Genomic DNA, 72,089 nt, shown 5'->3' with positions numbered 1-72,089 from the left:
ACAACAAATGGTAGGTACGCATTAGTGTGCTGTTATTTAAAGCTGCCAAAGAAACAAACTTGAAACTTGTCCAACCAGGAAATGATGTGTAAACAATATATAGAAATTGCTTACTGTTGATGGTTTACAGCAAAAAAGAAAGAAATACAAGATTGCAAATATAATAAGTAGCGCAATTTTTCAAAATATATTTTGATAAAAAGAAAAGTATCGTTTCTTATCCATGCACACATTATTCTAAACGAGCCATGTCAGTCTTTTATAAATGTTCTCTTGGAAAACTTGCATGATGATAATATCATGCGGAGTTTGTCATGCGTCAGTTGTGATCATTAAAGTTATTACCTTCATCGTGAATATGTCAGAATAACCACTGTGTGTAATTATAAACATTCCCTATTCGAGTTTTTTTCTTAAATCTGATATATCCCATATAATTTATACTTTTGCTAAGAGTATATTTCATCATCGCAAGGCTGAAACCTTGATGATTTCCAAATGACTATTTCACAATTAGATATTTCGTTAGACTTTGTTCAAGTCTGCATGTAGATTGTGAACATGTGAATGGAGTTCATTCAATGGTGTTAGTGCTGTTTTCGTCTAAAAAGCGTGAGTGGTGTGTGCGCCATTTAGTGGAGTTTCACCCTGAATCACAGACTTGGCTGTCTTGCACGATCTGCATTGCTATAAATTATGATTTGTATTTACTGGTGTATCATTCATTAGATTACATCATAGTGCTCGGCGTATTGGCAAGAGCTCTCCCCTAGAGGTGTGCATAAAAGTCATATGGCGTTGATAATAAAATGTCGATAGACTGGCCCCAGTCGCCTGGTTTTTCTAGGCAGCAGATGATTGCCCGGGATCAACGCAACAGCCAGTCAGATAGCATGACAGTCTGGTGAAGTTGATTGCTACAATTTATTCTGTTTGATATTAAATGCCCACAGACGTTAAGCAAGTCTAGCATGTCTCTCTGTCAAGTGCGAGCATTTCCACTAAAGTCAGCACGACCTACGTGTTGTGTCATCGTAAATTAATTGAGGAAACCTTCCACTACGCAGGTCTGGTCCCTGGTGTACATAGCTTTCAGTCCTCCTTTGTTCAATTTCTAGGCTTGCCCCTTCATTTTCGATGATCGAACGATAAGCTTTAGAACGCGGTCGATGTACAAACTTTAGCTAAGTGCGTAACGTACTCGATGTCGATGTGGCTTCGCATTATGAGAATGGCTCTCAAAACGAAGTCCTTTATTCAAATACTACCCTCATATAAGACAGGTTACATACCAGGCTACTGTATCTAGAGTACGGGAAGTCAGTTTTACCCTATGGTGTCTCTAATTAGTTGCGTCGAGCTGTCGATCATCAAATGCGCTTCTCCTCGCTGCCACTACATCGCACATTCTACGGCCGAGACCATACACTCACCGTCGAATGTCCCGCCAGAAAGACTCGTTGACTGGACTAACCCAAAAGACTACCTTTGTTGACTATACAGCGTCGCCGCTACACGTACATTCTAGATTGCTCTGGAATGCATACTACATACACTAATACTCCTACTGCAGTTCCGACTATGAGAGAAACTTTTCCTCGCTGTGTAGAGAAAATTACAGTGAAAAAAGGGCTAGCTAAAATTTGTCTATTCTGTTGCCAAAACTATCACGCTATTTTGTACACCATAGCAACCGCACTGAACACTGTACACAATGCGACTGTGCGTGACACAGAATCCGCCGCACAAACCGAAAGCATGAACGCGACACAGTCGGCTCAATAATAATGGTGACTTGTCCCTACCGCAACACAAGGAACTAGTCACAAGAGCTTAGGATATTATGCTTAAATTAGAATGGAGTATTGAAGATGCAACAACGTTTTTCAGTCGACAACAAGAGGAAGAACAAGTCAGTAAATATCTAATCATGAACGGGCGACTCGAGACTTGGTAGTATGATTCATCAACTGTTACAGATAATATTTCAATTGATGTGTCTAACACACTGAGAATGATTTAATCAATGAGAATGATTTAATCAACCTTGGAAAAAAGTCATTGCCTTTCCTTGACATCCCCACATTTGTTATTTCTTAAGCCTTTTTCACCACTCGGTAAAATATCTCGCCATAGATACGTTTCAGTGGACAGATAACGACTGTGTACGTTTTGTAAGGAACAGTCGATGTTGTTTTTGACATTATATTTGTTAAATAAGGATATTTATGGTACAAATAGTTTGATTGATAGGTTGAATCGCACCAAGAAAGAATCAGTAAAGTTTGATCGACAATGGAAAACAGCATTCGAGTGCTTTAAACAAGAAATTAGAAGGGAATCAGAATGAATGAGATCAATTTAATTTAATTTTCTTCGATAGTACGATGAGAAAGTATTAAGTTCAAAACAAGAAGCTAAAGCTTTAGTAAGTTTCTCTATACTTCACCCTACCACGCCATGCATATTTCTAAAGTTGAGACTTATAACTGACAAAATCAGTAATACTGTTTCTAATTCACTGAAAATGTTCATGTGACATTATGAAAACCAATCTGAAAGCCGTTTACATAGCCTTTCGCGGGTCCACTCTTCTGCATTTTGTCTAACGACTGACCACGAATCAATGTACCGTAACACTATTGTTTTCGATACAATGATTTATTATTCATGTACCAACTAAATAGATTTTTAGTCACTAGTCATCTGGCTTAATGAATGGAGATAAAGAAATTCACAATATCAGTCGGTGGTAAAAATTACAGATGTAAAATAAAATTATTTTTTGATAAAATAAAGGATGGTCGAATCGATAGCCTTTGTACGTTACTTCTACAACTATTTACAAAATTAAATAATGATTTTAATTGCTCACATAAATGGTAGCATATCTGGTTTGAAGAAAACTTCTTCAACAAATAATTTCAGACACACAAATATTTATATGTTTTTCCAAAGTTTCTTAGTGTCATGCCATGATATTTATCGTTGAGTTAACATTGCTTGTGGAACCTTAGGAAAACCAAACTGCTAAGATATAAACACAAAAGTTCTCAGCACCTGTTTGAACATGCATTTATGTGAACAGCGTAAGGTACTGCGATCCTTTATATTACCATTGGAACTAATTCGGAATAATTGGATTTTCATATTTTGCAAATTTCTAAAAAGTGTTAGGTGCCATACAATGTATAGCTGAATGTTAAAATATCGCAAATAAATCATACAAACAAGTGTGATATGAAAAGAAAAGCAGATAAGATAACATTTGTAGATTACATCGACGCTACTTCACCATCCAATTATCCCAAATTAGTTCCAATGGTGTTATATATGGTTGAGATATTTTACTAATATTGTCCAGTGATCAATGAAATACTTTGGCGTTGTGATCTGGAACGGAAACCAATAATTTAGTGTAAAGTCTGTGAAACCCAAGTCACAAATTAAAAGAGACTTCAAAATTCATCTCTTGTTTATCTACCATGTTACTTTTCTGACATGCATATTGCACAGTTTTGTAAGTTATGTAGGCACAATGTTCAGCGCAGCGCTCTATGGCATAATGATAAATTCAAAGATTGTTAATTGTTAGGGCTGGACTCCACATGTATAATACTATTATCTAGTCCCTACCCAATTAACTAATGCTTCATGTGTCTTTATTTTCTCTTTTCTTTTCTGATCCTCATCAGAAAAATCAATCCTATCGTAAGGAGAAAATGGCCAACTGTACATCTGATTTACTTAATTAAGCAGTTTGTAAACCCCATTCATATCATTTTGTGTTTTACAATCTTGACTTTGACTTCAGTCTGTCGAATCAACATTATTTATCAATCCGAATCGTATGAAGTACCTCTTCTAATATTTTTAGAGCATGTTTATCCCGATCGGAAGTGAAACTTATTTTTGTTCAAGTATGTTTATTTAGTTCATTCGGCATCACGCTGTATTCCATGAATGTAACGGACAGATGATCAGTTGGAAGTGTATTGTGGCCTATCCAGAAACACAGAATGATTTTCAGATTATATCAGGTTTAGATATTTCTGACGAGGTTTGAATTACGGTGGTCTTTCTTTCTATTAGGCATCGAAGGAGGTGATGTATTGTTAATGCTTCTATGAGGTGTATTTCTGAGATGTAGGGAAAATATTTCAGCGCGTATTGTAGATTGTCCGGCCATTAGATCTGACAGATAAAATGATGGTAAAATCCCATTTTTTAAAGTAAATTTTGTTAATCAGGACAGGCGATCATACTGAATCTAGCTAAATTACGGAAAATCAAAATTCAACATGAAAAAAAACCTGATAAAGAGAGTTGTTTCATAAGTATTATTGGATTATTTTTGTGATTATTACAGCAAAGGCAACCTCAATAGCCTTGACAAGCTTACTTATCTTTCGCGAGGGGCAATGTGTGTGTGTGCTCGCTTTGCTGTTCTAACGATCACCAATAGTAATTTACCAGGGAGTTGCTGACGTCAAGCATCTGTTACAGAACAAAATAAACAACAAACTAAAGAATCATTAGAAACATATGGAAACATTTTCAATGTCGATTCTGATTCAATGTCGAAATAATGTGCTAAGTTGATAAGCCATAAAAATTATTCATGTAGTTGAAATATAAGCGCTTTAATGATGTTGTGAGAAAACACATTTACATGGTTCACTTACTCAACTATAAACGATACCCCTTGACCTAACAATGTGGTCATAAATATATGACCAAACACAAAAGCATCTCGGCGGAACTTTACGATGCTTAGACATTCATCATCTCAACTTGTTGCAGTTGCAGACGTAATTTTGGACAAAGTGGAAACTATGGGCGACAAGCGGTCCTACATCAGCATTTATCGTGAGATCCTTAAACTTTTGGTGTTTACAGGTATGGTGATCACACTTCACTGCCTGTTATGTGTTCTTTACCCGATAAGACTTGTTGGTGTAAGGATTGTATATTGCAGAATTTCGTCTTAATATTTTGCACAAGCTTTCTTGTTTATGGGTCAAAAAAGTTTACCGTTTTTTTTCTATTGGTCGGTAGAATGTTCATTTCAGCTTCGGCAGGTTCTGCAAAGAAGTAAGAAAGACATTTATTTAGACTATTATCATGTACATTGCTTAGTGCAAGGGTGTACGAGGCGCCAAATGTAAAAAAATTAATTTACACAATCAAGCTCTTTTTAGAGATAGAAGAGGTGGAAAATGTATATATAGAGAGGAATTATGTATATAATATACATGTAGAATACATACATACATACACATATACCACATATACACATACATACATACATACATACATACATACATACATACATACATACATACATACATACATACATACATACATACATACATACATACATACATACATACATACATACATACATACATACATACATACATACATACATACATACATACATACATACATACATACATACATACATACATACATACATACATACATACATACGTACGTACGTATACGTACATCGGACTTTGATACAGCTCGAAGATTTTACATTAAGCCTCGTTTTCGAGGCTGCTGCTGACTTCTACAGTATCTGACAGCGCTGCAAAATCTTATATCAGCCTCAGTCTGATGAAGTATCGCTGTATCAGAACGAGGTTCTATATGTAAGAAACTTACTCAGCTCAGCACAGCTGCAAAAAGTTTATATATATCAGCCTCGATCTGATAATACAACTACACACAGCAAAGTTTTACATACAACTTCGTTCTGAGGGCACAGCTACAGCTGGGAAGTTTTATACACAGACTCGGTGGGTAAATTTTACATACAGACTCGTTCTGAAGAGAGCTATAGCTGAGAAGTTTTATACACAGATTCGGTGGGAAAATTTTACATACAACTCGTTCTGAAGACACAGCACGCTGGGAATTTTTATACACAGACTAGGTGGAAAAATTTTACATATACAAACTCGTTCTGAAGACACACCACGCTGTGAAGTCTTATACACAGACTCGGTTGGAAAATTTTACATACAGCCAGCTGGGAAGTTTTATACACAGACTCGGTGGGAAAATTTTACATACAGCTAGCTGGGAAGTTTTATACACAGACTCGGTTGGAAAATTTTACATACAGCCAGCTGGGAAGTTTTATACACAGACTCGGTGGAAAAATTTTACATACAGCTAGCTGGGAAGTTTTATACACAGACTCGGTTGGAAAATTTTACATACAGCTAGCGAGGAAGTTTTATACACAGACTCTGTTGGAAAATTTTACATACAGCCAGCTAGGAAGTTTTATACACAGACTCGGCGGGAAATTTTACATACAGCTAGCTGGGAAGTTTTATACACAGACTCCATGGGACGCTTTTACATACAGACTCATCTTGGATTGACTGTAATACCTGGTGATGCTTGTGCTCAGAAAGCGTGATTGAACTCTGCCCGGTATCGTACGCGGCTAGACCCTGGCAAGACGAAAGCCAATACACGCATAGTGCTCCGGGATAGTGCTGGCGCTTGTGCTATTAAAGTGCATTTGAACTTTCCGGTTTATTTTGATCTAGTAAGGTATAGCCACAACAATGATCGTGGTATTGCTATCAGGTGAGATCACCACTGATCTGGGCTGCTCGCAGCCTAGCCCTGTGTACATGTCTGTGTGTTCCCCCGGGTGTGTTCCCGGCGTTATACGGCCGGGAACACACAGACCTGTACGCAGGGCTACTCGGTCAACCATACAATGGCGTCAACCATACACCGATCGTTCAGTGAGACCGCTGCAGTCCGTCAGCTGTGCAACGAACTTTCGCGGTCTACACAGTTACAAGAATAAAGATAAAAATTTAATACTGAAATCTTGGTGCAATAAACCCATGCACAATGATGGATGAAGGTAAATTTGAGTAAAAAAGACAGCAATTCTTGGTCTTGGACTTTACTCGGGGCATTTGACACAAGGAGCATGGAGGTACACGCGAGCATGTAGCTAAGGGACTAGTCAGTTGCGTAGCCAGGGGGGCGGTGGATTCATGGGGTCACCCTGTCTTTGACTTTGGTGATGGGAGCACCATGTTTTTGAAATGCCCAATAAGGGGGGGGGGTCAGTGTGTTTTTCAAGTTCAACAAGGGCTCATACTTGCATAAAATGCATTGTGCCAGCCACAAATTTCAGCATTGAGTTGCATTTTCGGGCGCGTTACTTTAATAATAATAAGACATATTTTTAGAGCCCTGTCCTAGTGCAAAACTTTATATATTTGACATATATATATTTGAGATATCTGTATGTTTAAATTTTTCGGCGTGCCCTTGGGCGTATTTCTTTAAAATGTCAAACATATTTTTCAGCATGCCCTTCATATGAAGAGCATGGCAAGTTCTTGATACTTTCTGTTTTCTCTATAAGAAGCAACATGCACTAATATTTCAATCACATTTTCCTTACAATAGTTTCTGGACATCTGCTTATGCATAAAGAGAGTTGGAATACATACAGCTCATTCAAAATACTGTACTCAAACTTTAGAATTGACACTTTTAAGTTCCTATCTTACAACTGACATGACACCAATTTCATTAAAACACAGAATGACTGATTGTTGAAAATATACCCCCAAAATTATATATAGGCATATATATATATATATATATATATATATATATATATATATATATATATATATATATATATATATATATATATATATATATATACTGAATTATTCAATTTATATTCCACCTTTTGTTAACCTTTGTTTCACACAGGGGGGTCACCCTGTTTTTGAAAGTTGGAATGGGGGTTCAGCCACTTTTGACATCGGCAAAAATAATCCACCGCCTCCTTGGCCGAAGACACTGACCAGTCCCTAATACAACGGTTGTGTTTACGAGAATTAGAAATGATCAGACACTCAAAACACCAGTAAATCAGCGACGCTCAACCGACAGAGTATATGAGATTCATTGAAGACGGCATGGAGGTCGCAAGAGATCTCTTTCTACCTCCATGCCATGTTCAATGAATCTCATATACTCTATCGGCTGAGTATCGCTGATTGACTGGTGAATTGGAAATCTGATCATTTCTAATTCTTGTATTAAACACAACCAAGCACCATGCTCTGTGTAGGCCCTACCGCCACTCTCCTTGCGTCGAATGCCCTGAGGAAAGTCCAAGACCAAGAATTGCCGTCTTGTTGCACAAATTTGTCTTTATCCATCATAGTGCATGGGTTTATTGCACCAAAATTTCCGAATTAAATTTTTGTCTTTATTCTCTTAACTCTGTAGACCGCGAAAGTAGGTTGCACAGCCGACTGCAGTGACTTGCAGTGAACGAGCACTGTGTGGTCGACGCCTAGCGTATGTCCTTTCTTCTAGGAACAGCCCAGATCAGTGGTGATCTCTCGTGATAGCACACCACGGTCATTGTTGTCGCTAGCACAAAATAAACCGGAAAGTTCAAATGCACTTGAATAGCATAAGCGCTAGGGCTATGCTCTTCATGGCAGGGCTGTGTGTTACCGGCGTGGCGGTTGTGGCGGGAGGCCGTATAACGCCGGTAACACATGTGGCCCTGCCATGCAGAGCTAGCTCTAGCCGCGTACGATACCGGGCAGAGTTCAATCACGCTTTCTGAGCACAAGCATCACCAGGTATTACACTCAATCCAAGACGAGTCTGTATGTAAAAGTGTCCCATGGAGTCTGTGATATAAAACTTTCCAGCTGGCTGTATGTAAAATTTTCCAACCGAGTCTGTGTATAAAACTTCCCAGCTGGCTGTATGTAAAATTTTCCAACAGAGTCTGTGTATAAAACTTCCCAGCTGGCTGTATGTAAAATTTTCCAACCGAGTCTGTGTATAAAACTTCCCAGCTGGCTGTATGTAAAATTTTCCAACCGAGTCTGTGTATAAAACTTCCCAGCTAGCTGTATGTAAAATTTTCCCACCGAGTCTGTGTATAAAACTTCCCAGCTGGCTGTATGTAAAATTTTCCAACCAAGTCTGTGTATAAGACTTCCCAGCGTGGTGTGTCTTCAGAACGAGTTTGTATATGTAAAATTTTTCCACCTAGTCTGTGTATAAAAATTCCCAGCGTGCTGTGTCTTCAGAACGAGTTTGTATGTAAAATTTTCCCACCGAATCTGTGTATAAAACTTCTCAGCTATAGCTCTCTTCAGATCGAATCTGTATGTAAAATTTACCCACCAAGTCAGTGTATAAAACTTCCCAGCTATAGCTGTGCCCTCAGAACGAGGCTGTATGTAAAACTTTGCTGTGTGTAGTTGTATTATCAGATCGAGGCTGATATATATATAAACTTTTTGCAGCTGTGCTGAGCTGAGTAAGTTTCTTACATATAGAACCTCGTTCTGATACAGCGATACTTCATCAGACTGAGGCTGATATAAGATTTTGCAGCGCTGTCAGATACTGTAGAAGTCAGCAGCAGCCTCGAAAACGAGGCTTAATGTAAAATCTTCGAGCTGTATCAAAGTCCGATGTACGTATACGTACGTACGTGCGTATGTACGTATGTATGTATGTATGTATGTATGTATGTGTATATGTGTGTATATGTGTATGTATGTATGTATGTATTCTACATGTATATATATATATACATAATTCCTCTCTATATATACATTTTCCACCTCTTCTATCTCTAAAAAGAGCTTGATTGTGTAAATTAATTTTTTTACATTTGGCGCCTCGTAAGGGTGTAAGAAAGCATTTGCAATAACGAGCATACGGTTAAACGTGAAGTGTACAAGGAATAAGTACTATACATCAATTCATCATTCAATCAATCAGTCAGACACGATCGATTTCGCAAAACCCTGTAGCTTCGTCGTAATCAGCAAAATATCAATGCAGGAACTGACCATCTTAATAGTTGAGGGCGCTCTTTGTGCCTCATAACTCTGTGCAACATGAGCAACAAAGTTGCGATAACGTTATAAGTAACATGACCTTCTAGCAGAAAGCAATGAGTGTTGAGGTCAACTTTGGAACTTGATCGATGCCAGATTAATCAAACGAAAATTTTAAGTTAAGAAATGGTTTCAAAGACCGAACAGTTATATGCGTTTCGAAGATTAGCATATAATTACTATCTTTTCGTTACATAAGAGAATTCCTTTGATTGACGCTTGTGTCACCAGGTGTTGAATGCGTATATATTGGTGTAAAGGTCTTTTGTCTTCACTCTCGGTCGAAACTCCACGATGTCCACACAAGTATCTTTTTATGTGTATATTCTCTAAATCTTGTAATGCAGTTTTATAGATATTGTTAGTCTGTTGCCTTTTGACAATGCGTTGTAAGGCGGGAATAGTGTAAATAAAAGTGGTGAGTTTTTCGAGGGTACACAGTACACTAGTTGGGTGCGACGACTACCGCATACCGCATATTATCGCTTTTGAGTATCATTTAATTATTAATTCTCGAAGTTCGGTATAGATATAATGTGCCACTTCAATCCACCAGGGAAAAAAATTACTCTAAAAAGGGATAACCTTGGACTATTTGTAACAGTCAGTATTTTTACATTAATATGCATTTTGGGAAAGTCCGTCCTTCCGGCGAGAATAAGATATGAAATACGACATCATTTGCATAAATGTAAAGTGGTTATTGGTAAGACATTCTTACTGACCAGCCATTTCTTAGTGAATAGACCGGAGAAAATGTTAAGAAAGTACGCCTTCAATGTCTCTGACGGCGTTCACGTTAGGTTATGGGAAACAAGACATAAATAGTGCCCACAATTTGTGCTGATAATCTATTTCTGTTGAGTGTATTGGTCACAAAATGTTTTAATTGATATGAAAGATTACTTGTTGTGCCATTGATTTGCACAATACTTTTTCAGTATATTTAAAAGCAATTTAAAGTAATTATAAAAACTGTGATAAATTCAATGTTACCATCACAACACCTAAATTTTCGCTGTTAAAGACTGGTAAATGATTGAATTTAACGTTAAGGTAATGGCAGCAACAAAATTATATTTACGCTGATTATTATGAAAGTCCAAGTTTTGGCATGTTTGCAAGGCATTTTAATTTCAGATTATATTTTAAACGCTGAATGTTATGATAAGGTTTTGATTCTGTGTTTGACAACATTCATTAAAGATATATGGTATATTTGTACTCCTTGTTTGCATAAATGCATAACAGCGATCGCGAAATGTAATATTTAGGATATTTAATGCAATCGTTGTAGAAATGAGAAGCTAAGTAACAACAATGACTTATTTCCTTAATTGCCTTACATTGTTCTTATTGCAATGTACATTTCCCGCATTGCTGTTTGCTGACTGTACTTTTTAAAGTGTCGCTGCACCCAACACAGCGTATTTTGTTCAAAAATCACTTGTTTACTAATATAAATCAACTTTTATTAATTTGTTAACACAAGATTGAAATATTGGTTGGCTTCACCTTTAAGCTTATCAAGCAGGTATAAGGTACTTAATAAAAAGTATTAATTTTCGCAAATCCTCACATATTACACGATTTCCTTGCTTCTCTTTTCTGCGTATTTTAAGATTTCAAAAGAAATTAACTCCATTCTAGCTGGGTCAAAATTTGTGAAATTTTCACATTATGCTCATTAACTACGTATAACAAAACGACTATTTTGTTTTGCAATTAACTTCATACATTTTGAATCAGAGGCATTATAATTTAGCTAGTCGTGTTTTTGATCACCTTTTTATTGTCAGTTCTCAACCCATGTCAATTTAGAATGAGGACAGATAATGCCAAGATTACGCTACCATTAACTAGAGGAAACTTTTAGCCTTCTGAAGGTTGGCATTTTGAGCCTAATTTCAGATAATCCGTTACAATATGATTAAAACAATTTAGCACATAATGTAAGAAATATTGTTGAAAATAGTAACAAATCATCCCCATGAAACGTCCATTAGACCGTATTTGATATCATGATATCATGAGAGCTAGCATGGTATCGATCGCGACAAATCGGTCTGTGTCACGACCTGCATGTATGAACGGTAAGCTTACCGTGCAGAAAAAAAGTTCCGGTTGATGACGTAGAACAGGGATAATTCGGATTTCTTATCCGTCCCGTTCCACGTCACACAGGTTGTGATTGAGCTGAAGCTAGAGAGAAAATACGTCATACAGGGTTCGATAAGGGTCACTCAACTCATGTGATAAGTACTGTGTTGATGTATTTAAGGTTCGTGCAGAACGCAACTAAGTTTCGCATAGTTTACCTATTTGCACAATAAACATATATTTTATCCTGCATTTGATGGATGACCGACCGAAGAAAACAACCGTATGCTACTCAGATGCATTCCATCGCACACTGACTCACTCTTGGCCAAAACAGGAACTGCCTTGGCTGTAACCGTGTCTTTTAATCTTCCGATGCAATCGTCGTAGTAATTCGATCGTTCCCCAACTGCAACGGTGCTAGACTGGTTCACATTAATTTATCCACACAGACTTGCACAAAGCACATTGTACGTACTCACCGATAGTTTTGCGAGTGATTTTTATTGCCTGCAAACTATGTAATAAAGGGTCAAAATACAGGTAAATATTCAGACTGTTTACCGCCAAGTTCTAGAAACCCCTGTCAAAGGACATACCCTCCACCAAAGTGTACGTGTGTATATGGTTTCTTTTGGTCTCGGCAACGTGTTTATTTTACGCAATCGCTGTAGCACAAATCGCTGCGCATGCTACTTATTTTGGTTGAAATAAGCATATTTTCATTCATATTCACGTATCTGTCACGTTTAACGTGTCAGGGATTATAAGATTATGTGTAATTGATATGTTTGCCCGCACCTGCATTCGGAAGAAACAGGAGTTGTATCCAGACTGATCGATGCAGGGACTGAGGTAAAAGACATTCACACATTGTGCTCTCGCGAGCTCGTTTCACTCTACCATGGATGATACAAAGGTAACTTGCAAGTGAGGCCACAGTTGTTTGTCTCATGAACACGATTAAGACGAGTTCAATGGCCTACTATCCGTCCTGCACATCATCATGTATCCCACGTCTTCCGTCGGGATTGCGTCCCGTGCGAAGACAAACTCTTTCAACATTGGTAGGAAAAAGACGCGTTGCCACAACAGACTAGTTGCTCTTGGAGGACGTTGTCTTAATGAAAATATACCCATCAGCTCCTTTGCTATTTGAGTGCAAAACACGTACATGAGGTGACGTCTGTATCTCGATCCATTTTAGCCGTGTCCATGAACTGATGCCCTTTTATGGAAAGCGTTCATGAATGCTTTGTTCAGCCCCTGGTAAAACATGGCTCTATGGTACCGTGGCGATGATTGACACGGCCTGAAGTAAGCCAACTGTTGGTTGGTCTATGGATGTAAGGGAACGTTCAGTTATTATTGTCTGGCTTGGGCCCACAAATTCTTCCTGTGCATCAGTCAAAATAAGTGAACCCCCTACCCATTGCACCCAAAATTGATGATCCGCCGTTTTAAGATGACACAAATTTCATGACCCCCCCCTACCCATTGGAGCTAAGGTGCACGCAAACACACCTTTGAGGGCGATAGAATAAAAACAATTCTCAGATTTTTTCAAATGACCCCCTCTGCGTTCAATCTACCCTTCTGGCTTGTATAATTTTAAAATAGACCTCAAAGGATTTGGATAGAAATTACAAGCAGGTCGCATTTTCGTACAAGTATTTTTGGTCATGAAATTTCAAGCATTCCTTCTGCTTAACTATTAGAAGGAAATTATAATGCGCCTGATATAGTGCTTCGTTTTCAAATATCAAATCATAACACATGGAATTCTATCTGGCAAAGTATTTAAATTTTCCATAAAACGCAATCTATATTCATACATTCACGTAAGGTTAATGATTCATGTGTGTAGACTTCCGTCACTTCATGCTTACCATCTTGGCTCTTACAATTCACCTGGTGCGCAAGACGCAACCTCTTCTTTATCTTCCATATATGTCTTCTAACTTGGTTCGTATAGTCAACTTGTTCCCAAGGAGCACACTCCCTCTCCGACTTCCCAGGTCAGAGTCATAGATTTCAAATTTCCTTGTCATTGTCTCGTTACTTGTTGATCTATCCCAACTACAGAAATTTGCTCTTGTATCTTAGCACCTGTAATCCCCTCGGCTCGAATTTTATCTGTGTAAGTCACTTCTGGCTCAACCTGGGCCCTCAGATTTACCTTGGGCCCCTCTCCCAAAGCTCATATCATATTGCATAGGGTCCCTTTTGCCGATATTCTATGTTTTCATAACATTGTATTTCAATATCGGCTTGCACAGTTAACAGGTCCGCCAGGATTTTCTATCTCGTCACGTTTTGTTCTACGTCGCACAGTCCCTGTCCCCAGACCACACCCGCCCAAGAAGTATCTTTCTTGTATCATCCCTTGCTATGGGAAATCTACCTATCCACGTCACAATTCTACACATCTCCAAACAGTTCCTCTTTTAAGGTTCAATTCAGTTATTCCTTCCTCCCTTGGGCCTTGGATTCCATCCCGACCTTCATTCCTCGGGAATTTTGCGAGTTCCAACATTTTCGGCCTCGTATTGTAGATCCAAACTTAGGGCAGTTGCTTGACCGTTCTCTAGGCAACCAACTGGTCTTTAAATCACTTTGCTCAACTGAAGGGGCCCTCTCCAAATGTTGTAGTGGTGGTCATGTTTTATTACTTTTGTGTTTCAAAATATGGTAATGTAAAGTACTGCAGAAAAGTTATGCGTTCTATTTCCTATACCCGCAATTTTCTTTGGGTTGCCGTTACATTTGGCATTAAAACAATGTTAGTGTATCTGAATACAGTTGTGTTTCAAGATATGGCCATGAATTTAGGCATTGTAGTAGTTTTGCATATGGTTTATTCTTATCAAGCATACTATTCACATTTCAAAGTGTTTAATGTTATCCGTTATGTAGCTAAAATCAAAAGATCCTGACGATTTAAATTATAATTAATGGTTCCTGATTTGATTTATTCTTTTGTCATTTTTAAAGGATTTTGCAGAGCTGTGGTTGTTGATGTTGAGCACAAAGTCGTCGTTGATGAACAAAGTGACGCAATTTTGAAATGCAATTATTCCACGAATTCGAACATTTCAACCATGTATTGGTACAAAGATAATTCGGCCGGTAGATTTACTATCGCCGAAAATTTAGGAGAAGGTTTCACGGTAAAACCTGCATGGAACAGACACACAGTTCTTCACGATACGAGCAATAACACAATGGATCTGAAGATAAGTAATACGGAAGAGAGTGACTCTGGCAATTACATCTGTCTTGTCACCGCTTTCAACGAGACAGATGGTCTGGGAAATATAACACTTACAGTAAACCAAGTAAACAGTTAAGTATATTTTGAAAATAGACTTTTGAACATAGGCTTTTAAATACAGACTCGGTGGGAAAATTTTACATACAGCTAGCTGGGAAGTTTATACACAGACTCGGTTGGAAAATTTTACATACAGCCAGCTGGGAAGTTTTATACACAGACTCGGTGGAAAATTTTACATACAGCCAGCTGGGAAGTTTTATACACAGACTCGGTGGGAAAATTTTACATACAGCCAGCTGGGAAGTTTTATACACAGACTCGGTTGGAAAATTTTACATACAGCTAGCTGGGAAGTTTTATTCACAGACTCCATGGGACACTTTACATACAGACTCGTCTTGGATTGAGTGTAATACCTGGTGATGCTTGTGCTCAGAAAGCGTGATTGAACTCTGCCCGGTATCGTACGCGGCTAGAGCTAGCTCTGCATGGCAGGGCCACATGTGTTACCGGCGTTATACGGCCTCCCGCCACAACCGCCATGCCGGTAACACACAGCCCTGCCATGAAGAGCATAGCCCTAGCGCTTATGCTATTCAAGTGCATTTGAACTTTCCGGTTTATTTTGTGCTAGCGACAACAATGACCGTGGTTTGCTATCACGAGAGATCACCACTGATCTGGGCTGTTCCTAGAAGAAAGGACATACGCTAGGCGTCGACCACACAGTGCTCGTTCACTGCAAGTCACTGCAGTCGGCTGTGCAACCTACTTTCGCGGTCTACAGAGTTAAGCGAATAAAGACAAAAATTTAATTCGGAAATTTTGGTGCAATAAACCCATGCACTATGATGGATAAAGACAAATTTGTGCAACAAGACGGCAATTCTTGGTCTTGGACTTTCCTCAGGGCATTCGACGCAAGGAGAGTGGCGGTAGGGCCTACACAGAGCATGGTGCTTGGTTGTGTTTAATACGAGAATATAAATGATCAGATTTCCAATTCACCAGTCAATCAGCGATACTCAGCCGATAGAGTATATGAGATTCATTGAACATGGCATGGAGGTAGAAAGAGATCTCTTGCGACCTCCATGCCGTCTTCAATGAATCTCATATACTCTGTCGGTTGAGCGTCGCTGATTTACTGGTGTTTTGAGTGTCTGATCATTTCTAATTCTCGTAAACACAACCGTTGTATTAGGGACTGGTCAGTGTCTTCGGCCTAGGGGGCGGTGGATTATTTTTGCCGATGTCAAAAAGTGGCTGAACCCCCCATTCCAACTTTCAAAAACAGGGTGACCCCCCTGTGTGAAACAAAGGTTAACAAAAGGTGGAATATAAATTGAATAATTCAGTATATATATATATATATATATATATATATATATATATATATTATATATATATATATATATATATATATATATAATATATATATATATATATATATAGGCCTATATATAATTTTGGGGGTATATTTTCAACAATCAGTCATTCTGTGTTTTAATGAAATTGGTGTCATGTCAGTTGTAAGATAGGAACTTAAAAGTGTCAATTCTAAAGTTTGAGTACAGTATTTTGAATGAGCTGTATGTATTCCACTCTCTTTATGCATAAGCAGATGTCCAGAAACTATTGTAAGGAAAATGTGATTGAAATATTAGTGCATGTTGCACTGCATGAAAACCCAATAATTCTGATAAATTCACATTAATGAGTTGCCTGTATTATAGTATAATACACGTGAATTCACATGAATCCACATGAATACAGGCTTGCTGAATACAAAAAATGGATTCTTGACTGTATTCATCTGTATATGCACTCTTCAGCTAAAATACAGGCAATAATCCATGTTAATACAGTAAGTGTTATAGGGTTTTTATGCAGTGTTGCTTCTTATAGAGAAAACAGAAAGTATCAAGAACTTGCCATGCTCTTCATATGAAGGGCATGCTGAAAAATATGTTTGACATTTTAAAGAAATACGCCCAAGGGCGCGCCGAAAAATTTTAACATACAGATATCTCAAATATATATATGTCAAATAATAAGGTTTTGCACTAGGACAGGGCTCTAAAATATGTCTTATTATTATTAAAGTAACGCGCCCGAAAATGCAACTCAATGCTGAAATTTGTGGCTGGCACAATGCATTTTATGCAAGTATGAGCCCTTGTTGAACTTGAAAAACACACTGACCCCCCCCCCCTTATTGGGCATTTCAAAAACATGGTGCTCCCATCACCAAAGTCAAAGACAGGGTGACCCCCATGAATCCACCGCCCCCCTGGCTACGCAACTGACTAGTCCCTTAGCTACATGCTCGCGTGTACCTCCATGCTCCTTGTGTCAAATGCCCCGAGTAAAGTCCAAGACCAAGAATTGCTGTCTTTTTTACTCAAATTTACCTTCATCCATCATTGTGCATGGGTTTATTGCACCAAGATTTCAGTATTAAATTTTTGTCTTTATTCTCGTAACTGTGTAGACCGCGAAAGTTCGTTGCACAGCTGACGGACTGCAGCGGTCTCACTGAACGATCGGTGTATGGTTGACGCCGTTGTATGGTTGACCAGTAGCCCTGCGTACAGGTCTGTGTGTTCCCGGCCGTATTACGCCGGGAACAAACCCGGGGGAACACACAGACATGTACACAGGGCTAGGCTGCGAGCAGCCCAGATCAGTGGTGATCTCACCTGATAGCAATACCACGATCATTGTTGTGGCTATACCTTACTAGATCAAAATAAACCGGGAAGTTCAAATGCACTTAATAGCACAAGTGCCAGCACTATCCCGGAGCACTATGCGTGTATTGGCTTTCGTCTTGCCAGGGTCTAGCCGCGTACGATACCGGGCAGAGTTCAATCACGCTTTCTGAGCACAAGCATCACCAGGTATTACAGTCAATCCAAGATGAGTCTGTATGTAAAAGTGTCCCATGGAGTCTGTGTATAAAACTTCCCAGCTAGCTGTATGTAAAATTTTCCCGCCGAGTCTGTGTATAAAACTTCCTAGCTGGCTGTATGTAAAATTTTCCAACCGAGTCTGTGTATAAAACTTCCTAGCTAGCTGTATGTAAAATTTTCCAACCGAGTCTGTGTATAAAACTTCCCAGCTGGCTGTATGTAAAATTTTCCCACCGAGTCTGTGTATAAACTTCCCAGCTGGCTGTATGTAAAATTTTCCAACCGAGTCTGTGTATAAAACTTCCCAGCTAGCTGTTGTACAGGCTGGCACCTTTTGTAGAAGTCAGCAGCAGCCTCGAAAACGAGGCTTAATGTAAAATCTTCGAGCTGAATCAAAGTCCGATGTACGTATACGTACGTACTTATGTATGTATGTATGTATGTATGTATGTATGTATGTATGTATGTATGTATGTATGTATGTATGTATGTATGTATGTATGTATGTATGTATGTATGTATGTATGTATGTATGTATGTATGTATGTATGTATGTATGTATGTATGTATGTATGTATGTATGTATGTATGCTTGCGTATATGTGTGTATATGTGTATGTATGTATGTATTCTACATGTATATATATATACTTAATTCCTCTCTATATATACATTTTCCACCTCTTCTATCTCTAAAAAGAGCTTGATTGTGTAAATTAATTTTTTTACATTTGGCGCCTCGTACACCCTTGCACTAAGCAATGTACATGATAATAGTCTAAAATAAATGTCTTTCTTACTTCTTTGCAGAGCCTGCCGAACCTGAAATGAACATTCTACGACCAATAGAAAAAAATGGTAAACTTTTTTTATCTATAAACAAGAAAGCTTGTGCAAAAATATTGAGAAGAGTAGAGTAAAATCTATAGCATTTTAAGTGAGGCGTCTACTCCATCCATTGTTCCGAAACATGCGCTTTCATGACATTGTATCATGTGAGAATAGGTGACTAGATGCTCGAATGTATTATAGCTGGTTGCGCATGTGACGACATTGTAGATAGACTATATATGCTCAGATAGCCGAGGTTACTATCCCAAGGCAGACTTTAATAAATATTTTCCCTGTAAGTTTTGGTTCAAACTTTATACTCTCAGAAAATCCAGGTTTTATATACAACTCGTAAATTAAGAAATTATTTATTGTATTCGTATTCGTCCTAACGTAACCTGTATGATTTAATTAACCCATCATGTCTTCACTTTACTTTCTTTGTCTGCTGCAAGATCTGAAACAGTTTTCTTCTAACTCTGTGTTGGAAAAGCTGCTATCTTTAAATCACAGCTTGTTCAGGAACATCGAAAATAATAAAAAGCGTAACTAATAAAAAGGCGTACAGAGCTTAGAATTCTGTGAAATAAAATTAACTGGATTTTGCGTAGAAACTGATTTAAACTTTGGTAATCACATGTATATAAACCTTCAAAAAGGATGAATACTACAACAACAGAAACTGATTTGACTAAATAATGCCTTCTTGAAAAGAAGACAATTTGTTTAGATATATACAAAAGAGGCTGTCTAACAAACTATTGAACTCTTCGTAAAATTTATGTTACCTAATGACAAAAAATTGAAAGGAAATAAAAATGTAGCGCCCTCTGCAAATATATTCTAAAACTTGGTCTTATACATATTTACAGGGCGCTACAGGTAACCCGTGGTCGAAATATAAACTGCAGATTGTCTGGCACGCGGTATATCTTGAAATGTATAATCTCTGTTTGTGATTATCTTGATTTTATATATACGTCGTGATTCTGACTGTTTACATAATTTACGATATAGTCCATTTCTTTCTTTGATTCGTAAACCTAATATTATGACGTGTTGCGTCTTTGTTGTCATATAGTTGAAGAAATAGTTTAAAAACAAAGTGTAAGTGAATTTGTGGTCATGATGTATCATTCAATGCATTAGTGTGGTTGAAAATGATATACAATTCTAATGGATGATGGGGATCTGGATGTTGAGGGCCTCATAAGTGCAGCATGAATTAAGCGACAGACAGTATAGATCTCCCATGCTCCTTATCTACGTTGAACGCCCTCTATACACTCATCTAGATCGTGTAAATTTTAATACAGCTTCATTCCTTCTCATACCGTTAAAGCCACTCAGTATCACCACAGCGAATCGATAGCTTATATTTGCGTTTTCTCTGATGAAGAAAAATATTACGGTAAATTATATGCCTATTTTTTGTCAATAACCTATTCATATATATGCCTGTATTAAAGAGGCACTCCCATTTGGTAACGTTTTTAAAACACATTTTTTAATGCCAAAGGTCGATATTTGACGTGGCGACAGCGCGTGGATCGCGAGATATCGATAAAAACATGTCATTTCCCGAGCGTATTTTTCACATCCCGAAGTTTTACGATCGTTTTTGATTATGACGCGAAATCCCCCGAAGGTTTGTTGTTGTGCTGATTGACGATATTCTAGGGAGTCCATAATAAGTTCGAACGACGCAATTTTACCTCCCACTGCGCAGACTTTATATACAGCATTATGCCTTTACCCACAGGTCAGTTTTTGAAAACTTCTTCTTAGCTTTTGTCGTTTTCATTATTCTAAATCAGTTGTATAATATTTTTAACCAATACCACATAAACATCAGTTTTTACGAGTAAAATATTAGCTGCCTCCGATGACTACATTTTGTCGTCTGCCGCACAGTACGTGTGGTTCGCCGCGCGCGTGGTATGCGTCTATGCATACCACGCGGTGGCCGCTATGTATCAACCGCACGTAACTGGGCTAGTCCCCTATGCGAATTCTGGTGGAATCAGCAAAAATTGTTTTTCGTTTTTCACCAAGTCAGTAAGACTCAGCTTCCTCCCATTGGGCATGACCGATCACCGACGCAAGTGGTACTGTGGCGTACAGCAGCGTCGGTGTAGACTCGTACTCCATAGCTTAGTTGACAATGGCCCAAGTGCCGAACGTTCGATGTTCGAACGTTTACTTTTATGAAGACATGCTTTTATCGATATCTCGCGATCCGCACGCAGTCGCCACGTCAAATATCGACCGTTGGCACTAAAAAAATGTGTTTTAAAAATGTTACCAAGTGGGAATGCCACTTTAATACTTTGCAAAGGTAAAATCCGTATACCATTTATAATTTAATAAAATGTTGCACTAATCATATGTTTCACTTTTAACCCTAAAACTTAAAAAATTATAAATAAGATTGTTTACGCTAAATATTCGAACCATGGAAGCAGATTAATTAGGGAACGGTATGTGTTACCTTCAAACTATCAATTTGATATTTGGCGGTATAGCTTTATGAAAATTACCTTCATTAACTCTTATATAGTATGTTATCAGAATTAAAAAGTCTTCAATTCAAAGACCAAAGGGCGTTCAATGAGCAAGATAGTGCAAGGCAATATTGTCTATCAATTGCTTTATATGTGCATATTTGATATATTCTGCCAGTTAGTATAGCTCTAAAGCTATGTAAGCTTATTTTTGATATCAAAGTACTCCCGATTTTGCACTATCGTTCTGAAGTTCGGGAATCCCATCAAGCCCAAGATTGTTACAGTGACAAGATTTTGCATTTTGTTTAGAAATTACATGGTAAAAGATGAACATTTGCAATGATGGGTTAATTAGGTTGAGTTTTCATCCATGTTGTTGCACGCATGTTATTACATGTATTGTAAAATCATCGAACACTGGCTCTGGCTATGATTGTTAAGAATGGGTAGAGATAGACTAGCCTTCAAATATTATCAGTTCCTATGGTGAGTAAAATGGATGGAACTTGTAACTTGTGGGAATACAATTCAACTTATTTCTGCAAAAGTATGGATTTTGAGAGGCAGGGGAACAAAAGGCTGCGGGCGATGAAGTGAGGTTTTTAAACAAATATGAAACCAAAGATGTACATTGTATAGGCATGGATATGAAGCAATGGTCAGGGAATTTGGGAAAAACTAGCAGATTGGATCTATACTCGACATTTAAAAGAGAATTTTGTCTAGAACCGTACTTGTTTATAAATTAAGGAACCTGTGTTCAGATTAGCTCTTTGCTAATTCCGAACCTCAGCACATCCTCTTTCAGTAGAAACAGGACGATGGAACAAAACCCAACGTCTAGACAGAACATGTGACTTGAGCTCAATGAACCAAGCGGAAGATCGATTCCACATTTTACCTGTATGTCCTGGTTATCATGATCTGAAAATACTATTACTGCTATCTGCATCTGATGTAAAATTTTATCCTGTTTATGTCAAAAGAAAATGTAAATACGCTGAGACAACCGTAATTGTATCGTTTTTGGCAATGAAGCGCAGAGATGCATTTATGAGAAATGCAGACTATACTTAATGTTTTCCTTTGTTTTAGAATTGGCTTTCATTATTTGTTGTTTACTGTAAATAATTTCCCCGAGTGACACAAGCACAATATTGCTTATACTTTTTTTCATGTTATGACCAGTGGCCACAAGTACATAAATGAACTTAATATTATATTAACAAAAATCCATGTTTCTTTGAACTCAGATCAAGCTTTAAAGTGAGGACAATAAATGTTATACCTCTTGAACTATGGCGCCTGTCGTGATCATTTATGGAAGGGAGCATAGCTTTTACATCCTTAAACTATTGATTATAATCAAGCTGATATTCATTTCTTGCAGGAACAAAATTAAACTTTAAATAAATAAAGGTACGCATCTGTGTATTTAATACAAATTGGTACTGCATTCTTATGTGATACCCGTAGTACTGAATTCACATGACGCCCGTTGAAGATGACAGCATAGTGAGTTTGAAGTTCATAAGACGCCGCATTCCCAGTCGTGATTCGCCAGAACAAGTCAATTGAAGAGAAATTGGGTATAGTTTTCAAAATGTATTTCCCTAGAGGATGTTCCTGAAAAAGTGTCCGTTTACGTGAAGCTTATGACTAAAAGAGCGAGATGTTCATGTCACAATGCACAAACTAAGGTGCTGCATGTGGTGACAACAAAGTTCCGAACACAACGAGAGACGATTTGCGATATGCTATGGAAAGCCTTGTGTCTTTTTCACGGAGAGCCTTTTACTACTGAAATCGATGTGGGCAATCTCTTTGTAAACTTTCGATAATGGATTGTTTCGGTGCCTATAATTTAAGGACACCTGCATGAGCAAACGGAGTGTTTTAAAACACGTATAACCTTGTCTTCATTTTGGCTCCAGAGCAAGCTTATTTACCCCCTTTCCAGTAGCCATGCGTAATCCAACTTACAACCTTTGGGAATAGCCGTGTATTTCTGGTAACGCATGTCCTTCAAGGTCAAAATTTTGCGCAATTACCGTGACATTCATGAGCAGGTCGAATGTGTTTACTGAGAAAGAGTTATGTATCCTAATGAAAGTCTTGTTTTTGACGATAAATCATGTGTTTAACTATTTCGACGGGAAGTAAGAGCATTGTTATTTCTTTAAGTTTCGATATATGTAGACATCAATAGCGACACTATCATTTGCTGTAATGTATATCAACTGAAACGGCATGGGGGCATTAATATTTTTATTTCATAATGTTATAGCAGCTGACATTAGGGGCAAAAAAATCATGCACGTGGAAAGGGTAGAACACGTAAAGATGAGAGAAGGGCTTCTCAGATTATTTTGTCAACTAAAGGAACCCAAAAATGTTTAACCGAGTCTATCAAACAACTATGGACTTGTTTATGTATGTGAAGGAGAGACTTCATAATCTGTAGCCATACGAGAGGCAAATAACTTGTCTTTGTTCGTAGAATGGCAAAGTATTTCACAAAATACGGGAATGGCTATCCTTGCCAACCACCCCCGCAGAAAAAGCTCAGTTCTTCTCTAAATCGTCAATGGCCTGTTTATGTCAGTCGCTTTCACGATGACAATGGAAGAGAGCGCCTTAAAATTATCTTGGCCTCAAGGGCATTCAAGATCGGTAACTTCCGGTTAGCAGTGAATCATATCAACGGAAGAGGCTTGACAGACTAAAGAAAATTAATACCATGCAAACATGCTCAAAATAGTGAAGTGAAAGTTTCAATCATGAAATATATCACCGGTGATTTCGTCAGAACTTAGGACGTTGTGATAGGCTTGTTTACCAAAACTGCAGAATAGTCGGTACTTCCTCTTGGTGACTTGTTTTACTTTCACCAGTCATTTTCACCATGACAAGCCAAGATGGAGTATCATAAAGTCATCGTCACTTTACAACTGTTCACTTTGTTCGTCTTCCCGACTGAAGGTAAGCTGTCACCTTATCTTTCAGTCAGCATTGCATTCTGGGGGGATCAATCTAAAGAGAGCAACCAGGGGAAATCCCAAATACATGTTTTACGATGTATGAAATTCTTAGCACTACATCTGAGAACTCAAAAATTAGAAAGTTTTATCGTATTCAAACCCATAAAGTACAGCACCCATTCACATAGCGAAGACATCACAGTCAAAAGCGGTCGGCTAAATCCCCACCCCTGTCTTATTCTACCTTTCTGCTAATCTCCATCACTGTTTTTTTTTTGTCTTGTCTTCGGGATTTGGCTGTTAGGCCGGCTTCAAACCTGAATAGAAATACGTGATGCAGAATATAATGCCTTATTATGGAATAAAAATGCAAGTGCGCTATTGATTCCCATAGTCACATTTAAGTCCAGGGATTCTACTGTCACACCATAGACTCAGAGATTGAAAGGGAGGATGTTGGGGGAATCAGATTGGACAGATTTTACCTAATATAATTATTCTATTTTGCTACTCCCTCTACACTCGAGAAAAATTAAAGCTTAAGGAATTTGAAAGGTGTAAAGTTATTTTTATCAATACTACTAAAGCTCTTCCTGTTTACAGATTTTTTGACCGTTGTGAATTTTTTCATTTTATTGTAATCAACATTTCAATCTACAGTGTAATGTCGCTCTACCGTTCCATTCAATAGCATCCAGTTAAATTTATCAAATTTGTTGCCGGAAACAATATGATACCTGACAGACTTACTTATACAATTTTAATTAAATTGGTTATCCATAGCGATATAAATTTTGACAGATAAAAGGATATTCTCTATCAATCAAAATGTAATTTATCGACTTATCGACGGTGATGAGTGTCATCACACTCTGGCATTGCACTAATAGACAAGATACTTTGATTTAAAGTGTTTAATCAAATGGGCAAATTACTACATTTAGTATTTCCTTTGAATATGCCGTTGAACCTGATCGAAATGCATCGAGTCACAACATTCATTTACATGTCACCTCTTTTCTATTATCGACAATGAACAAAAATGTGTGCCAATTAGTGAATGCTACATAGTTCACCAGCTGTACCGAAAATCTATTAAAATTGCTATTTTATTTCAATCTCTGATTATCTCAAGGACTCATGAGATGGCCAATTGTCATACTGATTAAGAATCAAGAAGATGGTCAAATTACTAATGATCGATTGATTTTTCTTTCACACATTTGTCCTATATAGTCGATGTCAAAATCATTTTACGCACATACAAATAAATACTTCATAAATTGTTAAATAGTCGACTAAAACATCAGCATTCCAGTCACGATTTGACGTCAACCGTGTAGACTTGATTAAGATTGGCACGATTGAAACTAGTTTAGAATAATTTGATTCAATGCCAGTATATTTTACAAATGTAAGCTCATCGAGTCTTTTTTGGCAATACACCTGTTTTATTGATAATCGGCGATATTGCAACTATCAGCCTTAGGGCACCTAACACTTTTAATAGATTTGACCTACAAATCCTACTGAGAGTAAATGTTAGATAAGATAAATTGTATTATGAATATGCCTTTGTCCCACTTGTACTGCAAGGGAACTCGGCTAGAATGCGCAGACAATTCCCTGAAGAATTTGAGTTTTAATCAGAGTGACAGTCCCGGAGACAAAGCAAACGTGTGGCAAAGCCTTTTAGCGATGCCATGTTTTTACGCCTAACTGAGAGCTATTGACAATTCTAACATAAGTCATTTTAATATCATTGCATGTTATAACCAGATGATAGATGATTCTATCGATACATCTTGGAATCCAAATAAATTGAAACACTTTTAACCTGTTTAACTCGACTTTCAGGCAATATCCCTGTGCTTCCAGTAAAGTGGAGAAAGACGCCTACGGATAAGATTGTACCAAGCGGTGCCACGGTGAGATTTGCATGCAGGCTGGAAAGAGAGCTACAAAACTGGCCGCGATGGAGACACATAAACCATCAAGGACAGGAGAGATTGGTGTCAGCTGGCATTTACTTGGACAGAGAAAGCTGTAGCAATTGTGAGATCAGCGGTAACCATTTGAACGGAGAATACGATTTAATCATACGTAACGTTGATGCAAATGTTGACGCCGGGCAGTGGATGTGTGAAGCCATAGGAGGAGAACCAAAGTCAACGTACTCAGCTACACTGACAATTGTAGGTGGGTGCATATATCCTCTTTCGGTAATGATGCGATGCAGGTCGTAAAAGGAAGTTTAGATAATACATGTTAAAGCGCATGTTTTTGTGACAAAGTTAACGGTTGATTGAAAATTCATTTTCCTCAGCGTGAATCGTGTCAAAATTTTCATAAGTTAAACGAAACTTGTAAACTCGTACAAAAGTGAATTAAGACGGTAGCCAAAGCAACAACACATTGAATAAAACTGGAAGACAATACAACTCTTGTTGACCATATGTAAGCTAACCAAAGCGATTCTTGTTAGTGTCTAAGGAGTTTCTATTGGTATTACAGGGCCTATAGGAAATATTAACACTACATGTCTTAGTTGTTTATGGTTTTGCTAATAGTTAAATATATTTACAACAATGTCCTTGACTTTAAAAAAATCCGCAAAGCATTCTTTTTTGTTTCTAACTGTATTTAAGACTATTGTCAAGGGTGCTCTTTTGGAAGATTATAAACATGAAAGATATCATCTTTGAAGCTTCTCGATATACTGTATGCCTAAATTATATGTACTTGCATTGTCTTTCAGTAACATGATCAAAATGTATTTCCGCAATGTAAAGATATACATGGCCCTTGAAATGTTGACGTCACAGCCTCTTTGCTACAAGACACAAATCCGTTTGAATTTGTTTTGCAGACGAGACCATGACATGCTCAGCTGACAACATTGGTCCGGAGAACACAGTTGTCAGTGGCGACAACATTACATTGACATGTTATTCAAACACAGAGGTCCTACCGGGTGATGTAAAGTGGACTGTCAATGGACGAAATTCGAACGTTTCTGGCCAAGCTCCTTTAACTTTCAACACCCAGATAACTAAGTCAGCCATTGGTGATGTGTTCGACTGCAGATACAATGACGACGCCGATCTAAATACGCAGACATGCAAATATAACATGTCTTTTAATGTTCAATGTAGGTTTTTTGGAATATAATTACATCATACTGCATAATTAAACTGTAAAAGGGACATCATGATAAATCAGCGAAATCCTTTTCATGTGTACATGGCAAAAATTTGAAGTGGCGTTTCTTATTTATAAGACTTTCAATAACTTGTGTTCACTTACATCTTGTTGCCGCAAGGCGACAGCAGACGTGTGCTTTCAATACATAACTTTCATCACTGGTAATTGATGACTTATATTAACAATCTATTCTTCCCGCACTCAAATATCCTAAATCTCGTGTAATTTTCATAGCAATTTTAAAATTACATTCATACATTTGTCGACAGATCCTCCAGAAGCGATTTCCATTTCGTCAACCAATGACGGAATAATCACGGAGAACGACAAGTTTGAAGCAACATGCCGAACTGAGAGTAACCCGGAACCATCATACGAATGGTTTGATTCACGTGGGACTTCTGTTTTTCCCGGACCAATCTTGAGTATAGAGCAAACAAAGAGACAACAAGCTGGTACATATCGATGTGAAGCTACTAATGAGCTGTATGACGGCAGGGAAGGACGAGCAGTCTCAACAACAGAACTTATCATTCAATGTGATTATTATTATTATTATTATTATTATTATTATTATTATTATTATTATTGTTTTTGTTTCTTGTTGTTGTTGTTTTTATATTGATGATTTTGATGTCATCACCATCACTATCATTATCATCATCATCACCATCTCAAAGCATCTAAAGTAATAATTGCTCTCGTCAGCAATTCCATTTTATAAATAATTTCAGGCAAATACTGCAAGCGGTCCTCTAATGCAATACAATCACTCAAATTTGAATACGAATGCACTTACTGTTTTAATGTAAACTTCCTGAAAGTACAATCCGTAGATCAATGACTACTTTATTATTCTGAACAGTAAGATAAGGCCAAAGTAATTAAATTCTTTGTTTTGCGTCCCCACCCGCCTAGGTTTTTAAGGTTTTCATGAAAAACACACACAGTGTATTTGAATAGGAAATTTTAGGACATACCCGCTTAGCTTTTCTGAACTAAAATTTTGTTACAATTTTGTATTTGCTACAATTAAATTACATTGTGTTAATTTTCTTGTGTGTGGTTTTTCAGCCGCTTAGACGCGTACCTTTTCCCATTTAGAGTGGACGCAAAACAAAGAATTTAATTACTTTGGCCTAATAGAACTGAGAACTTTAGAAGTTGCCATTTTGCAATCAGACTGGCGAGGCTTATTTGCTCTTTAGGAGTGTCGGAAACGGCTACAAGTTACTTCAGTTATGCATTTCACTCGATGTACATAAATAAAGGAAGCTGATGGAATTGTCATTGAAAGTACTTACAATTCTTTGCGTGCACGTACGTATTTTCAAAGTAAGACAAATAATGATTGACAGTTCGTTCACTTCTTATTTGAACAGATCCCCCGGAAATACAAGCGATGAATACCATTAATATTGCTCAAGGAGAATCTCTGCGGCTTGAATGTAATGTTGATGCGAATCCAGAGGCGCGTGTTCAATGGATTTGCCAAATGCAACCGAATATGACGGGAATATGTTGGTATTCGCACAACTCGGTCGAGGACAAGCCGGTAGCTATACTTGCACAGCTCTTAATATGTTGGATAATGGACACCTTGGAAGAGATAGTAAAACAGTGTTGGTAAATGTTGAATGTGAGTATTGTTATGAATAACAGCTACTCCCATCTCATTCTTCCATGTCAGGGTAAATTACCTACCTTTTTATCAGTATATTATGCGACAAACGCTTAAACATGCTTGAAAGGTTATATTATGCATGCACAAACAAACATACATTCATAAAATTGGTAAAAAATGATGTGTATTTTTCACTCTTTCGGCTTCATCCACAGATCCGCCAGTACAAGTCAGCACGACTCAATATACAGCAAGTATCGGTGACTCTGTCACCTTGAAAATCGATGTAGAATCTTATCCAGCAAGAGTAGAATTCAGTAAGTGGTCGAAAGATGGTTCTGAATTTCCGAGTACGAATGTCACGTCGACTAGCTGCAGCCTGTACATCGATACGGTCACTGAAAAGGACTTCGGTACTTATGAAGTGTACGGCACCAATACGTTTCGTGGCCTACAACAATTGACAGTTGAATTACGAGAAAAGGGTACAGTAGTTTTTATATTTTGTCTATCTGAATTTCTGTACTTTGTTTGTCTCTTTGTCTGCCTCTTACCGACGTTTTACTTAACTAATGGATTTGACCATTCAAGCGGGGTGATTAATTTAGGGCGACACCGAAGGATTAAAAGCGCGCGTTGGTTACTATCGCTGGCAACGTTCCAAACGCGCACTTTTGCACGTGCAAAATCTTACCGTTCCGTTGTTTTCTATGGAGTTTCAACTCCTGATATTTTGAAAATGCTCAAAATCTTTCAACTCAATTGTAGATCAATTAGCTGAATTTTGGTAGGATTATTGACGTTATACATGAGAATATAGATAAGCATGCGTTTCTAAAAATCATCCGGGCCGTTTATGAGATATCGCCGTAAAACCCTTCAAAATTCCACAAAATGACACAGTGGATATGTTCCTGTACAAAAATCATTTGTACTTGAACAGATAACCTAATCCATGCTAGGGGCTCGAAACAGGTATCTCATGTTTTACATTCTGAAATTTGTAAAATTTGATGCAAATTTGTAGGAGCTGAAACGTTTTAGAGTAGAGCTGTGAAAATTTGTATATATGTGATGTCGTTGACCAATGGCCCAACAAACCTCCGTCTTTTGGAACTGCATGGTTCTGTAAATCTTAATTATGCAAAGAAAATCATGAAAGCTTTGCATTTTGATTGATTTTGGAAATTACCCTTTGCAACCGTTGCTTAGCAATTTGAATCCTTCGTACGCGTATAATCGGTCGTGTTACCTTTTTCCCGTGTGCTATCAGTCGACTGATGCCAAAATTAACATTACATTATAAATATCCGTCTTGGATGGCTAATCACTGAAAGTACCTTTTTATAACTTTATTAATGTACCGCCACGGTTAGCACTTCAAACTGATATTTGACTTATCGGAGGATACAGCGGCTGGCTGATTTAGTTTATAAAGCGAATAAGGGTGTACCATTTATTGATTTTATCACACACAAATTTCAAAACTGTGTAGTATATAACTCTATATAATTCAATTACCAATGGTTTGGACAAGCAGATGATTTAAGGCAATTTGTACCGGCAACGAATAGTATTGTTTGTAGTGCAGAAAGTTCTGAAGTATTATTCATTACAGTCAACAATGGAAGATATATAGGATGCATCTTACGCTAATCTACTTTCGTGTAAGCATTTTCAAATTCGATATCAGCAAAACAAAACAAAAAATCCGTCTTATAATACTACTGTTTTTGTATGGTTTTACAGAGAAGTTGAGTGCTCCTATCCTGTCATTTGTAACGATTTCGTTCAGCTGGTTCTTCGTTAGAATCGAAGGAAACCATTTAGGCGCTCACCCCGAAGACGCCGTGTACACAATTGAATTCAAGAAGAGAGGGGCCAGTGCGTCAAATTGGGAGGACAAGAGCCAATCACAGCTCGCAGCTAGCATAAGTGGTCTCCATGAATCGACTGTTTACGACGTAAGGGCCTTTGCGAGCAACGAATTTAGCAGAAGTGATACTTCAAATATCACTACAATCGAAACATGTGGTAGGTTTCAGTCATATCGACTGCATATATTACATACACCCGATCTGTCGTCTGCCCATCCATACAAATCAGACGCCCGTATAAGAACAGCGTGACACCTCCTTTCGAGAACGTCGAGCTTAATTTCAACGTAAATGAATGTCTGATGGATGCAAGTGAAGTTCTCAAGCGCGATGATTGCTACAAAGGGAAGACAATCTTGAATGGGCCATGAAATAGCGAAAAAAGCAAACATAAAACAAAAACAAAAACAAACGCTGTACATTCAGTTTTTATATTAATGTCACGTAACGAACAGTGTTTTTTTTCGCAAAATTATGTACTTGTTTACAACCAAATTGAAACTTATCTCAGCAAAAAGAGCTCGGTATGCTTCCTGTTGGTTTGGCCGTAATATTTTTATGACATTTTTATGCAAATTTCGCCTGTGAGATTTTTTCCTCCCAAATTAAACCGAATTAACGATTCTGAAATGTTCGTCAAGCGTAATCACTCGACTTGAAATACGCTGAAAAGAGGGTAAATGAGTGGTAGTACTTTAAATGATTCCTCAGCATTGCCTCTAATCCTTTCTCATCTTAGAGAAAACCACTAGTTAACATTAGGTTTGTGCCATTACAGAAGATAAACTTTTTTATTTCTCTTCATGTCTCATTTAAAGAAAAACCTTTGGTCAGGTATGACTCCATAACAAATAAGATATCTTGGCCTGGATACACGAAGAAGAGTTGTACACACAACTGTGTCCAAATCGAATCGTTCCTCCAAGATGAATGGACGGTAGTGGAAAAGTGTTGCGATCCTTTGAAATTAAAGTACGGCTTACAAGAATCACAGCGTGGTGAAGGCACATTCAGAATAAGATTCTGCCAATTCGAAAACGAATGTGATCATGAATACTTCATGTCAGTAGTAGGTAAATAGGTACACTCGCATTTTTGTGATAAAATCGGAAATGGAATCTACATTAAATCACTTGATGGCATGATGTATACTGAGGTAACAGTCGATATTTTTGCATTCCACGTGTTTCAGTGAGAAAAAAGGCGTGTATTTAAGTGTAATTATCTAGCAATGAATTCGCATTTTATTTTCGATCACCCTTGTCTTGTCTGATTCCATCAATTTGATTGGTCGTTCGTTGATAATCATTCATATTGGCTTAATCAATACTGAACTAACACTTTACACCAACTCCCGAAGAAAACTTGCATTTTAAATGAAACTATCAAAACCAAGGTCATTCAGGTCTTATGGCGATAGTTATGGAAAACAAGCAGAGTAAAAAGTACATCTTTTTATGCTGTTATAAAGTATTGTGTATATGACATATAATTAACATTTTCAAAAAGCAAACTGATAACTTATCAACACGACTTGCTACGGTTATGCTTTTATGTCTGTTTGATGTTAATACATTGTGATATCCTTTCCTTTTCAGAAGCCGCAGTGGAGAGCTCGAGCTCGAGCCCAAATCTGTACATCACAGTCGGAGTCACATTATTTGTTGTGGTGTTAATCGGGCTTGGTCTTTTTGCATACTGTAAATGTCGCAAGCGTGGAAGTGAGCATGCGTACGAGGAATACGCATTCAGAGTAAGTGGTTGTTCCTCTTTGATATGTGTGAGACTTTGTAAAATGACCACGATCCACAGAAGGCCACTTCTACGTGTGAAAGTACTGCGTTAAACGTTATGTGACATTTCATTTTCATCACACGAAAATGATAAAATTCAATGCGATGTTATGGTTGTAATGATGACTGTTTGTCTGTTTTGTCATATAACACGATTGGAACTATTTTGGGAAAATTGGATGAGAGTAATTATTAGGAAAATGTAACGAAATCGAAATTTTTACAGCCGAAATTTTACAAAATGGTAGAATAGAGTAAAATTTGAAATATTGTTCTCATCTAAAAAAACAACGAAAACATAATGATTATTGCATACCTCTTTCATCGGATTCATTTTTATGAAAACATGTTGATTTTTGTGTAAATGTACCGAAGAAACGACACAAAATACTTAAAATTTCTCTAATTGACGACTTTTGAAATGCCCCTGACTTTTTCGTGAATTTAAGGCTTCATAAACATTAAATTGAGTCAGGGCACATTTTGAATGACCCTGACTGACTTAACTGTAAATCAATCAAAAGACTTCATTTTGGTCGAGGCAAAGTGACAAACTGAGATTAGTACTAGTATTTCAGTAATGAAGAAAATATAGACAAGCTCACACATTTTCATTCAAATATAAATATTGTTCATATGTTTTGAACCATATTGCATTAGATACTATCATGCGCCGATTCTTACCCATAACATTTCAACAGGATCATAAATTTTGAATAAAATTTTAAAGATGATAAGCAAATATGGGGTAATATTAGACAAATTTCTAAAATTCTTGAGAAATTGCGCCTATCCAATTATCCCAAATTAGTTCCAATCGTGTTATATTTAAACGACCAGTTTTTAATTAAAATTGTGCTACATTTTTCTCGTAAAATAAATTTATCGACATTTTGCTATTTTAATATAAACATGTATTAAGAATGAAACATTGCGCACGTTTATTAATCTTTTTTGAACCAGCTGTTATTTTAAGGTCATTGGTGTTACGAATAACAATACGCTCCGTTAGAAAACCTATTAACAATAATGATTAAATCAGTATATCTAGTGAGTTGCATTCCCATGCAGTCGCGCGAAATCATATTTTAATGGAAATCTTGTTATTTACATATACGGTAGTACATCAGCTAGCCAGACTAAATGTGATTACTGGCGATTGCTATTTGCTATTCCTCCCAATGCGCTGTGACATATCAACAAATCCTTCTCCAATATTTGCATAGCCAAAGGAACTCAATGCTAGAATTTGAGTGTGTTTCCTGCAGCATCGAAAACTGAGCGGAAACTTCATTGAACTGCACTCTGTACGCACAGTAGTGATTCGAAACCAACGATGCAGATGTGTAATTTGATAAGCTTTTGTATTTCTTTACACACACAGGATCCAGCGTACTGGTCAAACACTCTTGAATCGAATCACTATGAGTTCATTGGTTCCTGTGCAGACATTACTGTAAGTAGATAACGCCTGGCGGTATCAACAGAAAGTGTATTCTAAAGTTAGGGCGCATTTCTGCGAAGAAGACGATTTCGAACATCTGCGTATCCGATACAGAAAAATAAAACAAAGAGAAATTGTGTTTATCGTTGACATCCATATCCTGTTCGTTTTTGATGCACTAATACAGAACATTTGGTGGCAAAATATGTCCAACCAACATTACTCCTGAAGATATTTTAGGTGGGTCGTTGCTATTATTGTTTGTTTTTTTCTGAAGTCGTTAGTCAAATTTTATTATTTCTGTTGTTTTTATAGCGCGCTTTCAAGTCACTTTCAAAATCCAAAAATAATTCACATTCACTTGTTTTACTCTCATAGCTGTTTAAATGTGTAGAGTACATCTTTTAACGAATCATGTTTATATTAAATATCAAATGTTCACTATAAATATTATATGGCCGAGTTCCATTCTTGATTAAAACTAAGTTTTCTACGATAAATTTAACGCTTTATTCACTGAAATTTTTATCCTTGTTCTGTGTACTTGTATTCATAAAGAGGCAATGAGGATATGTCCAACATATTTTTTGCACAATAACAATGAAAATACCCAACAGCTGTAGCTCTTGTTCTCTGTTAGATTAAACTACGGAGTATCATAACATCCAAAAGGTACGTTACATTGAAAGTATTTAAATGTTACCTGTCCCGTTGCAGGAAAAAGATGTGACCACATTTGATATAATGGGAGTAACTAAGGTAGACTGCAGTGGTAGTGGGGAGAAAGAGAACATCAATGCCGTCGACAAATCAAAACAAGTTCCGAATGAAGGTGAAGAAGTAAGTGTAGAAATAAACAGGGCAAAAATTTTATTACGCGTTAAGATATCCAACTACAATGATTCGGTATCTGGAACAAGTTTAGATTGACATTGGATCCGGCAACTTGAGAACATAAAGAATATTCGCAGGGTCATTCAAGCGATTCTCTACATCGTATTAACACAATTAAATAGTGTATGTAGAGTTTACAGACAGTGACTACGAAGAATATATATGTGTTTTTTAAGTTGAAAAGAGACTAATATAAATTTAAAGAAAATATCGTAATAACTGCAAGTAAATGATTTCAACAAGGTACAGTTTAATTGTACCTACGAAAATGCGGTTTAATTAACATCTTATATTGCACAATATTAGGAAGTGTACGTTTTACGGGTTGATCTGCCAGTGATATTGACTCTTTAACCCGCTTTTTTATTCATACAGTCATATATGCCGATGGCGCCTCAACATGACAAGATGCCAACGTACTCAAACACTTAGAAGACTCAGCGAGTAGAAGAGATATGATGGGCGTCATGACAGCCTGTCTTATAAAACATACAGTTCAGGAACGAGTTTTCATTCCATCGGCATTCTTATTGTTATCACTTTCTAAAGTGATTTTCTCTGTGATGACTACAAAATGATGCTTCGTAGGTAGTAGGATTTTATTAGTAACCTTAAGTCCATAAAGTACCACACCATATTTGGACAGTCCAAACTATTGTGGGCAACCTTTGATTAGATGCTGAAGTTGCCGGTGATGCAAGTTCAGATTCGAACAGCCAATGGTATAGAGTATGTCATACATCCGTACATGACATATTTATTTACAAGGCCAAAAAGGGGTACCATAGGAGAGATATATAGGATGACGGTAAAATTAGTAAACTTGATAGAATCCCAACCTTTTCCGTATGTAGATGTTAAGGCCGAACAAAAAATTGTGCTGTTCCGAAAACCCGACCTACCCTATTTTTGAACCTGCCGACCCAGAACTTTTAGTACTACGTAAACACAGAAATAAAAAAAACAAAAAAAAAACCCGAAAAAATTACCCGTTCGTTACTTGACTTTTGATTTTTGCTTGAACAAAGATGTCTTTATGTTTGATTTTTATGATACATTTTTCTTGATATTGGGCCAGTGTTTGACCGCCCTGAACCCCTGAAAAATGCATATTTAAACATTATTGTTTTAGAAAAAAAAAAGCTCCCGACCTGCCTACACTACTTTTGAATACTTAGTTATAAGACAAGTACAATTTTTTGGCCTTAATTTTAGTTTGATGTCTTAATATTGAAACATTTGTTTCAGTTTGTCATAAAAGTTGTATAATACGCATTAATTGCAACACCGTCCCTCCACACACCGGTCTGGAATAGGCTGCTGCTTCTCTGTTTCGAGGCGCGTTGCGGGAAAACATATCAATTACAAAAATCCGTGAATCCCTGACACCTAAAAGGTGACAAGTAGGTGAATTTATCCTGTATAATTTCATACAATATTTAGACAATTTTGGGACCAATCCTGACGGGTGTAGCATGCTAGCAGGGTACGCTTACCCATTCCGGACACCTGGTACACCCACTAATTATCAGTGGTTCAGGATGGTCCTACTTAAATTTGTGAATCACTATTGTCCCATGGACCTGGTAATACATTACCTTGAATGGAAACGATTATTGGACCAGTTTAATGTCATATTACATGAAAAATATGCTAATTTTAACCAAAATGACAAGAATCGCCGCGATATTCACTACAGCGATTTTGCTGAATAAACTTGTCGAGACCAAAATGTATTGTAACACAAACGTTTCGATATTGAGCTTGGAGCCTCAAGGTTCTTTCTCATTTTTAAACATAAGAATTCATTTCTTTTCAAAGCTGTTGCGTACTCTTTTGGCCTCCAAAATAGATTGAGCTTGCAAGGAATCGCCACTAGACAACTGTACGCGACCGTACCTCTAAGTCTTAAAACGGATAAACTAAGACACAAACAACATCACTATCACAAAAATCATCTTTTCGGAAGAAAAAAAAAATATCAAATAAGTGTCTCACCATTCCTAAAATCCCGTAAATTTAATTTTCAATGACTGAAATATGCTGACTTTGATTAGATTCCAACATGGAAGGGAGGAAAAAACCTCGTGACCGAAGAACAACCTGCGCGATCAAAGTTTCAAAATGGCGTCGCGGCAAACTCAACAGCATTCCGAAACATCAAAGCATTAATTTCGAGTAATGTTAGAAAGAAAATCAATTCAAGAAAATAAACGTTTAGGAAGGTATACACCTCGAAAGTCAAACTTCACGGGGAGTTTTACGGTTGATTGGCAATTTTCGTTGTTCAAAAAACGCATGGACGACCTATGGTGTCCACCATCTTGATTTTTAACAGCAAATGCATCGTCGAAATCTCAGGCGTTTTCTAAGACAGAACAGAGTAAACGACAACCCCCGCATACAACCAATTTTTAAAACCCTATGACTGATTGATCACGCCAAAGTCATTTCGATTTCTTCTTATTTCTACGAGTGAAGGGGGGACTTTCGTACTATAAGGTGCCTCTTCCTACCTAGTTAGGTCATATTTGGTGGATGAAAATTCGACGGAAAAAACACGGAAAATCATAGACGAAATTTACAAAGAAAATACTCTCAAAAATCACAGTTTCTCAGTTGTATCAGAAATCCTGGCTATGATAACAAAGTTAAAGAGGAGCAAAGACATGACAATAAATAAAAATACTCCGCACCGCAAGATGTTGCCAAACACTACTGATGGCGTACCCAAGCAAGTCTTTACATCCGCAACGCGCTTCGTACCTACGGTAGAGCAATTAACACCTTTGAACAATAGCGCACGTGTCGCGTTTCCTGACCGGTGGATGGAGGGACGGTGATTGCAAGGATGGTAGAATGAAACTTGCTAATAAAACTTGCCAAATATTTGTTATTCAGAGCATTTAATAACTTCCGCATTATGTTATTCTTACGAATGGTTCGTTTATGCTAGCAACATACTCAGATTAACATTTAAATCCGAAAAGCAGAATTGATAGGTGACATCTTCAAACTAAACGAAATTTAGGACAGTAGATCTGTTGAGAATATATCAATTCCTGCCCGGCTGCAGGCTTCATATCTAATCGGTGAGCCAAACGTTAGCTTGTCAGGATACAGGCCCGGCTTGGCTACACTAGTGCAGGCTGTACTATCAATCAGTTTGCCAGATTGGGCTGTCAGTATATTGACTAGTATAAATGCTTCAATCATATTTTCTGAAACCTCTGCATGGTTGGATTTTGACAAAGGAAGGGACGCATTTCCATTGCCTGACTCCGTATTTCACTTGTTTTGATATATTGAGATAACCAGACGTTTTTTTTCAATATTACATTAATTTTTCATGTTGGTTTAAATATTGTACAATGACACAATGATGGGAATATCAACAACTACCATTTCAGTGTCCGAACAGTAATTTCTGCATGTCTACTAAATGTTATTTTTTTCAATTTCAAATATTATCTTTCAATAAATCAGATATTAGGGATCCATTGTTCTGTATTTGTCATTATTTATTTTGACGAAACGATTGACGATGACACTTACATACACCAAACATTGACCACAACCAAAATATTCTTAGAACATAATCATGTGACTTCATGACTTGCGTGCAAAGCATCGATATTTAAGCAATACTTCCCGATGTAATCATTAATAATTACAAGCACTGGAACAATCAGTTTGTATAATAAATCATAACACTGGTGAAGGTCAAAGTATCAATCTGACAGTTCTTATTGTATGACTTACACGTGACAAATGAACAGTATATCATGACTTGCACTTTTTTCAGTAGACTTAGTCATAGAACGAGCATAAGACATACTTCTATTGTAGGAGAAAATACACTAACTTCAATGACCAAGTCCGCCTTGGTGCTGTGAATAGCGTCAAAATGGTCGACAGTGTACAAGACGCAGAAATGCAATATTATGTGTTAATGATTAAAGCTATCTCTGACCTAATGTACCTCAACGGACTGGTATATTCGATAAAGAAGGGACAACAATCAACACCACCATGATGACGTCACAATACGACATACGTAGAGAGTAAAAGTACTTACAACAATCACGTGATAGCTTATCCTTATACTGTCACGAGACTAGAGATATGGGTTATTTATTGGATGGATGGACTCATGATTACCATGTGACAAGTAAGCTGGGCACACCGCTATATTGCGCACTCTGGTGTTGATACTGTACGGCACATCACTCAGTAACGGTTATATTTTCACACACGTAAAAGTCTAAAACGATTTTGGACTTTGATTAATTTTGAAGCCAGAGCTTGATAATCTTGAAGATTTCATATTTCAACAGGGTAGAACGAGGCTAAGAATAACACTGACAATAATCATATATTACCATAAAATATATCTAGAGTCACGCGGCACTTCACCCATAGTACAACAGCTTAAACATGGTACACCAGCCCTAGCTGAGCAAAGCCAACAAAAAACAATAAATGATGCCACACACTTTTAATTTCACAAGGAATCGGAAGCGGCAAAAACTTGTCCCCTGCAACATTAGTATTCCCCGCAACGAGAACATAGAAAATTTCATGCAATCAATTTTCAGATTCCATTCAGAAAAAATGAGTTTCTCACAACCGGTCGCAGTGAGAAGAGTCTCTAGGTGTAGCTGTGTTAAATTATGCTGTGTGGAAGGGGGAGAAATTGTAACAAATCCACTGTCCAGGGCATCACTTTGCCTTCAGATCTCTAATAAAAGTGACCAAGTGCGACTTGTAGCTGTGTTACAATATGCTTTGTGGAACTGGGAGAAAGAGTAACGAACCGACTGTCCAGGCCTCACTTTGCCTTCAGATTTCTAATAAAAGTGACCCAGTGTGACTTTCTTTGTTCCAGTGCCAAAGTATGGAAGGCAGATTCATGAGTTGCTTTCAGTACGGTTATCAACCCATGCCATTTAGCCTTTTAACTTTAAGATCAAACTTTTGGTTTCATGTCTCTGCTAGATCATACTGCAAACGTTGTGGATAAGCTGTTTTATGAATCTTAAATAGTTTTCATTGGAACAAGCCACTCACTGTAATCTTTGTACTGCACTATAAGATAAATGAAATTAATGTTTCTGTTGACACATACACGCACACCAGAGAGACTGGAGCAGTTCTACGTGATCTTGGTTGATGCATGTGGGTCTGAGAAAGTGCCTCAATGTTTTTTGTGTTGGTAACAGTAAATGCACAGCTGAGATTTGTTTTTTTTTTTATAAAATTATTTTGTGAGTCTTTCCTTTAAGATTCAACCTGATGCATATTTCATAGCTATTAGAGACATTATCTTTTCGAGTCCCCCCTTTAGTCCCCAAAATCTCTTTCAAAACCCCTTTATACCTTCGATATTTTCACAACACCGTTACCTCTCCCATCGCCCCCGAAGAATTTCCAATGCAGCCTTACAAAATATCGATCTTTTAAATGGGAATAAAGATGAAGATATATCTGGGAGTGAGAACGTTTACCGTGTTGTGGCTGTACCCCGATCATATTCACATCTCTCTGCTATACCATTTTACATAGAAGGCCACGGTATCATACTGCAGGTGTTAAGTGTTCCCAGTAGCTACTTCACAATGTTTGAGGAAAGAACACAGTAGAGACAGATGTACGTTGGATAATACCTAGCGACACGTATACATGTATATAGCAGCTGTACAAGTACTTCGCTTGATAACCTATGTACAGACAGGAAGTATTGTGAAACGTTCGACCTTTGACCGTTAATTGGCAAGAGTTCCAATTTTTTTTCTAACCTCTTGTTTATTCTGTTTTTATTTCCGAGTAACTGAGTTCGATACATGGCAGGCTGAACTGTACATTTGAAAACGAATTTCCTTCAGCTACCATTTATCATGTTTATGGGCAACTAAAAATACCATGGAAGTCCAAAAAACAAAAAATAGCAGTATATAAGAGAACAGTTCTTGAACACATTGTCTAGGTACTTGATTTTTCTTCTTATTTATACTACTACTAATAATAATAGAAATAATAATAATAATTTATTTATAAAAGTGTCTATATCCACTTTGATAAAATGTGATCAAAGACGCTATAAAATTAAACTACTATTTTAAAAATGAAAAATTTACAAGTAAAATGAGAAAAACTTCACAACTTAAAGGAAAACATACAAGTAATAAAAATTAAAAATTCAACAAAAACAACACTTTGCACAACAACTCATCTGGTAACCTTAAATCACCAAAACGTACATAAAATATTAACTATAGGCTAATTTAAAGAGGTGCGTCTTAAGGTTTGATTTAAAAGAAAGAGAGTAGGGGAGCATCGGGTCTCGAGTTGAAAATTGAACGAGGCCGCAACACTGAAAGCACGGTCCCCATATTTCTTAGTACGTGACCTGTTTTGGCAGAATTTAATCTGATCATCAGATCTCAAATTACGATTTTGAACATATAAAGAAATCATGTCACATAAGTAGTATGGAGCAATGGAATGGGTACATTTGTAAATAAAATGACATTATAATGATTCTCCCATACTAATTCCGTTAAATGTTTCGCATAAATAAATATATATATATATATATATATATATATTATATATATATATATATATATATATATATATATATATATATATATATATATATATATATATATATATATATAAAGAACGGATTTCGGTCTGCTGTCATCAACCAACCTCAAATTCATTTAGATATAACTTTACTGCCGGTTTGTATAATACGTTGACCAATATCACACAGTCAAGACTGTAAATAAATTTACAGTCCTCTGTAGCTATGTTGCGACCAAAGAGGGAGCCACACGTTTTTACCAATCAATAGAAAATACAAATAACAAAGTCATAAATTTAGACGATCCTTGACACTTTGCACAGAATATCAGGTCAAGTATTCTATGACCTTCGAACTGTCGTCCTTGGCAACACCCAAACAGTTGTTGCTAAGTAATATGTTTGTTAAACAATGTTTTTGAGTGATTAAAGTACGTCTCATTGCATGTATCAACTTCGTTATTTTCTCTTCTGCCAGTATTGACTACAACACTAACCATCGGCCTATTCACAGCACACACAAGGCAAAGGGAGAGTACATGGCGCAAAGTAACCCTCGTCGTCAGTTAGTTTGAGACTCGGCTAGATCAGTGGTGCGTTGTAGCGGAATTCGTTTATTTATGTGATACAATGGCCATGATTCTGCTCCAACAGTTGCTTCGTATAAATGTTTGCCCTTGAAACTACGAGCGGGTCGGTATCATCGTATTTCGCACGAGGCTGTAGTGGATTAGGGAACATCGACCACATTAATGGAACCTACAAGGGTCGTGACGCCATTTATGCATTCTAGCTGTCATGATAAGTGTTTGTGAGTTGCAAAATGTTGAAAGAGACAAAATCACGGACACACCCGTGTAAACAATCTGTGTTTTGTAAAGTTGGTCAAATAAACTTTCCTGGCTCAGGACGAGAAATATACAGTTTCCACTTGTTAAATGGGAAAAGAGCCGTAACTTGATAAAAAGTAATAATGAAATAATGTTTTAGATGTTTGAATCATTCAATATATTAATTTCTTCCACCGTGACATTTCCTCTCATCTTTGTCTTTCATGTCTACATAACATCAATGTAGATTTGTTGGATTAATAAAGAAATCAAAACAAAGAAATTAATTCCCTGGACACTTCAAAGAGGAAAGATTGAAACAAGTTTCGACAAAACTGTAAACAGCGTTACTGTCCAAAGGGTGCTTCGTAAGTTGTTTGTTGTTATTCCGCCAGAAATACCTGCACAGGAGAAATTGTGATTAATTTCAACAGCATAAAAACGATATTAAATAATTAAAGTAGTACTAGTAGTAGTAGAAGTAGCAGTAGTGGTAGTTGTGTCGCCTATTTGAATTCCAAATTACATCTGTAAATTATATATCACAAGAAATTAATGAAACTTTTCGATACGTACATGTCTTATATATTTCGATGTATGTCCTGTAATAGCTTTATGGCCGTCTTGGCATACGCTGAAGTTGAATTAACGAAAGGGTGACTATAAATTAAACTTACCGCATTTTTGGATGAGAACTGTATCAGAAGTGTCATGTCCTAAATCATTGGATGATGTGCAACTGACCTCAACGTCTTCGGGTGGAGAGATTTCAATTGTTGTGCCCTCCTTGTCGAAGTCATTCCAGCTGTAAGTTGCCTGTGGGTTACTTTCACATGAACACGTCAGGTTAACAGGGCACGTGTTATTCCCTTTTGATATCACAGTTTTCTCCGGGGGAACTTGGTGATATGCAGCGAAAAGGTAGTCCGACAGATAGCCGAGAATGAAACAAATATCAGAAAGAGAGAAACATTTATATAGTGCATTGGAAAGGTAGATTAGAGAAGACGAGTTTTCATAATACTTGTTGTCTGGGCGACAAACAGAAAACAGGCAGAGAAATAGACTAGATAGGCAAAGAAAAATCTGTTTTGAAACATGAGTACTCAGCAAATCTATGACTGAGTAAATTTACATCGATTCGGCAGTGAAAACGCTTAACTAACAAAATCGCACACGTTGACAAAATTTAGAGAAATTGAACAACAGATTGGGTGTAACACACGCTATCTTTCAGTTTAATCTCATCATACATGACTACTGCACATTATCACTTACAGAACACGTCTAGTTCGATATTCCTACGGTTCGTCGCCGGAATCACTTTTTCCGAGTCACTGCATGAGAATTTTCTTCCAGTGTGTGAACGGTGTGCTTTTATGTGAAGTTCGTCTGAGTCATTGTCTGGTATCAGTTCACCATCCTCGTACCAAGCAAAATTCTCACATTCTCCCTGACATACTAACAATGAGCAAATAAGGATCACTGTGTCGCCTTCTCTTGTTCTGTACACGCCTTCCTCTTTGAAATATGCCCCACTCTTTACTGTGATGTCTGCTTCTGAACAATTACCTTGATTGGGAAAAGCAAAAACGGAGTCAATTGATTGAAAATACAAACAGGTTTTGAAAAAGTTAGTGCCTGAAACGTCAATAAAGAGATGCCTGGGGGATTGTTAGGAGAAACACTCAAGAACTCAGGTTATACACCACCAATAAAACGCACCTACAAGCTCATCAAATAACCAACATAGCAAGACACTGTTGTTGTTGCTTTTGAGCATGCGTACATTTTATTTGCAACATGATGCTTAAAATAGGGCTAATTTATCATATACCTATGCCCTGTATTGTGTCTGTACTGAGTTCAGTGACATGATTTATCATGTTGATTTGCATGTCAATAAAGTGATACGCCTTGTTGATTTGCATATGAAAGGAATGATCAGCGCGTCTTTCTTTCATTCAATTGAATATTTGCATATGAAAAAGTGATACGACCTGTTGATTTACATAACAAAGCCTGATACGGCCTGTTGATTTGCATACCGGACTACTTACATGGTGGCGCCCTAATCAAAACAAACCATGGTGCCCGTCTATGATTTTGACTTTTGACTACGATATCATGTCCGATCTCCAAAAGTGGCAGGGTTTTGAAGCAAAGGGAAATGCGGTACCTAACTAAATAAAACACATGTGTCGATATCGGATTAACCTGCTAGTAGTGCTACCAATTTGAACAAATTAAAGAGCAGAGCATCACACCGTACGGGCACTGACAGATCGATGACAGACCAGCTGTTCCGTCCGTGCATAAGCACAGACTCGCAGACGACAAGCAAAAGTGCTATCAGACATGTCGGAGGACCGGCAAATTCAAAAGCATAACTTTCAAAAATATCATGTATTCATGGTAAATGCGCTCTGGAAAATAATACCAAACACAACACTTGCATGTACCGTACCGATTCGGTAGATATCCTACATGTTTGATGACAGAGTTCAAGCATTTCTCTGCTCAACCGTAAAATAATTGTCAATGAGCCAGCTGATAGATTACGTCAGACGCTAGTATATCAATCCGCCTTAGCAAGATGACGCAAATAAATGTAGTCCATCAAGAAAAACCACAGTGAAACGTATCATATTTTAATATACGAGATTTATTCATTCAATAACGTGGGCATAGGTATATGATAAAGAGGTTATCCCTCGATATCACCTCTTGGTAGGGTCGTATTGCTGCTTGTGCGGTTGTGGGCCGCATCACACTCGTCTTCGACTCGTGTGATGCGGCCCACAACCGCACTCGCAGCAATACGACCCCACCAAGAGGTGATATCGAGTCGAACCTCATAGTACAGCATATCGGAAGCTGTTATCCAATTAGTTGGCTGAATTTTACTGTTATAATTGAATTATATACAAATTGACTCTGTAAGTAACTGTGAATAGTGAAAATTGACCAAGGAAATACAACTTTCTGAGCAAGCTGCATACCAGCAGTAAAAATATGCTGCTCCCCCTCCGGCCCGCTGTTTTTATCACAACAAAGAACTCAATTGTCTTTTTCTATAAGTCAATGTCCTTGATGAACGAATCGGTATTATATCTTAAAAATTAAACCTGAATTTTTCACATTAAATGTATAATTCTGCTCGTAAAAAGAAAAATCTTGGTGGCAATCAGGTTAACAGTAAAGTTTTGACGCTAAATTCCATCGGTAAAACATGTGCATATGACGTATGTGACCAATGCATTTCGACAAACGACTTTATTATTGGGTGGACTGGTATCGTACTCTTAAAGCTTGATACTGGATACAAGCGTGTATTGTGATTGTTATGTTTCCATAAGAAAACGATTGTATAACATATAGACATTTCGGAAGGCATTGAAACCTGACACTGTAACCATTGTCTGCACATGCATTCCGTTGGCAAGTGTGTGGTGCAGTGATAAACAAACAATATCTAGTGTCAAAGTTGCGTGTTGTTCGATAGAAGACGGCCGCTGCGTGGGTGTATTAGATGCTAAGAAACTTAATAGCCCCTATACGCACACATCGCCGAGTTCGGAGACCGATTTCCCAAACAAAACGCCACAAAAAGACCGGTATCTATGGTTTCTAACATAATATATCTTCGAATTTATACCTAAGTACTATCCTTTTTGTGTCAAAAATGATCTTCTGTCCATTTTTGGGTGCGATTTCCAGCCGGACCGGCGCTTTAGGATGAGTTTCCAACTTTCACGCGACAGCAGCGTGTGGGTTGAGATTCTGTACTGAGGGTACTAGCCAATGATAGCGCCGCTGGGCTTAATCCATTGCGTTTCCTAATTTCCTTTTTAGCCCACGTGTTCACACACATGAGCTAATGTCATAGCGATGTCTGTCTGTCTGTCTGTCCCTCTGTGTGAGTGTGTGTTTGTGTGTATGTCTGTCTGTTTACACGATAACTCAAAAACGCCTGAACAGATTCAAGTCAGGTGTATTAGACAGGTACTATATGCTAATTGTAAGAACTTGATTAGATTTGGGTTAGTGTAGCTTGCATATTAATGAAGTTATGACATATCATTTTTTTTCATATAATGGTTTCGACATACATCAAGAAAGACTGCCCAAAATTTCATGTAACTTTTCACATATGACAATCTCAGAATATTATGATGATAGTGTGAATGTCATGTCAATGAAATAAATGCACCAAATTTGATGAAATCTGCTGCAGATACTGATCAGATAGATATCTAACTGTGTTGTAAAGCATTTAGTAGTGTCAAGTTAATTAAGGGTTCATTTGCATATTTAATGAATACTGTAATTAGTGATACTACTCCAAAATCACAGCATCTCATGTGATGAAACGAGCTACAAAGTTGATCTGGTAGATATGTAATTGGCCCAATGAAGCATTTAGCTGTGTCAAATTAATAAACAGCTCATTTGCATATTAAATAAAGCTTTAATATGCAAATGAGCTGTTTATTAATTCGATTTAACTCTAAGAGTACTATGTAAAAGCTGATTAAACCTGCTACATATAGTGATATAATCTGATTATTCTGTGAAGCGTACTTCTATTAATGAAACTGTTGTAAAACACGTGAGCGCATTCAGTTCACATCTGGTTTCTAATGCATACGACAAATCCGCCGCCATTTATCGAATCACACGCAACTGTAAATCCAGTAGGCGTAACAAAGGATTAGATATGCCTTCACATGAGTTACAACACATCTGTCTGCTGGTACTGTTAATATTTTACTGCCAGGGCCTTTAACCACACATTCATCTGAAGAAGGTAGTTGACAAATACTCGAACAGCAATATTTTCGTAGTGTAGAATAGTGTTATCGCTATCTATCTAATGTATAATGTATTGAAGTTGCCCGACTCTTTCATAATTTGCGACACAACATGACTTACATTTTAGTGTGATGCGTGCTTCGTAGTAATTCGGTTCTGCCATGAATTGTGTACATCTCCAAGTCCCCGCATCGACCGCTTTAAATGGGTCGATAGTTAAAAAATACTCGCCCTCTAACTGGTTGCCAGTGATATCACACGTACTGCAAACTCTACGGTCCACAGTGGTGCCATCAGACACCTCTCTGTCTATCGGTTCTCTTTGGGACCATCCTGGTAGGCTCGATTCTAAACCATACAGGGCGCATTCCAAAGTCACTCTCTGACCCTCAAAGGTCGATATATCACGTGGTTTGGTACGCCATTGTAATCTTCCTGTGATAAATTATCAAAACAAATGTATGAATGCACTTTCCTTACACAGACATCTGCAGTAGAGCATTCCTGTAATGTTTTTCGATGCAAAACTGCTGAAAGAGAAAGGATAAATACAAGGACACATTACTGGAAACACATCTCCGCCTCCGGCGAGCTGCCACATTACACGTTTAAATTCAATGCAAATGAAACTACTTTTTTAAAAACATTGTTCTACTCACGGTGAACGCGTAATTCAACATAGTTTTCTATCGTCCCTGGTGTCTCTTCATTTGAAACTTTGCAGTAAATACGGGCTTTGTCATCGTTGTGAAGCACAGTCATATTGATTTCGTGTGAGTTGTTTGAAGCTGGTACCAAAATGTCATCCTTGAACCATGCCAGGTCCACACAGGGGGCTTCACATCCGAATGACGTGCATTGAAGGGTGATATCGCTATCTTCGTACACATCATAGATATTCCCTGTTGCAGCCAGGGCTCCATTCGTAACTGTTACACTTACATGGGTACAGGTGCCTAGTATGAAAGTAATAACAATGATCTACAGATAACATTCAGATTTTCAATAGAGGTGTTTGCATGACACGACTGGAACTTTTTTCCGGCTTGTTCAAAACGGATATTACAATACCAATTACACAGTAAAAAAACGTTAATTTTTCATATGCTTTGATTCAAAGCGATTGTTTGAGTTGATAGGTGCAGTGCAAATAAATTGTATGGAAGCTTTTTGAAGCCCCTTAGCAAATTGTAAGTGCGTATTGTTGTATCGATAGTAAAATGGTTATGTTTCTCACTTGGAAATGCAATAATCGCTTCATAAAAACCAGGTTCTCCTTTAAATTGTGTACATCGCCAAATTCCTGTGTCCTTGTCGCCCATAAAAGTGATGCTCAAATCATATTCCCCTTTCGTCTGGTCTCCTGTAATACTACACTTGGGGCATGCATTACGGTCAACGAGAGTGCCGTCAGACACCTCTCTGTCTATTGGCCAACGCTGTGACCATCCGGGTGGGTTGGATTCATTTCCACACACCGCGCAGTGGAGAGTGATGTTTCCATTTTTTGTAGAGCAAGTGTCAGCTGGGATGTTCACCCACTGACTACGACCTGTGGGTAAATAAAACACCATGATTGTAGAGTCAAAAGTTCGTTACACAAATTATGATTGCCTCGTTATGCAGATATAAACTGTTGTAGACGAATTTAATTAGGTTTTCTTTCCTTGAATCTGAAGGAGGACAGAGAGTATTTACTAGACTACTTATTATAAAGGTGAACGACATATTACATTTTAGACAAGTCCAAATTTCAAAAAACCATGCACTTACACTCTACATGTATAAAGGTTGCTGAGCTCTGGGAGAAAACACTGCCGTCATAGAGTGTATTTGTCGAGTTACAGTGATGTGTTCCCGCATCTTGTCTTCTAATGTCGTCAATAATCAACTGGGAATTGTCAGACATAAGTTTTGAGCCACGAAACCACTCCACACTATCTTCAGCAGGGTTGGCAGACACTTGGCACGTGACGTTAAGATCATCCCCGACCAGTGATTCAACAGACTGCGGCGTCGTAACCTTTATAGGATCTATTGGATATACGAACAAATAAATAATGCATATCGAAAATAAGTCCATTAATCCATCAAATATCAAATTTATATAGATAATTAAATAATTTTATAATTTAAAATATCAAAATATTTAACTTGCACTTTTTACATTCATACTACTACTACTACTACTACTACTACTACTACTACTACTACTACTACTACTACTACTACTACTACTACTACTACTACTACTACTACTACATATTAGTATTATTATTGTTCTTATTATTGTTGTTTTTGTTTTAATATTGCTAGTGTTGTTGTTATTGTCGTTATTGTTATTTTAAAATAACAATAATCATCATCATCATCACCACCAGCACCAGCACCAGCACCAGCACCACCATCATCATCATCAATCATTCGATCGATCATTACAACGCTTTTCAGAATTAGAGCGCGAAGCCACTGCAGTGAACTGCAATAAAACTGCTTACACTAATTAGTTTCAGCTGTAGCCGTGGCCACTTTGGTGTTGAACAAGGCTACTTGATAAAGACCAAAAAGTCTGCTTGTACAAAGGCAAAACTAGCTCTGTCTGAGGCTCGAGTTGTAAATGAGAGTTTACGATTGGCACCCTGTGTTCAAGATTAAGATACAATGTAACATTACCATGCACTGGTCCATGTACAAATCTTTTTTATTTCAACTTCCCCAGACAGACTGTCTGCATGGGACATACAATGTTGTCGACTTTGCCAGCTGCCTACAGCTGAAACTAATTAGTGTGAGCAGTTTTATTGCAGTTCACTGCAGTGGCTTCGCGCTCTAATTCCGAAAAGCGTTGTATTTTTGAGTTTGTTGTTTGTAAACTAAAATTGATGAGAACTATAAGTTAAACCTTACACTGGACATCAACATGAATTGTACTGGACTTATTGCATTTTGTATTGTCATAGAGAGCAGTGGCTGCTTCACATAGATATGTTCCGCTATAACTTCTGTCGATAATATCTATAGTCAGGTTGGGACCTGCTGTGAAAACTTGTCCACTGGGGTCGTACCAGGTGTAGTTGGCTGCTGGATTGCTGTTTGTGTAACACGTTGCAAAAAATGAGTCAAATTCTTTCACTTTTCCACCGTTTTCATAATGTATCATAACATATTTTGGACAGTCTGTTTACATGGAAAAAATAAAACAACGAAGTATATTATTAACTTAGTTTGATGTATATAATAGTGCTGATTAAAAATTAGGTATAGATATGGATAGCGGAAAGGTCGACAACAATATTATTAAAATCTACATTGAAAATATCATGATGACGACAACAGCAATTATCATTGTCATCATCATCGTCGTCGTCGTTGTCGTCGTCGTCGTCGTCAGCGTCATCATCATAAAAAATGAACTCCAGTTGAGTAATTTTAAACAGGACTATTAATCTACAATAGTTACCCGTCGGCAGCCTTTTAAACTGGCTTTCAGTTGTAGCCTCAGTCAACTCGAAAAAAAGTATCAAAGAAAGAAAGAAAGAAGCGATAACGTACATTGAATATTGAAAGTGATGTCGTTTTCGCAAGTAACTGGTTCCACTAAAGTACGGTATCTGTAAGTACATGTATAGACGTAATCTTTATTTGTCTCGTTGAATGTGGCTTCCCATATCAGGGTTCCGTTGGTTGAAGCGATGACGTCATTACCATTGACAGTCCAGGCAAGCTCACCAGGAGGTGGTGCTTTGTTCAGGTCACAGGTTAAAGTCATGTTTTCACCACTTATGATTGTATATCCGGGTCCAATGGGCTCAACTGAGCAGGTAAGATTTTCATCTAACAGATAAACAAATTTACGTCATTACAAGGAATATGCTGGCTTAACTAGACAAAGGAAATAAATCAAAGAAAGAAAACGAATTATCGAATTAAAGAAAAAAAGAAAGAAACTTTAGGAAAGAAAGATAAAAATAAACTTACTTGTAACATATTTTCATGAATAAATTATAGTGCAATGTGATTGTTAGCGTATTTCGAACAAGACAATTCATTAAACAATTAAAGGGCCTATGACATGAAAATAAAACGTTTCTTGACCCATTGGAGCTGTAGCGCAATCCATCTATTATCGGCTTGTCAATTTTTTTGTTATTTTTGCATTGCTTGTGCATTAAATTCGCATTTTAAGATGCGGTATCGCCTGGCAACTTTTACTGCTTCCCTAATAATGCTGCCGCCATGTTGTTACGTCATCGAAGGAACGCAGTTAGCCCGCACGCTTGGGTACCGCCATACACAGCAATGGCGTTTGCTCCCGCCTAGTGCAGGTTTCGATCGTGTCAGCGAGCAGAGCGTGGCACCATTTTACAAGTGGTATAGCCACAAACTGATGACAATATTTTATTACAAAATGCTAATACCCTTATTACATTTTGCGTAAGTTGTTACAAAATGCGTCATATTACAAAACGCCGCTGTACAACGTGTAAATTTAATCTCATCTTTAGGTATCAAATTATGATATAAACTGTGAATCATTCATGCACATTGTTAGTTGGATATATGATAGTGACATACTCAAAAATATTCATGTATTTTCGTTATTTTTATGAAAAATTTCTTCGTCGACTCGGGTTAGCATTGAGCTGTCTCTGTGATGCGGACTACGGGAACTCGAGCCGAGTAGAATCATTACTTGCGCGTGCCACCTGAAATGGTCACGTAACGCGAAGCCAAACGGACTTTTGCACCTGAACGTGTACGCCAGCGCCAACTTGGCGTCTACAATGAAAACGCTTTTTGGACTCAAAAAGAGATTTGGCGGGAAATGTATCTGCTACCAGACATCGAAGAAGCCACTAAATTACTTATAAATAGTTTGAAAAAAGCGTATATTGGCAGTCAGCGTCATTTTATCATCACTATACGTGTTTAAATTGCATATTAAAATATATAGAATTATGGTAGCTCAATGACGGAAAGAAACTAAAAACTTATTTATCAATAATGGAATTACCAAGTAAAATCAGCTCTACATTCAGACTGTTAGGAATGGCTTCAAACATTCGGCATTCCCACTGGCCTTCGTCGGTATTGGCGAGAGCATCCTTTATCAGTAAGTTGTATTCTCCCTTTGAGTGGTCACCAACAATCTCACAGTTGGGACATTTTATTGTGTCTACAATAGTGCCAGCTGCCACAAACCTCTCCAATGGTGATACCTGAGACCATTGTGGCCGACCAGAATCATCGTCAGTGACATTCACTGCACAGGGAAGTTTTGCAGATTGACCGTTTTTCATAACAATCGTTGTATCATTTAATGGGCTGATCCATTTCTCAGCAACGACTCTCTTTCCTGTCATTACAAAAACATAATGGATTTCAATACAATTACGTATTTCCGGAACTCTCAAAATGAGTCTTATCGTATGTCTCGATATTTACTGTAAAATATTTCATGGCTCATTCGGCAAATGTCGCCATAATGAAGCGACATCATCATTAGTATAGGTTAAAAAGTTCTGCAGAATATATGCAAAACACTAAAAACAGCTTTTGAGAGTCCCGGAAATACGTTTGCACTTTAATGATCAACACAATTAAGAAAGAAAATGACTGCCTCTCCCTATTGACGGTACGGTGTTGTTGACAACTTGCTGTTTACACAAACAAACGGCTCCCGCAACTTCAGTTTGTTTCGCGATCGATGACAATAGGAACGGGGGATTTATTTAGCAGAGGGTAGTTTTGATTGACACAACATAATGTTCTTCCCCTGCGACTTTATTTGGGTCCCGTTAATATGTTTTCTTGTGAGGTTCATCGAGACAGAATTGTCGCCGATGGTGATCACATCCGTGATAAGATGTCGTGTGCTTTTTGAATGAAGACTGTTAACATCTACAAAAATATTTCGATGTTTTTATTTGGCGGAATGAACGTAAATCTCTACAATTTAAGATAACGTGTACAATTTCGGGCATGGATATATGATAAATCGATTATTTCCCACTTTTTCCTATTCGTTGCATCGCAGCATGGTCGTCATTAGTGCTGCGTCAGACAAGAAACAAAGTCGAATGTTCGGCGCAGCATAGATGACACTATTGCTGATATGACCCAAATAAATTTTTCAAAGCTTATAGGGTCAAGGATATATGAGATTGCTTATTTATTGAAATAACATGTTGAGGCTTGTACTTATGGTTTTCTGTTAAAGTTCTTCAATTTTCAGACAAGCTCTGGCAAATATTTCGCCGTTCGCATGCCACAATCTACCTCCGAATAGGTAGTAAGCTCGTGGCGTGACAGCGACACCTGTTAACATAGCAACTCTCAGTGTAAACAGACAAAGTGGTGGCAGTGCATTGCGCCGTAAGATCGAGCGTAATCGAAATCAGGAAAGATTTAAAGTAAGATACAGTGTTTTATCGATAAACATTGTAATAGCATAGTGCACCTTAAAATTGTCTACTGTATGACGATTTTTGTATCCCGGTGATTTCATTGAGATTTGGAGGATTCGTCGCGATGTCGCGCATGATGTTGACTTCGTCGTAAGCTTATAGTTATGATTGAAGCTTGTTTACACAAATAAATATATATTTACGCTCAAGGCGTAATGAAAGTAAAGCCCCAAAGTTTAAGTTCTTGGCATGGGTATATGATAAATCGGTTATTATCCAATATCCATTATCCTAAATCGTCAGACAAACGACTACGTCTCGTGTCTGACGCAGCACAAAGGGCACTCTTGCTGATACGACACATGAACAGGTAATAAGCTTATCGGGTAATGATGTCTAGTTATCATATACCCATGCCCATATTGCTTCATCCTAGTGAAGTTCGAATTCGCCGTAAAGTATCAGCCGTGATATTTCACGGTAAACGTGGTTATGTGCACGGTAAACGTCATCAGTTTTGGAGTTTTTTTCCGAACTACATCAGCAGTTTGTTGGTAAACAACGTAAACAAACAAAATGGCTGCCGCTCCCTGCCTGCGAGGCGATGTCGCCGACATAAAAAAAATGAAGGGCTTCGAGGAACACGGGCATTTCTGGTTGCCAAATACGGAAATAACATGTTGAGTCTTGTAATGTTTTCCCATGGATTTCCAGTTAAAGTTCTCGTAGTTTTTGGTCAAGCTCTATCAAATATTCTGCCGTTCGCACAGCATCGGAACTGTGCACGGTCTACCCAGGTAGAGCGTGGCGTGACAGCGATGTCGCGCGCTCGACGACTGTTGACAAGGCAACTCTCTGGGTAAACAAACAAAATGGCGAGCTCCATGCTGTACGACGATCGAGCGCGATCGAAATCAGGATAGATTTAAAGCTGAGGACGTACAGTTTTTGATCGGTTACAATTGTAATAGCATATTACACCTTAAAATGGTTCATCCTGTGTGAAAATTTTTGCATCCCGGTGTCTTTCTTGTTGGGATTCATTGAGATATGGAGGACTTGCAGCGATGTCGCGCGTGATGTTGACTTCGTCGTATACTTTATGAATGAAGCCTGTTCACATAAATATTCCGATATTTATGCGTAAGGCGTAATAAAGTAAAGCCTAAAAAATTTAAAGTTTTTCGTACTTTTAGTAAAATTATAGGCATCGGTATATGATAAGTCGGTTATTACCCAATATAGTCTGTTCCTTGTGTTGTTTCAGCATTCGTGTAATTTGTGCTGCGTCAGACACTCGACTTCGTGTCTGACGCAGCACAAATGAAACTCAAGCTGATACGACACAGGAACAGGTGGTATTGGGTGATAACCTAAAATTATTGCCTTAACACCAACAATAATGACCGCTAATGGTCGATGAAAGGTGATGTGAACAAGGGATAACATACCATCAGCGCGTAACACCTGGCAGAACGGGAGTAACAGCCAAATACCAATAACAGAGAACGTCATCGTAGATAAGTTCCTTTCAAGTGGCCAAACTTTGTCATAATGGGTATTTGCTAAAGGGTTGCTTCGTTCTTTGTCCGATCTAGTAAACGTTTGGTATTTTTATTCGTCATGTCTATTAAAAATCAGCCTATAAAAGGGTGTGGCAGTAAGTTGTAAACAAGAATTTAAAGAGCGCGACAGAATCGATCTGTATTAATGCTAGGTCGTAAACATAGTGTACATGATACTAGGCTTGTCGACGTCAAGATAGTTTCCAAGTTGTCGAAACTATTAATGTGGGAAGTTTCTCATAATAAGGACAACACTAAGCTGTGCAATTGGTCGCCGAATCATGTTAAATCTAATGTCTTGGAATATTTGATATGACATGGCAAACAATTTTGCCCAGACTTCACGGAAGCTCTTAATACGTTAAAACAGAAGATAAATTACCAAACTAGTGAAATTAGGATAGGAAATCCCTAGATTTGTTTCTGTACACTATGTACCAGACATAAGGAGGCAATAGGTAATGAAGAAGCAAAAAAACGAAAGTAGTTTATACCGCCAATTTGGATTTTTTAATTAAAAAAATTACCTTAAAGAGTCAAAATGAGTGTCTCGATTTACATCCGATAAGTTGGGTGTCAGCATTTTATCCCGTGGGTGACGTACGTGGAAACTTCAATCAATAGATAAAGGGATACATAACTAACGTCTTTCGATTTATCCACCGAAAGTTGTGAGCCGTAGGCAGATAATCTCAAACAAGCATTACCACTGACATCCCTTATTCTGCTGCCTATTTTATAAATGTCAAGTTCATGTAAACCCTTATTACCATCGTTATAAGTCTTTTAAGCCATAACCAAGAAATATTTTTCAGAGATTCACGGCATTCTCCTTATGCAGGCTTGTCCCGGGATGCCGGGATGACCCATAAACAATATATATTTTGTCAGAAATGTACAGCATTTCTTTTATACGGGCTTAATGGTCACGTAATCAGAGCAAATCGTTGTGTCCATATCCGTATCCTGGCAAATGGTTTCCGCCCAAAATTTTGAGGTTGTTATAGTTTGCTTTTAACTACAGTTCGTGGAATTTACAGCAACGAAAAAACTGTAGATTATCCTGTAAACATGTCCAGTTTGTGTGTAAAGTTGTTAAACTTTAATTTTCAGGGAGCTACGGGTTGTTCTCCATATACAACAGAAACACTCAACTAGAGGTTAAATAAACGCAATGGTTATGGTTCAAAGGGTATTTAGGCATTGTGCGCTCGTGTTTACGTCATTTCTAAATGTCAGAGATCTAGAGGAGATAGATGTGACAGATGCTGACAAAGGTGAAGTAAGGAAACAAGCAAAGTTTGATTCTCTGCGATGCGTGGATGTTGCTGAGGTTTTATAATATCCTTGCCTTCTAACCAATTAGACAGCATGGTCGCGGTTCTTTCACTCACCGTTATATTTCTCGTTTCCCAAGGAACGCTTTTCGGGGGTAAGCCACATTAGTGATTTGCATTCTTTTTGCAAGCATTCAATCGTGTAGTTTCAATGATGAATCACAAATATTAGAGTATTACACATCACAAAGCATGAAAGGTATTGGGATAATTGAATGGTGAAGTAGTGTCGATTTAATCTGCACATGTAACATCTTTCACTTTTATTTTTAAGTTACACACTTGTTTTTCTGAGTAAGTTGTAATATTGCGACATTCAGCTGTAGGGCACCTAGCGATTTTGATAAATTTGAAAAAAAAATGTCAAGATCGAATTATCACAAATTAGTTCCAATCGTGTTTTCAGTAAATTCTTGAACTCATAACCAACTATATCAATTCTGTTTGTGTTGGTGAATCTCTCAAGCGTTCAAGGTGATATATACGATACCGAAAGACGGTACCTTTGTGTTGATTTAAAATGATTTTATGTATCTAAACAGAGTAGCCTTCTCTATGGAAAAAAAGGAACTACGTGAAAGAGGAAGAAAAAAGTTACACACATTTTGCGCATGTGCATATCTCGTTCGATTTGACATTTGCTCTGCTACCTACAATGTCAAACTAATTTTAAAACTCTGCTCACTGCTATAATAAAATAACTACTAGGTAATCATTAAACCGGTTTAATATCCCCAGAAGAGAGCATTAACTTCTTGTCTACACAACACTACAAACTGTACACATCTAAGAAAATATGCGTTTACAACACTGAAAAATTAACTGTGTTCTATTCTCAGTTACTGAGGTTGAATGCGTCTCATGGATCAGAACTCCAAATGACACTGTTGTATTGGAAGGCACTACAGTAACGTTACACTGCACACTTGATGGGATTGAACCAGATACGGGTTGGCCAAAGTGGTCACAAACATTTCCCATCGATAGAGCTGTGTCAGCTGGCACAATTGTAAACAAAGATGTGTGCAGCAACTGCATGGTATCAGGCAATCATTCCATCGGAGAATACAACCTTCAGATACAAGACGTACAATTGAATCCTGATGAAGGGCAGTGGGAGTGTCGGGCTTTTGGGGTGTCGCCAAGCAGTTACACAGCAGAGTTAATAATATTTGGTATGTTGTAATTTTTAAAGATATCAAATTAAAGCATATTCATTTAACATTTATCATTTTTTAAACAAAATACGTTTGTATATATTAACGTTCCATTATTTGACTTTATGTTCTTCATTACTTTTTTGCATAGCGTTGTAAATATACATTACTTGACCTCTCTTCCTCTCCTCGTGTTTGCTATTTGTCGGCCTGCGTCTGTGTCTGCCATTGTTACTGTCTGTCTGTCTGTCTGTCTGTCTGTCTGTCTGTCTCTCTCTCTCTCTGTCTGTCTGTCTGTCTGTCGTCTCTCTCTCTCTCTCTCTCTCTCTCTCTCTCTCTCTCTGTCTCTCTCTCTGTCTGTCTGTCTGTCTCTCTCTCTCTCTCTCTCTCTCCATAAGATGAGGATCTAGCCTATCTAGTCTGCAACGTGAGTCCAATAGGACCGAATCGAACTATAGCCAGCGGAGATCTCACAAATCTGACATGTGATTCCGGAAAGGCAGCGCCTCCCGGTGAATTGGTTTGGACAATTAATGGATCAGACACCGAAACGAAAGGTCATCGCCCTCTTATATGGTCAAAGTATTTTCAAAAATCTGAGAGCAGTGATGTGTACAGTTGCAAATATACATATCCATCTTTAGAGGTACCACTGACATGTTCAGACGACATGACGTTTGATATTCAATGTGAGTGGTGATGGTTCATGTACTACGCAATACAATACAATGCAATACAATGCAATACGATACAATACAATACAATACAGTACAATACAATACAATACAATACAATACAATACAATACAATACGATACGATACGATACGATACGATACGATACGATACGATACGATACGATACAATACAATACAATGCAATGCAATGCAATGCAATACAATACAATACAATGCAATACAATACAATACAATACAATACAATACAATACAGTACAATACAATACAATACAATACAATACAATACAATACAATACAATACAATACAATACAATACAATACAATACAATACAATACAATACAATACAATTCAATACAATACAATACAATACAATACAATACAATACAAAACAATACAATACAATACAATACAATACAATACAATACAATACAATACAATACAATACAATACAATACAATACAATACAATACAATACAATACAATACAATACAATACAATACAATACAATACACGAAAGTAAACTAGACCACACTAAACTAAACTACATAGAGAACCAGCTGGTGTTAATGTTCATGAGTACAGAATGCGCAATGAAAATCGTTTGACCTTTTTCCGGATAAGTGAGAAATAGAGACGATATATATATATACCAACAGCTTTTACAAAACAATATTAATCTGTTGATAAGCTTATCGGTTTATTGTTTTCCACATACGCACATATCCGGATGATTATATCGTTTGACAAATACAAAGCGACCTAGCTGAAAGTATTAGATATTTTATTCAGGTAACATTCAAAAGACAGGTACAACTCGGAAATGAATTATACCCGCGTCTAATAAGACTAATTGACAAAAAATGCTGTTTTGCAGAGTATAAATCTATGTAGGACCATATTAATTAACTGAGTTTTCTTATGATCTCGAACGACTATTGACCTACTTTAACGTCTCTTGAAAATCGTAGTTTGTAAAGGTCAGGTATTTACTGGAAGGAGACACATTGTGCGGCTAAACTTTTCCACACGTTGGAGAGTTTAATAGTCCACTGTGTGCCAACTTTCCTGACCTGATGACAAAAGCTTTTTTAGCTGCGCACTTGTGATCAGAGCAACGAAAAAAAGGGCACGCTGTATGTGGACGCATTAAGACGTTTTGCAGTCCGTTATTTAAACGCTCATACCGACCACCTGAGGATGGCATCCGCTGGAAATCAGACTAAATATGATGTCGCATCATGCTGGTTGCGTCTTCAAGCAGTCTTCACTAATAATTCACTATATCAACCAATGATGTTAGAGTGTAAATGGGTATTTGGCATTAAATGAGATAATCGTTACGGAAGAAAATAAATTTATTGTGACTTTAATTTTTGACAGTTACTCCAACTTTTTCGTTATTTAGACCATCCGAGTTCAGTTGAAATTTTATATGATGATGAAGGAAAAGTAAAAGAACACGAAACGTTTTCTGCCACATGTCATGCTGAGGCCAATCCTACACCAAACTACAGATGGTTTAGTCCAACAGGAATATTGCTGTCGACAAAGTCATTGTTAATCATTAACTCGACACAGCGGAGCCAGGCTGGGACATATCGATGCGATGCGAAAAACAAGTTCTATGACAATAGGGAAGGCAATGCCTCAGCTGCAATGATATCGATGTGCAATGTAAGTAAACTTATACAGCATTTAAAAACCTTGCTCAAGGTAAATTAATGCATACAAAAATGAAACTGCGGGACAGACAACAAAAGACTGATTAATGAAGGCTTGTGACAAACTGGGCAGAAAAATAGAACAACACACTGAATGCAAAATTGGACGGTAGTAGTTCTATTGGTAGTTCTATTTGTAGTTCTATTTAGTGCTTGTAGGTAACGGGCAAGAAAGGAGAACAGTGTAAAGTTAGACAGGAAAAAGACGAAGAGAAACCAATTCGGAAAAAATATATTTATATTAGAGCACGAATCTATCATCTTGTCCTGTCATTTTTGTTAGATTCCCCGACAATAACAACTTTAGAAAACGTAACAACAGTAGAGGGGGATACAGTACAGCTTGAATGTAATGCGGAGGCCAATCCTAGAGCACTTATTTATTGGACACTGCCAGATGCTACTGAATATCATGAGGCTGAACTAATATTGGAAGACATCAAACGAACACATGCCGGTTTTTACACTTGTTCTGCTATTAATATTCTTTTCGACGGACAGCTTGGGAAAGATGAAAGAACTATAAATGTCGATGTCCAATGTAAGTAAACATCTTACGGTGTAGGAATTGCATATAAGCTAATACAATACGGGTTGTCAAAATGAGGAAATCTCATAAGGTCAACATGGAATTCCCACGTTGTCGGTAAGCGTGGACCCATTGCTGAACGCTGCATTACTATTGAAACATACGTTTAAAAAAGCGGAACTTGATCCTACCGTGGGTGTACTATCATTAATGTTGTAGTCCTGTTGCAATTATTAAATGATGACTGTCACAAGTAACTTATTGATTATGAACCATTGAAGGCTTCAATGTGATACATTCGTGAAGTTGTGAGTGGAAATTATTTTGACGCATGTTATCGAGATATGCATCTCTCTCTCTCTCTCTCTCTCTCTCTCTCTCTCTCTCTCTCTCTCTCTCTCTCCCTCCCTCTCTCTCTCTCTCTCTCTCTCTCTCTCTCTCTCTCTCTCTCTCTCTCTCTCTCTCTCTCTCTCTCTCTCTCACACACACACACATCCCATGTACATGCCATTCCACAATATGACATGAAAACGTTGAACAGTCGCACCAACACAAATAGGTGAACCAGACTTTGCCGCAGGCATTGGTGAATCTGTTATCCTAACTATTGAAGTTGAAGCAAACCCCTTACCGGTATCCTTCAGTGAATGGCGGCTGGGTGATTTGACCTTCACCAATACTACCAACACACAAACCTCAAGTAGTCTTTTCATAAGGAGTACAACTCAAGATCACTTTGGTGTCTACGTTGTACATGGTGTCAATAGCATAGGCACTGGGAGATTTCAAGTCGCCTTACTTCAAAAAGGTAAAATAATACTTTGGAAATAGTTTATCGGAAGGAATCAATCTTTCCGTATCTAGGTAACGCGGCCTTGTCGATTTTCCCGTGTAATATTCTGAGAGCTGAATTTTAACAATTCTTTGATGCCTTATTGAACTATGAAGAATTTCCCCTATCATATCCCTCCTCCCAATCATCACCATTATCATCACCGTCATCATCATCATCATCATCATCATCATCATCATCATCATCATCATAATGATCATCATAATAATTATCATCATCGTCATCATCATCATCAACATCATCATCATCATCATCATCATAATGATCATCATAATAATCGTCATAATTATTACCATCACGGGCATCGTCGCCGTTGTCGTTATGATCATCAAGTAGGCGGAATAAAACATACATCCTAATATAATCTACATGCAATTATTGATTGTCAAATTCATAGATTTTGCGGCAATGTTTAATTAAATATTATTGTTTTTATTGGCATTAAATGCAGCGATCAAATTCCTATTGAGATCATTTATTGAAGAAATTGGTCGAGAACGCCTGTCATTTTTCCACACTTTGTCAAGACTTTGCAGTACTGCCACTTCTTCCCGATGACTTCATTAGTTGCAGTTCAATGGACTTAGTCTATTTCTTGGAATTTTATACAGTTATGTAGTTACGACATGACTCAAGAAAAAGTGTATCTCATGCATTCATTGCTTTCGTATTATGTGATATCTCCGGGCGCATATGAACAATGTGTTTTTTGAATTCAGGATATTGTAAAATGGCATAACTTTGTATCATCTATTCTTCCTTTATTTCAATCAAAATGCATACATGCATACAGTTTAACCTGTCAGCATATCATAGTGCAATTGTTCATAATTCAGTTTTATATAACAGCATGGAGAGTTACTTTTCAAATGATAAAATTTCATATTATGCTCAATGCATCGCCATAACATGCCTAATAATATTGATTTTAAGGTTTCACTATACTTGAGGGACGAAATGAAAGCGGTTTCAATATCACAATATCAATAAAATACGATGAAAATCTAAATATCGCTGTTGTAGACGATTTCTGGGATAACTGTCCTTTCGTATTTTATCAAAATTGATTACTTTTTATCTACTCCCCCGATGCTATACGATCCGTTGTTCATATTCTAATTACAATTCATTACCATTGATCAAACACCTTACACGTACTCTTCAAATGCAATTCTAGACAAAATTTTTCTCGAAACAATGCGAAATTATTTAAACAAAAGTACTCTGTTCTGTGCTCTCAAATAGAAGTGCCTGAACCACCGCAGTTAGAAGCCTCAGGAAAGACCCACAACAGGTTACTGATTAAAATCATTCCTGGTTTCGATGGAAGGGATCCAGAAAACATTTACTTCCTCGTTGAATACGGATCCAAAGGGGACGATTTTCTCGTTTGGACTGGGAGTGGTTCTAATGATCTCCTGGCAGATATCCAGGACCTCGATGAGTCAACGACCTATGAAGTAAGAGGCTATGCAATCAACAGTGTAGGAACAAGTGACAAGTCAGATTTATATGAAATAGACACAATGAGTAAGTGTATAATCCCCGTCAGTATATTGGAAACTGTTGAAGGCCAAGTTATCGTCGAATCAATTTATACTGAACACTGCTGTTTCTATCTCACAAACTAAAATGTTTCTTGGAATCTGGTGACAGGCCACCGATTAACATATCATCAAAGCACAGGCAAAGAGAAAAAACAGACTAGAAACAGGTATTGTTCAAGGAGTGACGTGGTTGCGTATTCCTCTTCATATAAGTCTCGCCTCAGGTAGATGGTGTTGTCTCTGCTTTTCGAAGAGTGCCGAACATGCATTCTGCGGTAGTTTCCGGATTTTCGCCAATTTTTAAGCAAAACTATGTTTGGCAAAATTCGTATTGTTGTTGTCGTGTAGTGCTGAGCAGAATTGATTTGCTGGCGAAAACGGGAAAAGGTTTGAGCCTCGCGTATATGAGTTTTACCTGTTTTTAAAAGTAGCTCTCATATTTTTATGAATATATATAAAAAGTGTGTTTCAAACCAATTTGAAAGTCTTTTATCGATACTGTCAGACTTTAATCAATAGTTTACGATCAGTCATACAGTCTTCTACAAGTTCGCATGAGAGGGAGTGTTTATGAAACTGCTGGCGTGTTATGTTTTGATTGGCGTGAAGCAGTGTTTCTGCATTGAGGGCACACAAAGTAAAAATTGTCTCTAGGCGACAGCCAGCGCGATACCATCTCGTCCTACTTTTCGCATAATCTCAGGCAATTATGAACCACGCAAGAAGTCACAAAAAAGTCTGACACCTGTGGAGCTTATGATGAAAAAAACATTGTTGATCGAGATGGCCATGACAAAGGGTGTGCTGCATTTCTAGTCTGATTTTTCTCTTTGTTTGTGATCAAAGTTGGAGGAATAAAACCCATACGAAGGAAGTAACATAGCAATAGTCAAGTAAAAATGTAATTGAGTCTTTAATGAATAATACTAAACGTTTAACAGGAGTAATATTGCACTTGTTTAGTGTGTAGTTTGAAATTGTTAATAAATTCATTTTCTTACTTCTTTATACATCTGTTAATGCTTTAGAAAAGCCGGAAGTGTTTTACTTTGAATCTAACAACACTTTGACTTGGACAAATTACGGAAAAGGAAGCTTGACAGAAAATTGCGTGAAAATCGAAATGTCGATCGAAAGTGAATGGCTTGTTCTTGAAGAGTGTTATTCATCCGACTCAAATTGCTATGAAGTGGAGACCGAAGTAGACAATGACGTCATGTTTCGCATAGCATTCTGCTTGGAGGTAAACATTTGTGACAGTGAATACCACAAAGCCGTAGGTAAGCTATTTTGTGACGTGTTGGCTTACACCGAAGTTAAAATGTACACAAGAGTTATTAAATTAAGTCCAACATTGGTTCTCAATATCAAGACGTAAAGTAGCGTTGAACCTGGGTAACGGGTAATACGGTAAATGACATGTTTGATCATATCGCCGGAAACATTTTCTCAAGCCGTTTTGCGTTGTATATGCCGGACTGAAACAATAGTTTCCTGTTAGCGATAAGTTAGTGTAAGTGCATGAAAAGCTATCTGAACTGTGTGGTTTAATCTATCGTTATTTCGGACATAAAACTTACGATTTGAAATACCTGTACGTTAGGCTAAAATCCTTATTCAGATACAGTGTTCTAAGTTTTACGTTTATGCGATGGGCGCACCCTATTGTATTTTTAATTATTCAAATACAATTAACTTTACGTAGGTATTTTCTATCATTAACAGTCTATATACCTTCTACTGGTGGCACTAATATATCACTTCTTGGTCTAATATTTGGTTTACTTGGCGTTGGAATCGTCGTATTAATAATATTCGGAGTATGGTGGAATAAAAGGAGAAAAGGCAAGCCAAAAGATAATGTGAGTTATTGACATAAACGCGTTTATGTATCGACTAAACTTGAAATAGGCAATTTTCCGTTCAACGCAAGATTTTACAAGATCTTGCATGACTACCAATTTAAGAAAACATTGCATAGAAATCCGTACAGCTCTACTTCGGCAAAGTATCGAGTGAAGTTTCAATGAAATCTATTCACCGAACAACCTCATTAATTTATTTCCAGGATGCTTCTGTCAACGACATACCACAACATCAAAATAATGAGAATTACAGTCAGCATCCTTATGAAGATATTGATACACAGATATCTGTGTCAGAGGTAAGACCATGATTTATATACCACTCTATTTCGAAGATTTTGGAGCCTGTAAGTATTTCCAGACATAACAATGTCTGCTATGTTTAGTAAAGAAGGAACCTGGCCTTTAAAGGAGAAACCGAGAATTTGTAAGAGTAGACCGGATCTAGAAATATCAATGGTAATTACATGTACTTGGTTAATGACATAAAGAGGCATTAACGGCGTAATATTGATACCATTCCTTGGATAATCGTTATACTGTGCATTGCATAAAATAAAGAGACAAAATCCATGTGCTTTTAGTTCCAATAAGTAATTGCCCTACTATATAGAAAAGCCAATCACTTTAAAAGCAATATTAGTAGTAAACATTCAGTATTGTTCAAATGACAATAGCTACATTTGCCTTTCAAATATAGTGTGAAGTTATAATCAGTCTGAAAACAGTTATGAAGCTAAGACATTCGCTAAATGAAACAAAAAAGGAATTTCTTCACTTTTAACAAGAAGTCGATAGAACTAATGCAACGAATTTAATACTGTGGTTTTCGCTGACCTGGTGTCAACACAGGAACTAGAAATACTGCCTGCATTGAGGAGTTGCCAACGTTTCCAGGCATAATTATCGTCTAGGCAGTAGCCTAATAAAAGTCGTTGACAAATAAATAAACTGTGAGAAAGTTGAAACATTGTCTGGACGGAGGCAGCGAGGATTAAAAATAACACCTCACATCTACACAAATTCCGCTCAGAACCCACCATTTGCTTGAGGTATTGAGTGAATCTAGTGGTATTGCTTTGACTACATCTGACCTCCTTCAAGAAAACGTTTCAACTTTTATAGAGTGTGTATTTATTGTGATCGACCGATATTACCACTGGATAATTACACGAGACTGTGTTGGCGAGGGAGGTTTATGTCTAGTTCGTGTATTGCCAACGGGTCTGTGCTCAATAAAGAGCGATAATAGTAAAAGATTATCACCTTGGCGACCTCTTCTATCAAAACCAATTATTTTCCTGCGACCTTAACAATTTCCTATCAAACGACTTGGCAGCATACCAACACACGACAATACAGTCGACTATCCCATGCATTAAGGGACATAATGAGTTATTAAACTGATTTCAATTTGTACCTAACATCTCTGTTTAGAAACTCTATTTAAAAACGCTATTTTTTTTAATTCGAATCATTCAAACGCAGGTACAAGTGAATCCATCCATCTTGACTGGCTGCTAGATAATTTTTTAGAATTCATGAGAAATAACAACAATATTTATCAGTTGGTTTATATATTGATAACGATAAATGCAAAGTTTTAGGGAGTTATAAATGGGGGAAAAATCCTATTCTTTTCTGAAACAGATAACGAAGGCGAACACGGAAATTGTACAGAAAGAGATAGAAAGCACAAAGTCAGAAAATGAGCATCACTATCTTTGCCCTGTATCAACAAATCAAACAATCTTCGCTGAGTGTCATGCCAATACACAGGTTAGTCCCGACTCACGCACGGAAGAAAGAGAAGTCCGGCAAAATGTGAGTAATCTACTGAACACTTGTCCTAGTTCATCATAATAAATAGAATTTTACGTGTAATACAGCATACTGATTATTCAAAATAATAAAATAAACAATAAACCGATATAAATAGATAAGATAAATTATATAGCGCCCAGTATCCATCAACACTGGCGTTTCACACAAAGTCATAGCTAAGCTCACTAGAATAAATTTGTGGTAAAAGCTTAGATCTGAAGGCAAGAATGTTGGGAGCTCATCAGATATGAGCTGGTAGTTTTTTTTCCATAGAATTAGTGAATACTAGTCTGATGATCTGTCGCCATATGACTTCATCCGAGTTTGCGGTCTTATCATTCACTCATTAGTAGCTGCAGTAAAAGCATACTGCTAAAACTATACCAATCATCATTAACAATTCTTGAATGTCATCCCGTCTACTAATAATGAACACGGAAGGAGATTTCATGCAAAATAAGTCGTCCTTGCATGTAATTAACTCACCAGGATAACGGAAACACGGAACAAGATAAAGCAGGTTCAGTGAGAGCAAGTCCCGGTACAGAAAATGAATACATTAGTATGGAAGGAAGTGATGGGGATAAAATTGAATACATGAAAATGAAAGGAGGCAAGAGCGACAAAGGTGAAGTGGTTAACGTTGATCAAGTTGAGGATATCAAGAGTAGCTCATCTAGTTTGAATGCTACGAATAACACAGATGAATCAATCTCACCACTGTAGAGAGGATAAATAACACCCATAAAAAGATTGAGACCGATCGTTCATTGGTCAATCACAGGCGAGAAAATTTTCACAGTAACGCACGGTCCCTCTACGGTGCAAAAGAGCCTAACAGGAGGGATCGTGACCATGGCGGAAGCTTTCATCCTTGAGCTTTCCAAAATTGGCTGCACCTGACACTCCACACAAGACGACACCCCAGCATATTCTCATTAATCTTCAATAGTAGCTGTCTTTCCTCTTATATCAGTTTTTCATAGTAAGCACTCGAATAAATTCGGGTCAGCTAAAAATTAAAAAGACGTCCGGGAAATTGCCCAATTCCCGAACTTTTAATGTAAGCAAAAAATAATCATGTATTTTCAACGTTCTGACTGAAATTAAGAATCAGTCTGAAAGAAACAACAAGAGGAAAAAGAAAACCTGTTTTTCTTTTGGAGCATAAAACTCGGGTCGCGATGATGTTGTGCAAAAAGCCCTCTCGTATGGACAGATTTTTTTGTGTGCAATCATGCACATGATTTTAGTGTTCTTTAACTTGTACGCTACTTAGTTTATTGCGTCTATAAGACATCCATATATCCGTAGGAAATTAAAAGTAGAGAAAACCGACATTTTGATAAATAGATAAAACTTTAGCATAAAATGTCACCCGGCCTACCCTCATATTCTTGTGTTAGCATTGGTGGGGTAAACCCTTTAATTTGTAAACGCTTATAATGTCTCACTTTTTCGCTATATTTCCATCTATTATCAAAATGTGCATTATGTTGAACGCTCACCATCATAAGAATTAAGAAAAAGCTGCCTTCTTATTTCGGCGTGATTCCTGCACACGGGATTACGCTGGATTAACGGAATATACAGGCTATCCCTATTAGTCGCAAGGTAATTTATATGTAGCGAAACTTAAGGTAGAATATGCCTAGTGAAACTATATTCAGGCCTTGAATCGATCGAGACATTTCATTGATATTACGACCCCATTACAACGATAGGCATTCTGCAAATATTACATTTTAGCGTAATAAGCTAACATTTACACTGCGTACTTTAGGCAGTGTATAAATTTGCAAATATGTACGAACTTGCGTTTTATTAATAAAACACACATTTATAAAACTAATCAGTCACATTTTGAATACAATACTTTTAAAGTGTACTTGTCAATGACCGATACATTTCAAATGAAGTTACAAGATGGTTACCATTATATAGATTTATTATGCAAGCGTCTTCGTTCGAATATAAGCTTGTGACCAGTGAAACGATCAAACTGTACTGTCTGTCAAAGACAACTGTGGCACTAGACTGCTTTCCAGGAAAGAAGCTTTGATTCGATTTATTGCAGGTAATAGCAAGGGAACATTGATTTTTTTTCTGTGATGTTAAACCTTACAATGATTTCGTAAACTCGTTATCTAATCAACGCTATCACTGTAGAATGGAGCAATATATACGTGGACAGCAATTCACCATGACGATCTCTCATCGTTGCACGATACAGCGATAACCTTTCGGAATCCAGATACACACCATCACAGGGTCATATGTGGTCAGTAAGTTATTCATTCATATGCAAATCAAAATGCGATAGCTTGCGATCAAGTCGTTCAAAAAAAAAAACAAACAAAAAAACGAGTTATCTTTAGGAATTAACATTTTGCAATTATGTATTTTAGAATATGAATGGAATGTTGTGAAGGCCTGGAGGCATTGGCCCTCCGCCAGAGAGCACACCTACAAATTAAGGAACTGTGATGTGGCCATTGAGGGTGCACTACTACTGTCATCTATATTGTTTAACTTAGAAATAGCATTTCATATTACAAAAAAGTAGAAGTAAATGTACAATGGGAACGAGGCACTAAACATATTTTTAACCATGGCATAAAAGTGTATTTAAACTATATCAGTGTGCTAAGTTCGCCCTATTTAATTTCTGATTGGACGACAGCTAAGTCGGCTGTGGAAAATAAAGCAAGGAAAATATGACCCTTCAACTTGGTCATGGAAGCTTAATGAGAGAGAGAGAGAGAGAGAGAGAGAGAGAGAGAGAGAGAGAGAGAGAGAGAGAGAGAGAGAGAGAGAGAGATTTCGGCGCTATGTATATATATAATTATTTGAGAGATATAGATAAATTAATGAATAACTATAGAAAATATTCTGTAAAACCGATTGAATATTTGATCAAAACAGCGTTGTCCTTTATTTTTGTCTGCGTCACTTCCATAACCATAGCGTGTACGCGTACTATCTGTCGTTCAAGTGAACAGTGTTCTGTCCCGAGCGATGTCATATTGGGAGACGTCTGAGACGACGACCAAAATTTCACTTTCTTTCTCCGTTTGTGTACTAAAGCTTCCAAGAAACAGTTTTAAACGCCAGATTCTATACTTAGCAATAAAAACCTTTCGAAGCCGATTTGAGTACAATCCGAGCCCTGTGTGTCATAGATTTCACCCACAATTCGATGTAATTGTACCTGAATGAGGCTGGGTATTTGCAGAAACATTCGACATTATACTATGTAAGTGAGAAGGTCGAATCCAAACTTTGTCAATTTTGATAAAGAAGTTACATATAGTGACAATTTTTACAATCTCTAATCTATTTTTAGGGCATTGCCTAATATCTACTGATACTATTAAATAAGGGAGGCATTTCGAAAAAGAAGACTATTAGTAAGAAATGTGGGAACTATTCAGGTTAAAGCTGTCGGTGTTCTTAATGAACAAGATTGAAAAATTTCCTAATTCAGATTCAATTTCATGACGTGACATTGTATGGGAGCACCTTCGTCTGAGGAATAAACAGTGTGCAAGGACACTGATATAACCACTGTCACACGTGTTTGAATAGCAACACAACTTGAAGTTTTAATATTCTGCTGTGAGAATGATGAGCAATCAGTGTTCGTAGAGTCATATTCAACACCTATTGCCTGGTCATGAGGGCTATTGCCCCCGTCTATTACCCCGAGGGGCCGTGTATGTGTTACCAGAAACATATCGCTATAGTGATGTGTTTCTGGTAACACACGGTCACGAGGGGTAATAGACGGCGCTATAGCCCGAATAAAGACCAGGCTATAGGTGTTTTATAACACACCACATGCTCATGTTGTATTGTTATATAGTTTTAAATGTGTTTTGATATTTTGCACCGCAACAATCCATTGTGACAAGTTTAAGCTTGCTGGGCGATGTTTTTCCCCGCGATTTCAGATGTACGTGGTACCACCATCTTTCAAAATATATTCTAAGCATACCTAGCAACATCCTTGGTTGCACTTTAATCTTTTCCGTCGATGAGCTGTTCAAGATTTTACGCTGTTGGAATGTTGGAAAATGGAAAATGTTGGAAAATCTGTTTTAGAGAATGTGTCGTCACCTATCCCGGACGCACATCAAGTTCTAGTCACCCGCCATTGTTGCATAGCTGCAGGCGACACTACGGTCACGTGACCGGACACTTTCCAAATTTGGTCAGGACTATTTGCAATAAAGCACACCCAGCGATGGTATACCACGAGATTTTGACCAGTTCACGACATATATGCCCGAGCGACAGTGCATATATGAAGTGAACTGGTCAAAATCGAGTGGTATACCGTCGCTGGGTGTGATTTATTGTTATTATATCATAAAGGATTTTGGCTCTTGCCGAGAGCTCGCTCGCGCGTGTGCCAGCCGTGGTGTATCGACAATATATCACGGTTCTTTTCGCGTCTCGACCAATCAGATTGCTGCATTTGCGCGTTCAATATACTGGTATGATATAAAAGGTTTTATAGCACCACACTGTACAATGCAAAGGTATACTGGAGACTGATTCAGCGCAATGACTGTGTTCATAGCACATCACGGTTGGTGACCTCATTCACATACCACTGCAGGGTCAGTTGCCGGTTATCTATTCATATGCAAATCACAATAGTCTCTGCATGCAATGGCTGAAAACTGGCTTCAAAATCAGTGTAAGGAATAGCCAAACCAGTCTAACCAGAACGGAGCGTAAAACGTCATATTTTAGTGAAAGCTACACGCTATAACAGTTTTGCAAAATACCCCTACTAGTGTGCAATTAAATTCAAGAAATTCTCCCTTCTGACTCCTTTTTCCTACAGGCCTCCCAATTATTGCATTTTCCGTCTCACACGACTTCGCCTTCAAACAAACATAACTTATTTCACCTTCTCATAATAATGACGGAGGTTGCACTTATGAAATACGTTTTT

At 37.5% G+C, this 72,089-nt stretch overlaps 3 protein-coding genes across 3 annotated transcripts; 2 read left to right on the top strand and 1 right to left on the bottom strand.

Moving 5' to 3' along the window:
• The first annotated feature begins 24,460 nt into the window (after positions 1–24,460).
• LOC139125586 (uncharacterized) lies at positions 24,461–38,884 on the top strand. The gene is made up of 12 exons (XM_070691688.1): positions 24,461–24,553; positions 26,410–26,751; positions 27,422–27,703; positions 28,026–28,295; positions 29,139–29,395; positions 29,596–29,865; positions 31,130–31,414; positions 32,076–32,330; positions 32,856–33,010; positions 34,435–34,506; positions 35,212–35,334; positions 35,764–38,884. Exons 5-12 carry the CDS (start codon positions 29,239–29,241, stop codon positions 35,818–35,820), a joined length of 1,374 nt encoding a protein of 457 aa, XP_070547789.1. The 5' UTR covers positions 24,461–24,553; positions 26,410–26,751; positions 27,422–27,703; positions 28,026–28,295; positions 29,139–29,238; the 3' UTR covers positions 35,821–38,884.
• A 3,192-nt stretch (positions 38,885–42,076) lies between these two features.
• On the bottom strand, positions 42,077–55,617 carry LOC139125294 (sialoadhesin-like). Its single transcript, XM_070691394.1, has 11 exons — positions 55,480–55,617; positions 52,636–52,977; positions 51,174–51,455; positions 50,529–50,798; positions 49,395–49,655; positions 48,859–49,173; positions 48,281–48,577; positions 47,742–48,056; positions 44,085–44,378; positions 43,484–43,705; positions 42,077–43,207 (listed from the first exon to the last, which is right to left on the bottom strand). The coding sequence occupies exons 1-11, from the start codon at positions 55,541–55,543 to the stop codon at positions 43,107–43,109; spliced, it is 2,763 nt and encodes a 920-aa protein (XP_070547495.1). The 5' UTR covers positions 55,544–55,617; the 3' UTR covers positions 42,077–43,106.
• A 1,258-nt stretch (positions 55,618–56,875) lies between these two features.
• On the top strand, positions 56,876–67,969 carry LOC139125185 (kin of IRRE-like protein 1). The gene is made up of 11 exons (XM_070691288.1): positions 56,876–57,025; positions 57,770–58,105; positions 58,486–58,776; positions 60,190–60,458; positions 60,665–61,046; positions 61,576–61,842; positions 63,133–63,417; positions 64,463–64,714; positions 65,160–65,296; positions 65,503–65,598; positions 67,613–67,969. The coding sequence occupies exons 1-11, from the start codon at positions 56,965–56,967 to the stop codon at positions 67,847–67,849; spliced, it is 2,613 nt and encodes an 870-aa protein (XP_070547389.1). The 5' UTR covers positions 56,876–56,964; the 3' UTR covers positions 67,850–67,969.
• Positions 67,970–72,089: the final 4,120 nt, after the last annotated feature.

Source organism: Ptychodera flava (assembly GCF_041260155.1).
Source record: "Ptychodera flava strain L36383 chromosome 3 unlocalized genomic scaffold, AS_Pfla_20210202 Scaffold_25__1_contigs__length_14229661_pilon, whole genome shotgun sequence".
Classification (NCBI taxonomy): domain Eukaryota; kingdom Metazoa; phylum Hemichordata; class Enteropneusta; family Ptychoderidae; genus Ptychodera; species Ptychodera flava.
Note: the sequence above shows the minus strand (reverse complement) of the source record. Positions and strands in the feature narration are given on the sequence as shown.

Excerpts from the sequence above, each read along its gene's own strand:
- LOC139125586 (XM_070691688.1), top strand. The coding sequence starts at position 29,239 with ATGGATTTGCCAAATGCAACCGAATATGACGGGAATATGTTGGTATTC. Across the intron at positions 29,396-29,595 it reads AGTGTTGGTAAATGTTGAAT|ATCCGCCAGTACAAGTCAGC; the intron begins GTGAGTATTGTT and ends CTTCATCCACAG. Across the intron at positions 34,507-35,211 it reads GTTCCTGTGCAGACATTACT|GAAAAAGATGTGACCACATT; the intron begins GTAAGTAGATAA and ends GTCCCGTTGCAG.
- LOC139125294 (XM_070691394.1), bottom strand. The coding sequence starts at position 55,543 with ATGACGTTCTCTGTTATTGGTATTTGGCTGTTACTCCCGTTCTGCCAG. Across the intron at positions 48,578-48,858 it reads AGCGATTATTGCATTTCCAA|GCACCTGTACCCATGTAAGT; the intron begins GTGAGAAACATA and ends CTTTCATACTAG. Across the intron at positions 48,057-48,280 it reads TGTTGAATTACGCGTTCACC|GAAGATTACAATGGCGTACC; the intron begins GTGAGTAGAACA and ends AATTTATCACAG.
- LOC139125185 (XM_070691288.1), top strand. The coding sequence starts at position 56,965 with ATGGTCGCGGTTCTTTCACTCACCGTTATATTTCTCGTTTCCCAAGGA. Across the intron at positions 58,106-58,485 it reads AGCAGAGTTAATAATATTTG|ATGAGGATCTAGCCTATCTA; the intron begins GTATGTTGTAAT and ends TCTCTCCATAAG. Across the intron at positions 63,418-64,462 it reads ATATGAAATAGACACAATGA|AAAAGCCGGAAGTGTTTTAC; the intron begins GTAAGTGTATAA and ends TTAATGCTTTAG.